We start from the raw sequence: 72,089 nt of genomic DNA, 5'->3' as shown, positions 1-72,089 counted from the left end.
TTAAGGGGTAAGGAGCCATTTTGCTTTTCCTTCTGAGCGCCCGAGTGTGCCAATCCAAATTTAGCATCCACATATTTGGCACTTCTGCAGTGATAAGTGCCTGCCAAATTTTCTGGTGTATATGTTGAGAAAAAGAAGATCGGTACAAAATACTTGGTACTACAATGTACGGGCACTACAATGTATGGGCAAAATAGCAAATTTACAACTTTCTACATAAAACCCATGGAACAAAATCATCATTCCACATGTAGATAAATTCCAAAAGGGGTAACATTTCCAAAAGGAGAAACATGAGGGAGCTATTCTGTTTTTCTAGCACATAGAGAGCCTGCATATTGAGTCTGCAAACTTTTCTAGGAAAATCTTTGACTCCTGTCAAACAGTGCTCTGTCCCTCCCTAATCTTGCCATGTGGCTAAGAAGTACTTTACAGCTACATATGGGGAATTTCCTCATTCAGAAGAAATTGTGTGACAATATTTTTACCATTTACCTTTGATTAAAATTTGGGGCTAAAACTACATTTTACTGGTAAAAATTTAGTAATTTTTTCTTCTTTTTCCAATGGTACAAAATTCTGTGACACACCTGTGGTGTCAATATAAATACTGCATGCTTAGTTTAACCCCTTAACGACCGCCGATACGCCTTTTAACGGCGGCCGCTAAGGGTACTTAAACCACAGCGCCGTTAATTAACGGCGCTGTGGAAAAAGTGAATAGCGCCCCCCAGAGTCGGATTTTCTCTGGGGTCTCGGTTGCCGAGGGTAGCCGAGACCCCAGAGAACATGATTCGGGGGGGTTTTACCGACCCCCGAGTTGCGATCGCCGGTAATTAACCGTTTACCGGCGGTCGCAACAAAAAAAAAAACAACGCGATTTGCCGTTTAATTTCTCTGTCCTCCGATGTGATCGCACATCGGAGGACAGAGAAATGTGGTCCCCGATGGCCCCCAATAGCCCCCCAATACTTACCTACCTCCCCCGGTGCTCCTCGTGTCTCCCCATGGGCACCGCCATCTTTTTTCCGCCCGGCACCCGGATGTTCTTTGGGGTCTCGGCTGCCGGGGGTAGCCGAGACCCCAAAGAACATGATCGGGGTCGATTTGCACCGACCCCTGCTTTGCGATCGCCGGTAATTAACAATTTACCGGCGACCGCAAAAAAAAAAAAAAAAAGCGATCAGTTATTTCTCTGTCCTCTGATGTGATCGCACATCAGAGGACAGAGAAATAGGGGGATTCGGGGACCCTATCATACTCACCCGGGGTCCCTGGGTCCTCTTCTGTCTTCTCCTGCCAGCCGGCTTTTTCATCATGGCGGGCGCATGCGCAGTGCGCCCGCCATCTGCTGCCATCTGCCGGCCGGCAGGAGAAGACAAGTTGGGGCTAAAATTAGGGTTAGGGTTAGGGTTAGGGTTAGAGTTAGGGTTAGGGTTAGGGTTAGAGTTAGGGTTAGGGTTGGGGCTAAATTTAGGGTTAGGGTTAGGGCTAGGGTTAGGGTTAGGCTACTTTCACACTAGCGTTTTTTGGCTTCCGTCGCAATGCGTCGTTGGAGAAAAAACGCATCCTGCAAAAGTGCTTGCAGGATGCGTTTTTTCTCCATTGGCTTGCATTAGCGACGCATTGCGACGGATTGCCACATGTCGCATCCGTCGTGCGACGGATGCGTCGTGCTTCGGCGGACCGTCGACACAAAAAAAACTACATGTAACTTTTTTGTGCGACGTGTCCCACATATTTCAGTGCCACGTGCCACGTATTTAAGTGACACGTGCCACGTATCAAAGTGCCACGTGCCACATATTTCAGTGCCACGTATCAAAGTGCCACGTGCCACGTATCAAAGTGCCACGTGCCACGTATCAAAGTGCCACGTGCCACGTATCAAAGTGCCACGTGCCACATATTTCAGTGCCACGTGCCACGTATCAAAGTGCCACGTGCCACGTATCAAAGTGCCACGTGCCACATCTTTCAGTGCCACGTATTTAAGTGACACGTGCCACGTATCAAAGTGCCACGTATCACGTATTTCAGTGCCACGTATTTAAGTGACACGTATCACGTATAAGTGCCACGTGTCACGTATTTAATTGCCACATATTTAAGTGCCACATATCAAGATTTTCCATGGAGAACAGACACATCCAGAGATATGTCTGCTCTCCACGGCTGCAGCAACACACTGACAGGAGCCATAGTTCCTGTCGGTGTGTCACTGCGCATGCGCGAGCGAGTTTACCGGCGGTCATTGACCCCGGCACTCTCGCTTAACGGCAGTGCTGCGTGGGAAAGTTCAACGCAGCTGTACTGCTGTTAACCGAGACGCCGGAGTCATTGAACTCCGGAACAGTACGCGATACACTGCTAGGAGCTTCGCTCCTGGCAGTGTATCGCCGGAGAGCAGCCGATCGGCGTGGGACACTCGTTTTATGGATTCTGCGGACAGGGAGTATGAATTTGGTTTATTATTTTTGGATTTTTTCCTGGAGGATCGAGGGCTTCGCCTACAAGTGTGCTGTTGGTGAGTATATACTCTGTGTTATATGTTGTATGTACTGTGTGTCATGTATGTGTATTGTGTGTAGGTGTTTTGTGTAACTTTACAATTGTGCTAAGTCGCCGGACACAGGGACAACTCTCCCATCCTAATACCGGATGGGAGTAGTAGTCCCATACGGCGACTTAGCACAATGGTGGCACTAGGGTCGCATGGGGACACACACACGCACACACACGCACACACACACACACAGAAGGACTCCATGCTGCTTCACTGGGGGGCGGGGGCTTCCCTCTTCCTGTCCGACGTCACGTCCGGTCCTGGGTGTCAACCCCTCCGTACAAAGACGCCGACACCCAGGACAAAGGCGCTGTGTGTGGAAGGTAATATGGGGCCCTAGGGGGATACGCAGACACGCCGCTGCGTAAAGAATTGACATGTCAATTCTTTTTACGCCGGCGTGTTTGCAGACAAAAGCGCCGCGTTTTTTTGCGGTGTGTCTGAACGGCAAAGTGAATTTCTCATTCACTTTGCCGGCAGACGAAAATGACATTGCGCATTTTTGAAAAGCGCCTGCAAAATAGCGCTCAAAAATGCGCTATGTCTGAAAGTAGCCTAAGGCTTCTTTCACACTTGCGTCGGTACGGGGCGGTCGCAATGCGTCGGCCCGATGTACCGACGCACGTTGTGAAACTTGTGCACAACGTGGGCAGCGGATGCAGTTTTTCAACGCATCCGCTGCCCAGTCTATGTCCTGGGGAGGACGGGGCAGAGTTACGGCCACGCATCCGCGGAAATGGCGGACGCGACGTACAAAAAAAAGGTTACATTGAACTTTTTTTGTGACGACGGGGGCTAAAGTTATGGTTAGGGTTGGGGCTAAAGTTAGGGTTGGGGCTAAAGTTAGGGTTAGAGTTGGGATTAGGGTTAGGGTTTGGATTAGGGTTGGGATTAGTGTTACGTTTGGGATTAGGGTTGGGATTAGGGTTAGGGTTGGGATTAGGGTTAGGGGTGTGTTGGATTTAGGGTTTTGATTAGGGTTATGGTTAGGGTTGAGATTAGGGCTGTTTTGGGGTTAGGGTTGTGATTATCGTTAGGGTTGTGATTAGGATTATGGATCGGGTTGAGATTAGGGTTAGGGCTGTGTTGGGGTTAGGGTTGGAGTTAGAATTGGGGGGTTTCCACTGTTTAGGTACATCAGGGGGTCTCCAAACACGACAGCCAATTTTGCGCTAAAAAAGTCAAATGGTACTCCCTCCCTTCTGAGCTCTGCCGTGCGCCCAAACAGTGGTTTACCCCCACATATGGGGCATCAGCGTACTCGGGATAAATTGGACAACAACTTTTGGGGTCCAATTTCTCCTGTTACCCTTGTGAAAATAAAAACTTGGGGGCTAAAAATCTTTTTTGTTGGAAAAAAATATATTTTTTTATTTTCACTACTCTGCATTATAAATTTCTGTGAAGCACTTGAGCTTTCAAAGTTCTCACCACATATCTAGATAAGTTCCTTAGGGGGTCTAGTTTCCAAAATTTGGTCACTTGTGGGGGTTTTTACTGTTTAGGTACATTAGGGGTCTGCAAACGCAACATAACGCCCGCAGACAATTCTATCAAAGTCTGCATTGCAAAATGGCGCTCCTTCCCTTCCGAGCTCTGCCGTGCGCCCAAACAGTGGTTTACCCCCACATATGGGGTACCAGCATACTCAGGACAAATTGGACAACAACTTTTGGGGTCCAATTTCTCTTGTTACCCTTGTGAAAATAAAAATTTGGGGGCTAAAAAAATCTTTATTGTTAAAAAATATATATTTTTTATTTTCACGACTCTGCATTATAAACTTCTGTGATGCACTTGGGCATTCAAAGTTCTCACTACACATCTAGATAAGTTCCATGGGGGGTCTAGTTTCCAAAATGGGGTCACTTTTGGGGGGTTTCTGCTGTTTAGGCACATCAGGGGCTCTCCAAACGCGACATGGCGTCCGATCTCAATTCCAGTCAATTTTGCATTGAAAAGTCAAATGGCGCTCCTTTGCTTCCGAGCTCAGCCATGCGCCCAAACAGTGGTTTACCCCCACATATGGGGTGTCGGCGTACTCAAGACAAATTGTACAACAGCTTCTGGGGTCCATTTTCTCCTGTTACCCTTGGTAAAATAAAAATTTGGAGGCAAAAAGATCATTTTTGTAGAAAAAATGCGATTTTTTTATTTTCACGGCTCTACGTTATAAACTTCTGTGAAGCACCTGGGGGTTTAAAGTGCTCACCACACATCTAGATAAGTTCCTTAAGGGGTCTAGTTTCCAAAATGGTGTCATATGTGGGGGGTCTCTACTGTTTAGGCACATCAGCGGCTCTCCAAACGTGACATGGCGTCCGATCTCAATTCCAGCCAATTCTACATTGAAAAAGTAAAACGACACTCCTTCTCTTCCAAGCTCTGCGGTGCGCCCAAACAGTGGTTTACCCCCATATATGGGGTATTGACGTACTCAGGAGAAATTGCACAACAACTTTTGTGGTCTAATTTCTCCTGTTACCCTTGTGAAAATAAAAATTTGGGGGCAAAAAGATCATTTTTGTAGAAAAAATGAGATTTTTTATTTTCACGGCTCTACGTTATAAACTTCTGTGAAGCACTTGGGGGTTCAAAGTGCTCACCACACATCTAGATAAGTTCCTTGGGGGGTCTAGTTTCCAAAATGGTATCACTTGTGGGGGGTTTCCACTGTTTAGGCACATCAGGGACTCTCCAAACGCGACATGGCATCCGATCTCAATTCCAGCCAATTCTGCATTGAAAAAGTCAAACGGTGCTCCTTCACTTCCAAGCTCTGCGGTGCGCCCAAACAGTGGTTTACCTCCACATATGGGGTATCGACGTACTCAGGAGAAATTGCACAACAACTTTTGTGGTCTAATTTCTCCTGTTACCCTTGTGAAAATAAGAATTTGTGGGCGAAAAAATCATTTTTGTGAAAACAAATGCGATTTTTTATTTTCACGGCTCTACGTTATAAACTTCTGTGAAGCACTTGGGGGTTCAAAGTGCTCACCACACATCTAGATAAGTTCCTTGGGGGGTCTAGTTTCCAAAATGGTGTCACTTGTGGGGGGTTTCCACTGTTTAGGCACATTAGGGGCTCTCCAAACGCGACATGGCGTCCGATCTCAATTCCAGCCAATTCTGCATTGAAACAGTCAAACGGTGCTCCTTCACTTCCAAGCTCTGCGGTGCGCCCAAACAGTGGTTTACCTCCACATATGGGGTATCGGCGTACTCAGGAAAAATTGCACAACAAAATTTGTGGTTAAATTTCTGTTTTTACACTTGTGAAAATTAAAAAAAATGGTTCTGAAGTAAAATGTTTGCAAAAAAAAGTAAAATGTTAATTTTTTTCTTCCACATTGTTTTAGTTCCTGTGAAGTACGTAAAGGGTTAATAAACTTCTTGAATGTGGTTTTGAGCAGCTTGAGGGGTGCAGTTTTTAGAATGGTGTCACACTTGGTTATTTTCTATCATATAGACCCCTCAAAATCACTTCAAAGGTGATGTGGTCCCTAAAAAAAACATGGTGTTGTAAAAATGAGAAATTGCTGGTCAACTTTTAACCCTTATAACTCCCTAACAAAAAAAAAAATTGTTTCCAAAATTGTGCTGATGTAAAGTAGACATGTGAGAAATGTTATTTATTAACTATTTTTTTGTGACATATCTCTCTGATTTAAGGGCATAAAAATACAAAGTTTGAAAATTGCAAAATTTTAAAAATTTTCGCCATATTTCCATTTTTTTCATAAATAATCGCAAGTAATATCGAAGAAATGTTACCACTAACTTGAAGTACAACATGTCACGAAAAAACAATCTCAGAATCAGCGGGATCCGATAAAGCGTTCCAGAGTTATAACCTCATAAAGTGACACTGGTCAGAATTGTAAAAATTGGCTCGGTCATTAAGTACCAAATTGGCTCTGTCACTAAGGGGTTAATTCATTGAGAGGTATAGTTATTAAAATGGGGTTACTAATGGTGGGTTTCTATTGATTTGACACCTCAGGAGCTCAGGAGCTCTTCCAGTGGGTCATGACACCCGCAAACCGTAACAGAAAATTCTGCACTCTGCACTGTAATATGACGCTTATACCTTCTGAGCTTTGCACTGTGCTTGGAAAGTTGTTCCCGATTAAATGTGTGGTGTTTATAAACTCAGAAGAAGCTGAGAGGTCCATTTCTCCTATTAGCCTTTATAAAAATTAATAACTTGGGGCTAAAACAACATTTCATAAATAAAATGTAATTATTCTTTTTTTACTGCCCAATGGTACAAAATTCTATGAGGCATATGTGTTGTCAACATGCTCATTGCATCCCTAGATTAATTCATTGTGGGATATATATTGTAAAATGAGGTCCCTTATGGGAAGTTTTTGCTGTTCTGGCACATCAGGGGCTCTTGCCAATGTGACATGGATCCTCAAACCATTCCAGCAAACTATGACCTCCAATAAGGCGATTTTTCCCTTCTAAACTTTGCACTGTGCCTAAAAAGTAGTTTTTGACCACGTATAGGGTATTCATGTACTCAGGAGAAATTGAACAACAAATTGGATGGTCTATTTTGCTCCTTTTGTGAAAAATAAAAAGTTGTAGTAAAACCAACATTTTTAATGACATTTTTTTTTTTATTTCACAGTTCAATATTGTAAAATCTTGTAAGGCACCTCCAAGTTCAAGGTGATCACCAGAAATCTAGATAAATTCAGTAAGGGGTCTAGTTTCCAAAATGGGTTTAATTGTGGGGGGCTTCCACTGTTTAGGCACATAAAGGGCTCTGCAAACTTGACATGGCGTCGCTAACCATTTCAGCTAATTTTGCATTCAAAAAGTCAAATGGCACTCCACTTCGAAGTCATGCAGTGCTCCCAAACAGTAGTCTTCCAACACATGTTTCTTATTGGTATACTCAAGAGAAATTTCTCAACAAACTGTACTCTGCACCTTCTTCTGTTACCTTTATGAAAATACAAAATTTGGGGCTACATCAAAATTTTTGTGGGAAAAATATGATTTTTTATTTTCTTTGCTCAACATTTTAAAATTATGTGGATCACCTGGGGGTTCAATATGCTCAGCACACATCTAAATAACTTCCTGGAGAGTAGTGTTGAGCATTCCGATACCGCAAGTATTGGGTATCGGCCGATATTTGCTGTATCGGAATTCCGATACCGGTATTCCGATACTTTTGTGGTATCGGGTATCGGTATCGAAACAACATTAATGTGTAAAATAAAGAATTAAAATAAAAAATATTGCTATACTCACCTCTCCGACGCAGCCTGCACCTTACCGAGGGAACCGGCAGCGTTGTTTGCTTAAAATTTGCGCTTTAACTTCCTTACACAAAGTCCCGGCTTGTGATTGGTCACGCGCCGCCCATGTGGCTGGGACGCAACCAATCACAGCAAGCCGTGACGTAATTTCAGGTCCTTCAGGATTTTAAAATTACGTTCCGGCGTTGTGATTGGTTGCGTCGCGGTCACATGGGCGACGCAACCAATCACAAGCCGTGACGTCACGGGAGGCAGGAGACGCGCACATTTTGAAATGCGCGCGTGTCCAGCCTCCCGTGACGTCACGGCTTGTGATTGGTTGCGTCGCCCATGTGACCGCGACGCAACCAATCACAACGCCGGAACGTAATTTTAAAATCCTGAAGGACCTGAAATTACGTCACGGCTTGCTGTGATTGGTTGCGTCCCGGCCACATGGGCGGCGCGCGACCAATCACAAGCCGGGACTTCGCGTAAGGAAGTTAAAGCGCGAATTTTAAGCAAACAACGCTGCCGGTTCCCTCGGTAAGGTGCAGGCTGCGTCGGAGAGGTGAGTATAGCAATATTTTTTATTTTAATTCTTTATTTTACACATTAATATGGTTCCCAGGGCCTGAAGGAGAGTTTCCTCTCCTTCAGACCCTGGGAACCATCAGGGATACCGTCCGATACATGAGTCCCATTGACTTGTATTGGTATCGGGTATCGGTATCGGATTGGATCCGATACTTTGCCGGTATCGGCCGATACTTTCCGATACCGATACTTTCAAGTATCGGACAGTATCGCTCAACACTACTGGAGAGGCTAGTTTTCAAAATGGGTTCACTTGTGGGGGTTTCCACTGTTAACTAAAGAAAAAAGAATAGGCTATACACCAAGGGGATCACCAGAGATACAGATATGATGTAAAATTGACACAGCTTTATTTGATTAAACACACAATAAATACACACTTAAAAACATTTAAAAAGAAGGGTCACACATGCGACCTATCAACTGTACAAGAAAAAGCCGAAAGTAGGGCTACAGCTTGAGCAAGACTCTTAGGAAATATATATATATATATATATATATATATATATATATATATGTATATATATATATATATATATATATATATATATATGCACACATGTACACAGTGGTCAGACGCCTATATACACAGCATATCAAATACACATCGTCCTGTATTTGTGACCTGTTTGTGTAAAAAGCCCTAGTGGACAGGAGATGTCAAAGTTGGTAAGTATGTACATACTCTCGTTATAACACTGCGCACACCTACAACCCAATGCAGCTTAAATTCTGCCGCAAAATGCCCAGCAATAAGCAAAATGATGGACCTTACAACATCACTAAATATAAGGAGTGAGTAATCTGATTTGTACTCACACCTTCAAAGGCTGCCTGCCAACTGCAATGCAAATACCCATCACTTTGGCCATGAGAGCGCAACTGTATATTGTCAATATGCAATGAGTATTAAACACCAATCAGGCATGTGTAGACTAGAAGCGCCGACCTAAGTAACCACCCATATTCAATACAACAGGACAGCCCAGTATAATAATCTATTCCTTAAGGAGTCAAGCAAAGGAAGAGCGGATGCCCAACGCGTGTCGCCACTGCTAGTTAGGTCTGGGTCACATGAGAGTAGATTATCTCACGTGAAAGAATTGGGCAGATTTTTGCTATGACACCAGTCTCTGTCAGATTTTGAGCCGAGTGTCATCTTTGTGTGATCTGATTCTCCTGCATTTAAGAATTGCAGCACAGGTTTTTTGTTGCTGCTTGTCCCTTCTATAGGAATCTAAAGGAAATATCATCAATATATAAACAGGTCCTGGGATTTTTCTGCTGGTGTTAAAATGTTGTTACTGTATACTGTCTTGCAACCAAAGCTGTCTATTGACCTAACAGTAATATTTTACAATTATACAGATCAAAGGCACATTTTCAAATCAACAATAGGAAAATAATAAATTATGCTGACTTATAATACAAATAGTAATAATTGAGTTTTACATGAATTTTTAAAGCATGTAACACTAAAACATCATACATATATATTAAATACAAACGTAGAAATGCATAATTTAACAATGCCATTATTAAAATGAAAGTATACATTTGATATGTCAGGAGTTTGGCAACAAGGTAATCAATGATTCTTAATTGGATGCTGGAATATTGAGTCAAATTCAGTTGCTGCACATTTTTAGAAACTAAGAAAATAATGCTGCTGGGCAGCTGTAAACATAGCAGATCAAAGTGGATAAGCAAGTGCTATGGTAATTCTTTATTTGCATGTGAATTGCATCTCTTAATTGCCAAATTCTGATGATACCATATGCTCTTTATGTTTAGAAAATAACATTAACAAAGTCTGACATTGCATTAACATAATTTGTGAATACCGCATTTCTATTTTCATAAGGTTAACAGGCATTCTTTATTGAATTCAGGCCCTGAACATTGGCAAGTACAGTCATTTAACCAAGCATTAGGAAAAGACAAGAGGATCTTGGGTTGTATAAGAAAATTAACAGATGTAGAAGATTTGCATCACAAAGAAAATGTGCCGGTGTCACTCAGTTCTTGCTAAACAAATGTGGAGATATAGCAATTCTCACTCAATATAACGCAAGATAATTTCTGGAAAGTGAATGAATATCATAACTAGATTTCCTTTATCTGTGTATCCCGGAGATTTAATATTATCAACCCCAAAGCTGCGATTATCAGCCATGAGTGAACCATTGCTGTAAGCTAATGAACAAACATGTAACTCTGCTGGCCTATGTCATCTAACCAAATCTATAAGCCATCTCATGGTTATCATATTGAATACTGATGCAAGGCTAGCAATCTATTTACCCGCATATGACTCCTAATTCGGCTGAGACCCTTTAATCCCCTCCCCTACAAACAGTTGGGATCTGATAGATAACAGACAGGAATTCCATCCTCAACTTTTAGAAGAATGTGGAAGGTGAGAGATTTATGGCCTGTCGAGATGCCCTATGGCCCTAGTGTCCCTATTTACAGAGAACTGCAAACAGACTCTTTTGTTTCCTTGTCTGGAGTTAATCAGCTATGAACTCCGCTTACCTTATTGATGTCACCGCTCAGCACTGAAGCGCTTGGATGCAGGGCTGAGCGATCCTATCTTGTCACTGCTCAGCAATGCATCCAGTTGAAGCTGAGTTGGACTCTTCGTGTAATATATGGATTATCGGTGGACAGGTGAGTTTTTATTTCAAATAAAGTACTTTACTCTGTGCGCTTTTTAGCTTAAACTTACAGGGTTAGTATCGGCGACCTCTCCATTACTAACCCCTGGGCTTGATGTTTGATGAGAATACAAAGCTAACGTCAACCCCATAAATATTACCCCACTTGTCACTGCACCAGGACAAGTGGAAAGAGCTGGTCAAAGCCTCAGAATTGGCACATCAAATAGATGCGCCTTTTCTGGGGTGACTGCAGACTGCTACTTTTAGGCTGGGCAGGGCCAATATTCAAGCACTATTCTCAGTCTGAAAATACCAGCCCCCAGCTGTCTTCTTTAGCTTGGCTGGTTATCAAAAATAGGGAAACCCCTTTTTTAAATTATTTATTTATATATAAAAAAAACACATGGGGACCCCTCTATTTTTGATAACGAGCGAAGATAAAGCTGACAGCTGAGAGATGCAGATCACAGCAGTATGCTTAGGTTGGCTTTTTTATCAAATATGAGGGGGTCCACCCTGTTTTTTAATTATTTAATTAAATACACTGGAGCTGCAGCATCTGCAGTTTGTTGCGCTGTGCAAGGTGACATCAGTTAGTTTATCACAGTTCACAGCACCCGGTACTCATGAGGGCAGAGCCACTGTGAACTAAGATAACCTTACTGTAAGGTCACCTGAGTTTATAGCAGCTGGTTCTCATGCTGCGCAGAGCCAGTGCCAGACTGAATCTTATCAGTAGCAGCCGCCATCTCCTATGTCTGTACTGGGAAAGTTTGTCTTCACTGATATACATATGTTACCTCAGAATTGATCATTTTGATAAATACTGATCAATTTTGACAGAGAAAGAAGCAGATCTCTTTGATAATATATATTACAAAGTTACTCATTTTCATGTATTGATTTAGGAAATAAGAATTAAAATCACGGCTACGTTTTAACGTATAGTGCGGTGAGAGTGAAGGAAGAAAAACTTACCCACATTTGCTTTCAATATTTTTTTTTCTCAAAAGTATATTTTGACTAGCTGTCTTTTTACTTATTTCAAGAAAAAAGGACAATGTGATTCTCATTTCCAATTACACATCTGCTGATGGACTTATAAATAATAGAGCATTAGTTATCTGGCAATTATCAAAACAGCAGAACATACAAATCAAAAGCATTTGATTCCTTTTAGAATAAAAAGCTATTCCTTTAACTAGACTTGCTGAGAAAATGTTCTGATCATAATTGACATTTTACCTCAGGCCTATTTTTTTGGTTGCAAGTAAAAAGTTCTTATATAATGCAGTTGCAAATTGTTTTAAAATGAATCAGTGCTTCTTGAGATTATTGTCTCTGACAGAATAATAACAGACAATTTGAAATAAGAGTCACAGAGTCTCATGTGTAAGGAATGGCTCTTAAAGAATAAATAAGTCTTCTCCTATGTGCATTATTACCTAGGAGCGAAATAAATATTTTAAAAGTTTTGTCGCAATCCCATTGCTAGCATATACAAAGATTTGTTTCTTTATAATGTCTGGCATTTTATTGCATTGTTTAAATCCCTCTGTCTTGCCTGCCAATTATATTTTTCTCCTTTGTAAAGGAAAATGGCCCTGCTGCAATCTTTTCATTTTATTTCTCTTCTCTTTTGCTTTCTTTCTTGAAAGGCCGTTGGTGGTCACACTCTTGTATACAGTGCCTTAACCATTATGACTGGGCTTTATGCTAAAAAAGGCTGTTTTGGGACTTTCACACAAACTGGCAAGGATTACAAACTGTGTGAAAAAGTCAAATCCCTTTTTTCAAACATTCATTAGCTTCCAGATAAATAGGTATAGAGGGCAATAGATTTTCTTATTTGAAGGGCAATTAGAGCCAAATGTCAGGTTCTCAATACTTACAACTTACTCTCCTAGCAGGACATTATATATGCAAATCCCAGCTGTCTTATATCTTCATTGGGTTGTAGAAAAATATGTTTTGTTTCTATGCACACGAGATTTCTTGTGTATTATATTCGATAAAAGATGTCTCAACGTGTTAACCAAGAATTTTATATGCCAAGTAATAGACATTCAAACAAGCATGAAAATATTCTGCGTATTATTTATACTTCATATTCTTTTGATTTGTTTCTAATTAACAGATTATTTTTATTTATTTCTTGTAAATGCTTTTGCCAAACCTATAATACAGTAAAACACACCAGTTGCCGAACAACTCTTACATATTGTAACCTTGGTAGATTAATGCTTCGGAGGTCAGTTAGCTGCCGGATTGAAGTGTCCAAAAGACAAGCTGAGATGCAAGTGCTAATAGAAAGCTGCTGAGAGAATCATGAAATTCAAGTTAGGTCTGGGTCACTTGAGAGTATATGCTCTCATGTGAAAGAATTGGGCAGATTTTTGCTATCACAGCAGTCTCTATCAGAGTTTGAGCCGAGTGTCATCTTTGTGAGATCTGAGTCTCTCGCATTTAAGTATCGCAGCACAAGTGCTGAGAAGATGGAGAACTAAATTTCTCCATCTTATCCATAGTATGAGTCCATGGATGTCAGACTGCATTCGGTTGAATCTGATAATCTGATAATCGCATGGTCCGATTATCGGATGTAGTCTGCACTGCCCCATAGTATGACAATGGGCTGAGTACTATCTGTCAAAACATAGGACACCACTAAGCTGTGTTAAACACACCAAGTCTGAGTTGACATTGCATTTTTAACAAACGTCGGTGATTCCATCTGGGCTTTCATCTGAAACCTTGAACACAATATTCTGGTGTAATCTCTGATGGGGCCATTAATGTGAATGGGGTAGGCAGTAAATTTATATGCTGTCATGAATCTTTTTCAGCAGTATCAGCCTTTTTGAGACTGGCTCAAAAGCGCACTTGGTCATAGTTAGTAGGTTCTGCGAATAAATGTGAATGCCTCTGATAACTTAGGCTCTTATTTGGCATAATAAAGAAAACTATGAAATCTGACATTTTTGATCATAGTTCTAACATTTGAAAAAATAAGAAATGCTAAAATAAGCACACAGGTGCCATTAAAAAATTAAACTACCAGCATCGCCACTCTGGAGCTCCTTTGAGGTATTTGCTTACTTTGTTGCAGCAGTGATGCGTCCATGAATTTACATCTAAAGGGCAATGTTTCTCCTTGTGGAGAGTGACATTCAAGGCCTGGCATGCAAAGTAAGGAGACTTGTATGCCACTCATGCTACTTTGGGAAGTTAAATATGCTAAGGATCCTAAGTTACATGGCAAGGCTCATTTAGGGGTTGATGTTGACTTTTAGGATTGCTACATCCAATAGGTGATGATAGAGTTCAAGTCCTCTCCCTCTCTGAAGAGGCAATTTGCACATTCACTCTCTAGAACGTTGGTCCTTAAATCTTAATCCATGTACCTCTGAGCTCAGTGATTCATTGTAGTAGTCTCATGTGTAGACAAGTCCATCATCACTCCACCATAGTACATACAGTCTGATAGGAAGCATCAGATTGGTAGCGCTTGAATGGTAAGGTAATTATTAGGCGTGTAATGGTTCTATCATAATTATATAACATTTCCTCCCTCTACAAAGATTTTCATGAGATCTTTGACTACACACATGTATATTTTACCACTTTACCAAGAAACAGAAAACAATAATTTGCAGAAGTCTATGATATTGACCAAGATAAATGAGCACAGCAATAAATCTAGAGGCAGAGTTGCCACCCTTCAAATCTGATAGTTTCAAGATTGATGGGGAGCACAGCGATGGGACCCCCTTTAGTAATCCAGCTATCACCTATCCTGCGAATAGGTGATGGTTTGTAAAGTGCCAGTGCCTACTCCCTCCTTTTATCAGTTTGTATGTGGGGGGTGGCTAATCAGTGTCTAGACAGGTTTTCCTGTGGTGCAATGCATGCGTTCACATAGACAGCGTTGGGACCCCCTTTAGTAATCCAGCTATCACCTATCCTGTGAATAGGTGATGGTTTGTAAAGTTGGGAATAACTTTTGAGACAAGTGTTACATCCTTATAATGTTTCCCCTTTATGTGTGAATAAAAATTATATTGCAATGTCAAACCTAGTACTCGTGTATGATGACTAAAAAGTTAGTTGCTTAATCTGTAGAAAATACAATAAGTAAATCTGTAAAAAGGCGTGGTATACATATCACCTCAAATAGTGAGTTAAAACTGCTTATCGTGCACATACCAGTCTAACATGTCCCAACTCTCAGATCCTGTAACTAACCATTTACTCTTTTGAAGTTTCTTCTTCATTCTGCAAGCACTTTCCACAGCATATATTGCACCTGCTAATGGTGAACTGCTCCGAATGGAAAGTACTTCTCTGTTATGCTCTTAAGCAATTTAACACACAGCACAGCAGGCACAGAATACCTGTCCACTTCCAGTAACTTATAATATAATATCTTCCCTGACCAATGTTGGATTACACTTAACAACAGGCAGTAGGCAGAAAGTTACACAGAAAGGAGACACCTAGTGTCCATAATGTGATATTTTGGTGTAATAAAACATTTTTTTTTTATTTCAAATACTTTATTGGTTTTAGGTCTACAAAACTATAAAACAAATAACAATTTTAACAAATGAAAAAAGTAAAAAAAGCAACATAATGATATCCAGATACATAACTGCAACAGACAGTGCAAAATACCTTTATCTTCATCTTTCCTTATATCAAGTTGCGCATAAGAAAATAAAAGATTAACAGACTTATTGCATGATGGCTGCTTTGCATAGGTCTAAAATTATAGATAATGTTTAGAAAGTGGAATCCTAGATAGAAATCAAAAATTGGAAATGGGAAAATAAAATGGCATTTCTAACCGAATGAAAAAGACTCTTCAGCAGTGTCGTCCAAATATAATTGAATTTTGAACACCTAAAAATTATTTAATAAAATTATTTTTACATTGCCTAGATATAAGACAATAGTTGGATTTGGTGGATTCACTAAAAAATTTGACAGAAAATTGTATTCCAAACAAATTTATTTGAAATCAAATAAGCCCTTATTGCTATTGAAAAAAAAACAATTATCTTCTGAGGCCTCCCTGCTGCTAAAGCTCATCACCAATACTCCACTGACTTTTTAGGTCCTTTGGCTCTGATCTTGCATCAGTCTCCTCTTCACTCTTCAGCTCTTCCAATGTTGCCAGTGCCTCAACACACATTTTGATATCATGAAACCATGATGTGCAATGCCCAAATATGATCATTGTGTTAAATCAGATTTTGAGGTCTTTATGCAGGTCTTGAGTGTGGGCCTCCAAAGCCAGTGGAGGACCAGTAGGAAGCTGAGACAGCAGGGGCAGTGAATTCCGGGAAGACTGAGGGATTAGAAGATATAAAGAGGTGAACTGTTATTTATTTACTTCAGATAGTATACAATTTATTGATGTGTTAATCTAAAATATTTGAGACATATCAGTAAAGGTTTACATAAGACTGAAAATGTGACATTTAATGCAGATACAAATATACTGTATGTCCTAAAGAACAACATTACTCTTTGTTTTACACACTCCTTTTGCAGCAAATTTTCCCCATGCAGAAGTAAAATGTGCATGCCAGGAAAAAAGTAAACACCATATGGCATTATATCCAAAGCTTATGATTTGGCAGTCAGCAAAATGTAACCATCAAATGCAGAAAGGACTAAACCTGAAAGTGAGAACTTAAGCATTATGCAAATATCAGCATGAATATGCATAGACATTGATACATGTCTGCCTATAAAGCACATTCACTTCATCTTGCATCCTTATGAGCAGTGTATAACTGCTTTTTAACAGACGATAATAATGACAAGATGTGGGATGATGGTTGTCATGATTCCGACAATGGAAGAATATGGAATAGAACAATGGAGAAATGTAATTATTTTTTTACACATTTAAAATAATCCCATATTTTACTAAATAGGATTTTTTTTATTGTTCAACTTATCTATAGCACCTACTCTAAAACTCGAGATTTACCTTTTTCACTTTCACTTTTCAGTCACTTTTGTTATATGCATCAGCTACGTACAATATAGAGAAAACAGATCTTGGAATCCTACAGCTCAGAATCATAGTTATCTAAAGTGGTAGATTAATATTCAGTTAAAAGAATGTCAGGGTAAAAAGTTTTACTTTCTTTTATTTGTGTGTGTGTTATTGCAGAAAAGAATGAGAGAGAGAGAGGAAGCTGACAGCTAAAAGAATGAGCGCATCCAGTCTGTTACTGGTTCATCTCCTCTATACAGCTCTTCAGTTATCAAATAATGATGATACTGAATTTCTATAAGATATGCAATCTCTGATAGTCACCCTTAGGGATTGAAGGAATTGTATCCGTATGGCTTTCCCCCAAGTTTGGCTACCTTTAGATGACAGTGGGTCACAATCACATCTATAGTCACACAGGACCTCCAAAATTCTTAGTGTATTCACTAGTGACGAGTAGAGATGGGCAGACCCCTGAAAATTCAGGTCTGGTGGGTTCGGCTGAACAGTTAAAAAAAATTTTGTTTTCAGGTACCAGACTAGTAGTCGGACCCGAACCACATTCAATTGAATGGGGGCCCGAACATTCAGTGTTTGCCATGCTGTCATGCGCATGACAAATGACAGTGCGACAAACACTCAGTGTTTAAGGTGCCAAATCTGAACAATAACATGAACTTCCTGTTGATGTCCGTGTTCTGGGTCCATCCCCGAACAGTAGGTGTTCGGTATGTACCACAAACTATACTGTTCGGGTTCGCCCATCTCTTGTGCTTAGTAGTAGTGTTGAGCGATACCTTCCAATATTTGAAAGTATCGGTATCGGATTGTATCGGCCGATATCTGAAAAATATCGGATATCGCCAATACCGATACCCGATACCAATACAAGTCAATGGGACACAAATATCGGAAGTGATCCTGGATGGTTCCCAGGGTCTGAAGGAGAGGAAACTCTCCTTCAGGCCCTGGGATCCATATGCATGTGTAAAATAAAGAATAAAAAAAAAAATAGGGATATACTCACCCTCTGACGCGCCCTGGTTGTAACAGCTGCAATCGGCAGCCTCCGTTCCTAAGAATGAGAGAGTGAAGGACCTTCGATGATGTCGCGGCTTGTGATTGGTCGCGTGAGCGGTCACGTGAGCGGTTACATGACCAATCACAAGACCGCGACGTCATCGCAGGTCCTTCACTCGCTCATTCTTAGGAACGGAGGCTGCCAGTTGCAGCGGTTAGAGGGTGAGTATATCCCTATTTTTTTTTTTAGTCTTTATTTTACACATGAATATGCATTCCGATCCCGATTCCCGATATCGCAAAAATATCGGAACTCGGTATCGGAATTCCGATACCGCAAATATCGGCCGATACCCGATACTTGCGGTATCGGAATGCTCAACACTACTTAGTAGTGTTTATTCACAATATAACTATAGGATTATTGGGCTTGATGTCAATGGACAATACAAAGGTGACATCAACCCCACAATTATTACACTTCTTGCAACCGCCAAAGTGCAAGTGGGAGGAGCAGGGTGAATCGGAAGAATTGGTCTTTTCTGGGGCAGCATTGAGCAACTATTTTTAGGCTGGGGGGGCCAATATCCATAGCCTCTTACCAGCCTGAGAATACCCGCCCCAAGCTGCCTGTTTTAGCTTGGCTGATTGTCAAAAATGGGGGGACCCAACGTCTTTTTTTTAAATGATTTATTTTAATAATTTAAAAAAACAGCATGGGGACCCCTCTATTCTGCATAACCACTTTTTCTAAAGCTGACATCTGAGGTTCACAGCTCCCATCTGTCATTTTTGCTTGGCTAATAACAAAACAAAAAGGGAAACTCACACAGTTTGTTATTTATTTATAGTGCAGGTGCCGGCTGATGAATATTCCCTTCAGCCACTGCCTGCTCTCCCTGTTATTAGCAGCAGCAGGCATAGGCTGATGGGAGTAGTCATCCCATCAGCGAATGCATGGGACTGTAGGTAATTTACCTCCAGTCACATCTGCTGGCTCATGTTGTCAGATCTTACCTCCGATCAGAGACAGTGCTTGCCACTCATGAAAATGTGGCAAACACTGGATATTCAGACCCACAAAATTCATGTGAATACGGTTAAGGTTAGGGTTCGGGTACTGTTCTTGTACCCGAACAGAACTTTTTTAACTGTTCAACTGAACCTGCTGGACCACAACATTCAGGGGTTCGCCCATCACTAGTGATTAGTAAATGTGCTCTGTCATACTCGGATATCACTCGAGTATTTGGGTGTTCGGATATGCTTAGACCTTGTTGAGCAGTAGCTGATGCTCGGATTGAAAGCTAGAATCCCAGACTGCATGTTTGGGACCTGTTACATAGCCAATAAATATGCGGGGATTGCCTGCCAGTCACTGTAATTCCGTAGCCATCTAAGTAGTGGCACTACTGTGATTGGCTAGCTGCATTACCTAATCAGCGGTAATTAAAGGACATTCTCCGACACGCTCGGTACACTGCTGCCATTGCACTGCTCAAGGACAGTTGTGACTGGATGGAGAGCGTAATTCTCCAATCCTGTGTGTGCACAGTTTCTTTAATCAGAGTTCTCTAGTGGTGCTACTGGTGCTGATTTTGTACCATCATGCTAAATGTCCTTCTAATGACTAATCTTGTTCTTTTTCTGTTTTTATGCGATATATTCTGCATTTAGCCTGGGGAAAACTGCAGGAGCAAAGATAGTGAATAAATACTGCCTCTAGACAGGGCTTAGGGCTTCGAAGTCTGCTGCTAAATGTATAGCTGCTTCAGGTGACCACAGATTTTTTGTTGGTGAAAAAATTGTAATGTCATCTATACAGTTTAACATGCTTTATGTAAAATTACACTGATTTAACTAACTGGTAAAAACCACTTGACCTGCTACAGTAAACATTTTTTTTGTTCCAAAAATTAAATGTTGGCATCCATACAGTTTAATGTGCTTTGTTTGAAATCATGGTGGCTTAAAATTTTTAAAACAAGCCCATCCATGACACATAGCTTCTTGTCCCATTTTGAAGGAAAGGCACAGGACACGACTTCTGAAGCCACAGCAGTGTGAACAGGTGGTCAGTTGGCTAGCAGATAATGCTACCAGCATGTTTTCCAGCATCACCCAGTTTTCCACACTGCCCAAACAGTCTCAGATAGATCTAGATCTTTTTCAAGCAAAGACCACATTTTTGGTCGAAACGTTGCTGTACCATGGCTCAATAAATTTTCTATTTTTGATGATTACACCTGACTGGAGCGCTGTTCATCTATCTGAGACTGTTTGGACATCTGGGAGGGTTCCCTGGAAACGGAACGTGCGCCCCACTGAGTGAGTGCTGTCAGTCCCTCTTCTTTGTATTTTTCCACACTGCCCAGTCTCACCACCCAAGAGTCTGTAACACTTAATCCTCACCCTAATCCTCCTTCCTCCCACCATGTGGAGTCCAAGGAGACCAGCAATCCAACACTAGGACACTCTGAGGATATCTTTACTTCATCATTTTTTGAATGTGGCCTCTCACCCTGCATGTTTCAAGAGGGTCAGGCTGTTCAGTGATGCATAAAAGATGCATAAAACTTAGAGCAGCAATGGTCACAAGAAGATGACCATAGGGAATGGCAAATTTTGTCTAAGGAGGTAGATGATGAGACACAGTTGCCAATAAGTCAGGTTATTGAAATATCAAAAAGTCAGGAGGACCAGGCTGCGGCAGTGGAAGACGAGGTGGTGGCTGACAAAGTTACTGACTCAACCTGGGAAGCTGGCATGCAGAGCCATGCCAGCAGTGCTGAGGGGGATTAATAACATCAAAACAGGCAGAAAGAGGCAGTGGAGTAACCAGAGGGAGAAGGCGGGCAACTGTTCTCTATTTCTCCATCAAAAAGTTAGGTGTTCCTCAGTCTGGGGCTTTTTGAAACAGAGTTCTGAGACAAAAAATGGTCAATTCCAACCTGTACTATGCCAAGATCAGGAGGGGCCTGACCACTAAGAGCCTAACCAGCAACAGTATAATCAGGCACAAGTCATCTAAGCACCAGACTATGTGGGCCGAACGCCTGGGTCCACAATTTATCTCAGTGGGTGACACCACTGTCTCTTACCCTGTGCTAGGTGCTTGCCAATACCCTGTCCATGACACTGACACAGATGCCTCCTGCCCTGCACCTGTTGTTGCATATTCTGAGGCACCATTATCTGTCACCTCCTAATCCTAATCCCAGTACTGCATTTAGTTGTCCCTACTCAAGTCCTTGGAATGAAAAAGAAAGTTCCTAGAAACCCACCTACAGGCACAAATGCTAAATGGGCAAAATTCTAGGCTGATTGCCATGGAAATGTTGCTGTTTAGGCTTGTAGATATGGAGGTTTTCAGCTGACTTATGGTAGCAGTCATTCTTCGCAACTTGGTCCCCAGCCACCACTGTTTCGCCTAGTCTGGCTTCCTGGCCTTGTACCAGAATGTGTCCAGGAACATTAGCAGTGCCCTTACCAATGCACTTACTGGGATTGTCCAATTAATTATGATCCACACGTGGACAAGTGCTTGTGGCCAGGGATGCTAAATTTCCCTGATGGCACACTGGGAGAATGTTGTTGAGGCAGGCACTGAGTCACATGCTGGTATGGCACATGTGCTCCCAACACCAAGGATTGCTGGCCCTACTTCTATCAGGGTTTCCTCCACCTCCTCAAGCAGTTCCTGCACCCCACCCTGCTCCTTCTCATCCACCATCTCAGTGAAGTGGCAACTGGCACTGCTAAAGCTAATTTGTCTAGGAGACAAATCGTACACATAGGCATAGTTGTTGAAAGTAATAACAGACCAGACAGATCTGTGACTCTCGCCACTGAACCTCCAACCAGGTATGGTCGTGTGTCATAATGACCGTAAACGTTTGACAGCTGTGAAGCTTAGCAAGCTCACACAGGGACCCTGCTTGGCCCACATGCTCAACTTGGTAGTTCAGTGATTTCTGAAAACCTACCCAGGTTTGCCAGAGCCCCTGGTCAAGGAATGCTGCATCAGCGTCCATTTCTGCATGTCGGCGACAGCTGCTGCTCAGGCTGTGCTGCAGCAGCACGTGAAAGTGGCAACTCATTGACTGGTGAGCTACGTCATCATGCACTGTAACTCCACAAAGCACAAGCTTTCAAGGCTTTGTGAGCAGCAACAGCTAGTTTTGGAATACCAGGTCCAACACATCCTTCGGTATTTTGGTCAGCCTCTGCACATAACAACTGAAGAGTGGGCATAGATGTTTGACATGTGTGTGGTTCTCCAAGACTTTGAGGATTTCAAAAAGGTGGTGAGCGGTGATAAAGCCACTATCAGTGCAGCAATCCCACTTCTGTACCTACTTTAACAGTCTCTGCTGACAACAAAACATGAAGCTTTGCATGTGCAACAGGTAAAGATAGAAGAAGAAGATCAGCCTCATTCATCTGCTCAACGTGGATTGGATAATAATGAGGATGAGAAGTCTGAGGAGGAGGAGGAAGAGCTGGTTGCTAGCACAACAGAGGCTAATACCTACACAAGCTTTGTCCCTTCTCTCCTACAAGGATGGGCTGAGGTGAGGAAAGAGGAGGAAGAGAGGGAGGAGGAGGAAATGGAGAGTTGTCATCCCAGTGGAGACTGGAGAGTGTGGCTGTAGGGACCTTGGCACATATGGCTGACTTTATTTATCGCTGCCTTTATCAAGATCCTCTTGTTATATTCATCTTGGTCAAAAAAAGATTACTGGTTGGTAACACCTCTTGACCCATGCTAAAAGGTGAAACTTGCATCTATTCTTCATAAGGTGGAGAGGTCTGCTAAAATGGTGCTATACCAGAAGGCCATTGTGGAAAATATGTTGAAGTATTTCCCATCAGACAAAGCTAGTGGAAGGGTCAAGGATCCTTGCCCAACCAAAAAGGTGAGGTTGTTTGGATGACCCTGCTTGTAATTGTTGGCAGGCTTTGCATTCAATGCATTGCATTTATGAGCCTACATGACAATTTGAACAGAATGTGTATAATTTATTTCTTTATGTCTAATTCAGGGTGTACCTGATTCCCTTTTCATAAAAATGTTTGGTAGTTTTTGCTTCCTTTATAAATTGCACAGGAATTTCCAATTTGTTAATACAAATTTCAATTTTGGTTTACTTAAATACATTTTTTTCAAATCCTTTTTAAATGTTGCCTTATTTACAAGTTATTTTAAAGGGAAGAATGTTTCTTAACCCCGTGATGACTGCCAATAAGTCTTTTTACTGATCTGAGATATAAGAGAATAGCATCCCCATACACGTGACAATCCAGCAGCTATCAGCTGTACATTATAGCTGATAACTTGCTGAATTAGCCATGATAAGTGGTGGCACCATCCATATCTGTTTAACTCCTTAGATTCTGCTGTCAATAGTATATATCATATAAATAGTTAACAGTATGGGGGCTTCCTTTTTAATCCCATCGGCACCCTGAGATTATGATTGTGTGGTCCTGATGTTTAGCATGGCAGTTCATGGAAAAATAATGGTCTTAGAGTCTGCCAGCTATACTGACCTGTTCAGAGGTTAGCGACATTTAGGTGGTAAAAGTAAACTTTTTCATTCCTACAATACTTTTATTATTATTATTATTATTATTATTATTTATTATTATAGCACCATTTATTCCATGGCGCTTTACATGTGAGGAGGGGTATACTTAATAAAAACAGGTACAATAATCTTGAACAATACAAGTCACAACTGGTACAGGAGGAGAGAGGACCCTGCCCGCGAGGGCTCACAATCTACAAGGGATGGGTGAGGATGAGGATACAGTAGGTGAGGATAGAGCTGGTCATGCAGTGGTTTGGTCGATCGGTGGTTACTGCAAGTTGTAGGCTTGCCAGAAGAGGTAGGTCTTCAGGTTCTTTTTGAAGGTTTCGATGGTAGGTGAGAGTCTAATACCACTTTGAATTAATTCCTAAAAAGCACATGAAGGGTAAATAAACTACCCGACAGCAGTTTTCAATATATCGAGGAATGTTGTTTTTAAAATGTTATCAATTTGGGGGTTTTTCCAGTTTATAAGACTTCCTAAGTCCCTTTAAATCTAGATAGGTCACTAAAAAACTAATTTTGTAAACTTTCTTGAAAAAATGAAAAATTACGGTGGCAATCTTAAAGCTCCTAAAATGATTACAAAGTAAAAAAACATTTTACAAATTATACAGATTCAAAGCAGACATGATGAAAATGTTATTTATTAATGTTTTCTGTGGTATGACTATCTGGATTAAAAGAATAATCATTCAAAGTTTGAAAAGTGCAATTTTTTTAACAAATTTGTCAAATTTCTGATTTTTTTTTATAAATAAACACAAAACATATCGACCTAAATTTACCATTATCATAAATTATAATATGCCATAAAACAAACTTATGCTTGAAGGGGTGTTCTCCATGCAGTTCTACTTCCATTCAGCACTTTTTCCATCCATTCCAACACTTTCATTGCCCCCCCCAACCTTCTTGGCATTCGTTTGAAGTCAGGTGCTTTGCTGTCATGTGCCTGAGCATGCTGCTGGTGGTCAGGCTGGTAGTTGTTCTGCCTCTGGTGATGCTGGCATAGCAGATGTTGCAAATGGCCTTTTTTTAATTATTTGAACTGTCTGCATCTGTGTTGGTGCTCTAGGTAACAGTTGCCCTCCTTGTGTATCTGGTCATCCCACTGCCTCTCCTTTCCTGTTGTGGTGCTGTGACTCCAGTAAACTGCTGTCCTCCCTCAGCATGTCAGCTTCCCAGTTTGTGTCAGTGACTTCATCGTCCACCACCTTGTCTTCCACTTTAGCACCCTGGTCCTCCTCCTGACTTACTGATGTAACAACATCACTTGTTGGTAATTTTGTCACATCATCATCCTCTACCTCTTGTGACAGTAATGTAAGGATAATAACACGGGTAGTTGACTCAAAGAGAGTGGAGGACTGCTGGCATTGGTGGCCTACTGCAACAGGCAACACACATGAAGGAGACTCAACCAGAAATCTACAAATTTACAAACATTTATTGGCAGACACCAACAAAGTGACATCTATTTCAACACAGCAGAAATAGTGTAATAGGGACCAACAGGTCTTCCACTACACACAACCCAGCAGATGGACACCCAACCAGGAGTGTTCACATTTAAAAAAAGTTAGTGGCAGGCATCAACAAAGTGGCATCAATTTTACCAGAGTAGAAATATTATAATAGGAACAGACAGGTATTCCATTGCAACCCAGCAGATGGACACCCAAACAGGATTGCTTGCATTTACACAAATTAGTGCTAACATCTCCAGCAGCAGAAGGCACAGAAGCCCCACTAAAGATATCAGAGATTGCAATCACGTGAGCACAATGTAGCACACTAAAAGCTGCAACATCCAGTAACAAAATGTATCAGTTGTCTTTTGATAGGACGTCACATTGCTGGTACACTTGTGATTTCAGAAACTAACACCTACCCCACATACACCACGAAAGACAATGCTAATCCCCCTTCCACCACAACCTAGCTTTTTCCCAGTCATATTGCATAAATAGTGTGCTAGGAACACTATTAGCAGCTAAAAATTAGATTTTATACATTGCACAACCTCTACACACAGCTAAATTTCAGCCGCAAAATTAGAAGGTGAAATATGGCATGATGAATCACGTTACTCACATAAGAAATAATTGTTTCAATATGGATGAGGCCTGTTTGTCAAAGAAGATCTGCTCCAAAATTTTTTAAAGTGAAATGTCCCCTACTGTATGATGTTAGTAACAGAAGAAATAATTGTTTAAGTGTGGATGAGGGCTCAATGACAAAGAAGATACACTCTTAAAATATTTTGAGGTAGACATCCCCTACTGTTTGACAACTAGTAACTGACAACATTTTTGGGGGCCTGTCGATGAGGCCTGTATAACATTGACTAGATGATACAAACAATTTCAAACTGAGATCTCCCCTTGTGTATCATGTTAGTAACATAAAAAATATATTTTTAGTGTGGATGAGGCCTGTATAATCTAGAAGATTGTCCATGGCATTGGAAAGCCCTGTTTCCTACAATTGCTCCTGTTAAGGTGCAGGTTTGCCGGACAAATATGGCCAATGTGCCTTTAGGTGCACTGGTCAGGAAAAGGGCCATAACGTCGACGGGAAAGGGAACGTGCAACAGGATTAATAACAGGGCGGCTATGGGAGGTATGAGATACAGAATCAAGCCTACAAAGATTAGTTTAGTCATTTACCCAACACCAATTACCAGAGAGCATTTGATGCTCATCAGAAAGATAGCTGTTACAGATGGCCATCTCAAGCTAGGTATAAAAATTTCCTGTGAGAAATTAATTGCCAAAGATGCACATAATCTAGAAGATAGGTTCAAAACAATTCCAAAGTCAGATCTCAGCTGCTCTATCACGTTTGTAAAAAAAAAAAATAATGTTCAACACTTCTGCACACAGAACAATTTCAATGCCACTAAATGAAAAGGTTGAATATAGCTAGCTGTATCACGTTTAGCATCATTTTATTAAAAATATATTTTAATGTGCATGAGGTCTGCAAACAGCTTCATATCTCTGCCATAAAATGACTACATGGGATACGGAAGGCTGTATCACATTTTGAAACAGAAAAAAATATATATTTTTTTGCTGTGCATTAGGTCTGCAGACAGCTTCATATCACTGCCATAAATTATAATGATTATAACGTGGGATACAGCGGGCTGTATCATGCTTTCCAACAGAAAAAAATATATATTTTTTTAATGTGCATGCAGATAGCTTCATATCACCGCCACAACGTTACGGAACCGCAACACAGAACTAGGATAAAAGGGGGAAAACTGACCCTGCACTGAGACTAGGCTGATAACCTACGATGGAGTGAGCGACCCATTCCTTGCAAATAGACCCACCGATGATCCTAGGTTAATCTCAGCGAAGACCTATAGATAGGGGGAAGGATGTCCCTGAAAGATCTAAGGACTGGGTATAAAAATAGGTCACCTCCTAATAGAAAACACAGAGACGGCTACAGAAACCAACTGAAAAACAGAAACTAAGGATATCAGAACCAGAGCTCTCAGAACTGCACAATATCAAACACAGAAAGCTATCAAAGCACCTAGCCAGAACTCTAGCGGATTAACACTGTTGTCCAGCAAGGAATGGGAGGCAGGTGCTGGGTAATAAAGGGTGATACAATCACCTGACTTAAGGCAACCCAGCACCAGGGGAAAAAGACCCCCAAGATGGCAGATGGTCAAAAACAAAACAGATTCTAACACACAAAATGACAACGTTGAATACGGCGGGCTTTATCACATTTAGCAACAGAAAAAAATATTTTTTTTAATGTGCATGAGATATGCACACTATTGAATTTCACCACAACTAAATAACAAGGTGAGATATGATGAATCACTGTAGCAACTGGCCCCCCAAAATATTTCTTCATGCACAACAGCTCAAATCACAGAACAATGTCACCACAGCACTAAATGACAAAGTGGGATATGGCATGCTATTTCACATTTACCTAGTGAAAAAATAAGATTTAGAACTCTATACTCGTGCAATAGAAGCAGTGCACAACACATTTGACATGCGCCCTGATGGCTTTGTCTGTGGACTTCAGTAATGGCAAAAAAATGCTATCTGAGTAAGAAACAACAGCCTAGCTAACTAGCTAAAATCTAGCTCCTAACACTGACAGCATTCAGGAGAAGCCTCTCTGCATTGTTATAGTGTCAAAATGGCACTAAAACAAGATGTCCACTCTTTTTATGGAGAGGAATATGTGATTTCAGCAGCCAATGATACAACCCACTGAGTCAGGACATTGTGGATGTTTCCTGTGCCATGATTGGCTAGCCGTAATGTGCACACATAAAGGAAAAAAAAATATTGTTTTACAAGAATGCCGCAACCCCTCCCCTCAACAAACACATGCTAAACGCTCATGATACACAACCATTGTCATTGCAAAAGTGCTGAAAATACTTTTGTGGCAACACATTTTGCTGCACTTATTACCTAATGTTACCGATTTTCCCGATTTTAAACAATTTTATAAAATTTTGCTCTTGTTTCCAATCACAAATCCGAATATGCCATATTCATGCCAAATTTATGTTTGGCGTTCGTTTTCTGAACAAATTCGCTCATTACTACTAGGGACCACAATTCAAGGAGTTTGTATCTTGTGTGCCGTACCATGGTCCCACTCTGCTTCGGCCTCCACAAGGTTCACCCAGTGTGCAATCAGGGAAATTTAGCATTCCTGGCCAAAAGCACTTATTCACGTCTCAGTGATTAAGACTATTTGGTTATGGCTTTCAGCAGGAAAGACTGTAAGGCAATATAAACCCTGATTATAGACCTGTAATGCACTGCTATCACTTCTCCAGCAGCTATCCCTACACTACAGCAAGCAGAGTTTTATATTTTAAATAGAATAGTAGTCCTGAAAAGGACCATTTGGATATAGGTTTCAGCATTATAAACCCTCACTATAGGCCTGTAATACAAACTTTCGCTTCTTCATCAGCAATCCCTACTCTGTTTCAGTGTGACGGGCATCGTGTCACCAAGCCTTATGTAGAAAATTTGGCATGATGGGGCCGGCCAATCACAGTAATACCAGCAGCCAACATGTTAATGGCATTACCGTAATCAGCAGGTAATTCCTGCAAGTTTAATGGCTGAAAAAATGTGCAAAACATGCCGGTTGGGAACTCTAACATAGCCCTCGAGCACCAGGGATACTTGATCGAGTATGGAGCATGTCCCAGCACCTCGATGCTCGATTGAGTACCAAGCAGTGCCGAGCACATTCGCTCATCATTACTCACTAATTTTGCTGTTATTGTGAAATGCTTTTTTTCTGCACAAAAAATACATACAAATAAATTTAAAACACATTGTGTGAACAAGCCCTAATACGTCTTGGAAATGAATCATTTTTATACATAAATTTATAAAGCACAACATGAGATAAAAATAAAAGCTGTTGTTGGATGCACTAATAATTTAATATTACACAGTAACTGTTATAATAAATCATGAAAAATATGACAAAACCTGTATTGTTATGCAATATTAATAAATACTAATAATAATACATTTTAGTGACAGTGAGAAATAAAAGCAGTTGTAGATGTAAAATGCATAATTTCATTAATGATATGCTCACTGATAACTTTAGGTATTGGTTTTGGAAGTATTGGTGTTGCCGTTTACAGTATAGCCTACCAATGCTCAGTCAGATAACATATCTGGGTATACCAGTTGTTACCAATAAAACAAATTGCACTATATCGATGTCTCATAGTCATCAATGTATTCTGTTTTCTTCATCCCATTACTAATCTAAAATGCTTCCTAGCAACTCACCTTGAACTAGTCACAAGACAAGATGACTGAAAATGTGGATGCTCAGGTGTGATGAGGCATGCATAATGTGGATGGATAGTGCAAGTTCCATTTATAGAATATGAGATGTGGCATTCTGAATGTGCAGTGTGAGTCAGAGCATGAAAAAATATATAAGCTCTGCAATTTAGTTAAATGTGAATTGCATAATGGAGCAAAACCACTATGGCTGACAGAAATACTTTGGCAATATGTGAAAAGTAAGTTAAATATATGACTTCAGTTATTTAAAACAAACATGATGGTAATGTCATGAAAATATATCATTTTGATACATTTTCATTTATTTACCTAACAATTCAACAAAATACACACAGCAGCAGCATCCCATAAAAGGTATTGTGCATAAAATGTACTATTATTATTAATATTTGTAGGCCAAACAATAATATATCCTATTTGGTTGTTTGAAATTGCTTGGCAAACAGACACCATTTTATGTATCATCTTAGCCAACTTTTTGTGCTGCCAACATCCCTCTTAACAGAAAGGATTGTTTATGATACAAAAATATTTCTCTTGGAAATAATGCTCTTATAGTCCTGATTTGTTAGTGATTATTTTTTTTATCTTGGCTGAAAGATTTTATGTATTTACATATAGATCTGGCAATTATACATTAATACGTTGTTAAATAGATATTGTGGAAAGAAGAAACTGGGAAAGAAAAAGTACAATAGAGTATTATCCGATTACAAAGGGGTGTCAGGTGAATGAGAGAATACACTCACCTTGCTAGGTTGCTGAATGGCAACACATTATGGGCATATAACAGCTGCTGCACAGATACCAATGAAGAGGACACCAATAAATACAGAGAAAACCGGAGGTATCACTCATGCGCTGCTGATATCAAAATATCGGTGAAGTTAAAACATTTATTTAAACAGGTTTAAAAGCCAACGCGTTTCGAGGTCATGCAAGACCTCTTCATCAGGACAAAACCTGGATTGTGAAAGGCTCTATCACAGTGATCAAAATGAACCAATAGGGGAAATCTCATATTGTAGCTGAGTCCCGGCTGGTAGATCTCGGCGGGCACACTGTGCATGCGCCCGCCATTTTCTTCCCGGAAGAAGGTGCCGAGGGCTGGAGGACGTCAGCAGAGGATGCAGGAGGTGCCGGAGGTACCAGGAGGTTTGGGGGACTCTATTTTTCTCTCCATTGATATGCTAGATCATATCAGAGGAGAGAGGAATAAATAGAAAACCTGACATTTTTATTTTTTTGCAGTCAGTTCCTTTTACCTCATGATTCTCATTTGGTCTGACATGCACTGTGAGCTGTGAGGTCTTCTATAGACAGGTGTGTGCCTTTCCAAATCAAGTCCTATCAGTTTAATTAAACACAGCTGGACTCCAATTAAGGAGTAGGACCATCTCAAGGAGGATCACAAGGAAATGGACAGCATGTAAAGGTACCTTCACACGAAGCGACGCTGCAGCGATAGCGACAACGATGCCGATCACTGCAGCGTCGCTGTTTGGTCGCTGGAGAGCTGTCACACAGACAGCTCTCCAGTGACCAACGATGCCGAGGTCCCCAGGTAACCAGGGTAAACATCGGGTTGCTAAGTGCAGGGCCGCGCTTAGTAAACCGATGTTTACCCTGGTTACCAGCGTAAAATGTAAAAAAAACAAACAGTACATACTTACATGCGTCCCCCGGTCAGGGCCGGCTCCAGGTTTTTGAGGGCCCCGGGCGAAAGAGTCTCAGTGGGCCCCCTCTTTAACACATACCACGATTCATGATGCACAGATACAGCACAGAAATATAGCACAGCCACGTAGCATCTAACACATCCCACGTAGAATGTAACACAGCCACGTAGAATGTAACACAGCCACGTAGAATGTAACACAGCCACGTAGAATGTAACACAGCCACGTAGTATGTAACACAGCCACGTAGTATGTAACACAGCCACGTAGTATGTAACACAGCCACGTAGTATGTAACACAGCCACGTAGTATACAGCACAGCCACGTAGTATACAGCACAGCCACGTAGTATACAGCACAGCCCATGCAGTATACAGCACAGCCCATGCAGTATACAGCACAGCCCATGCAGTATACAGCACAGCCCATGCAGTATAGCACAGCCCCGTGACGTAGTTTATAACATTACACCGCCCACGTAGTATAACACAGCCAGCCATTTAGAATATACAGTAGTCTATGACAAGTCCCAGCCAGCATAGCTAACATACCATATTGTAGCTGGCTGCACACAAGTCCCAGAGGACCCAGACAGTACTGTCTTGCAAGTAAGTTGCAGAGACCATCCACTCCTGCCGCTGCCTGTACGGTACGGGTCGTACTCGTACGTTGTCCTCAGGAGTCGGCTCCCAGGCAGCAGGCAGTATTCCCTTGCCACCACAATGCGTTGAGACCGAAGACTCACTCACCCAGTCATTGCTTCATGTGGCGCCGCTGCCCCCTTTGTGCATGCACCAACCATGCTCCTGACTGCAGCTGCTGCTCGTCTTCTGCTTGGCGCTGCCGACTGCCGAGTGCCGCCGCCGGACCTGTCCTGTGGACGTACCGCCGGCCCGGAAGTGACTCTATGTATCCATGGTGACGGCGGAGGTGAGTATTGCGCAGTGCCAGCGAAACCCTCAGAGACTCTGTGCCGCCTGCTGCCGGGGCTCCGGCGCGGCGGGGATGATTGATGTGCTGTCACCTAAGAGTCACACACAGCGCAGGAGCGCATGTGTGTGTACAGTACTTGGATGTTACTGCCATAAATGGGCCCCCCCGTCTCGCCAGGGCCCCGGCACTTGCCCGGGTACGCCGGGTGCTGACGCCAGCCCTGCCCCCGGTGTCCGCTTCCTGCACTGTGTGAGCGCCGGCAATAGCAGGGCACAGCGGTGACGTCACCGCTGTGCTGTGCTTTCACTTTCACTTTGCGGCGCTCAGTCAGTGTGGGAAGCGGACGCCGGGGGACGCATGTAAGTATGTACTGTTTGTTTTTTTACATTTTACGCTGGTAACCAGGGTAAACATCGGGTTACTAAGCGCGGCCCTGCGCTTAGTAACCCGATGTTTACCCTGGTTACCAGTGTAAAATATCGCTGGTATCGTTGCTTTTGCTGTCAAACACAACGATACACGGCGATCGGACGACCAAATAAAGTTCTGAACTTTATTCAGCGACCAGCGATATCACAGCAGGATCCTGATCGCTGCTGCGTGTCAAACACAACGATATCGCTAGCCAGGACGCTGCAAAGTCACAGATCGCTAGCGATATCGTTACAAAGTCGTTTCGTGTGAAGGTACCTTAACTTAAATATGAGTGTCTGAGCAAAGGGTCTGAATACTTACAACTATGTGATATTTCCGTTATTCTTTAATAAATTTGCAAAAATTTCTACATTTATGTTTTTTTCAGTCAAGATGGGGTGCAGAGTGTACATTAATGAGGAAAAAATGAATTTTTTTGAATTTAACAAATGCTACAATGAAACAAAGGATGAAAAATTTAAAGGGGACTGAATACTTTCCGTACCCACTGTACCTTGCAGTAAATAAATAATAATAGTACAGTTAAATAGCAAATTAGTTGATACTATTTTGATCTAGAAATCATACAAGCCATCCCTCCGGAAAAAGGTGTACCCATTCAAGACGGTCCCTAACTCTTGCAATTAAATTCACATATGTGCCAGCATAAATGCACAGTCAGCCTTAGTTTTGTGCACTTCTGAAAAGAAGGACAATGCTGAACATAGTCCAGATGGAATCCAGAGTAACTTTGCTGCCTTATTATAGTGAATGGATCCCTTGGGGTTTCATCTGAATCTTATCATTCACAGATTTATATGATGCGTAATAGCAAGTTATATTGTGATACAATGTTAGCCAGAAAAATCGATGTAAATATTTTTATGGCCAAAGGTGCCCAAAGTATTCTCAGAGTGATACCAATAAGGCCGGCGTCACACTCAGCGTATGAAAATATGGTCCGTATTTTATGGCCGTAATACGCAGAAATGTTCCAAAAATAGTGATCGTATGTCATCCGTAGGCAGGGTGTGTCAGCGCATTTTGCGCATGGCATCCTCCGTATGTAATCCGTATGGCATCCGTACTGCGATATTTTCTCGCAGGCTTGCAAAACCGACATCTAATGGATTTATGTGCTCAAATGTTCATTAAAACATATATACAGTATGTATATATATATATATATATGTCATTGAGACATATATATTCTGTATTTATATTTAATTCAGCGCGAGATATGTGAAAAGCCGGTAATTCAATTGCCAGCTTTTCATTTCTCCTTCCCAAACCCGACAGGATATGAGACATGGTTTACATACAGTAGACAATCTCATATCCCTTTTTTTTTGCATATTCCACACTACTAATGTTAGTAGTGTGTATGTGCAAAATGTGGGCACTGTAGCTTGTAAAATAAAGGGTTAAATGGTGGAAAAAATTGGCGTGGGCTCCCGCGCAATTTTCTCCACCAGAGTGGTAAAGCCAGTGACTGAGGGCAGATATTAATAGCCTAGAGAGGGTCCATGGTTATTGCCCCCCCCCTGGCTACAAACATCTGCCCCCAGCCACCCCAGAAAAGGCACATCTGGAAGATGCGCCTATTCTGGCACTTGGCCACTCTCTTCCCACTCCCGTGTAGCGGTGGGATATGGGGTAATGAAGGGTTAATGTCACCTTGCTATTGTAAGGTGACATTAAGCCAGATTAATAATGGAGAGGCATCAATCATGACACCTATCCATTATTAATCCAATAGTATGAAATGGTTAATAAAACACACACATTTTTTGCAAGTATTTTAATGAAATAAAGACACAGGTTGTTGTAATATTTTATTATACTGGTAATCCACCTGATGACCCTCGTCCTGTAACAAAGGAAAAATAAAAACTCAACAATATCTCATACCTTCCGACGCTCAGGTCAAGTCCCATGAAGTAAATCCATCTGAAGGGGTTAAATCATTTTACAGCCAAGAGCTGTGCTAAAGCAGTGCTCGTGGCTGTAAAACCCCTGGGAATGAATGGATTGCAGGGGAATGACCTGTAGTTACCTTGAGTTGCGGTGAGGCGCCCTCTGCTGGATGTCCTCATGAACTGGACCCTGGTAAAAGTTCCCACGCTCGAGTTCATATGATGACATCTGCAGCTTTCTCTGTATTTTCTATTAGGAGATGACCTTTTTTTATACCCAGTCCTTAGATCTTTTAGGGACCTCCTTCCCCCTATCTATAGGTCTTTGCTTGTGATTAACCTAGGATCGTCGGTGGGTCTATTCGCAAGGAATGGGTCGCCCACTCCATCGTAGGGTATCAACCTAGTCTCAGTGCGGGGTCAGTTTTCCCCCTTCTATTCTAGTTCTGTGCTGCAGTTCCGTAACAGTTGGTCTACATATTAGCCATTGAAGAGAGCAAAGTTTGGTGAGTCCACAAGTGAATGTTCCTTTGACATAACAAACTGTACTAAATTCACTTAAATTTAAGAGTGTTAATATTGCTGTCTGATGAATTTGGGAATATGTATGTATTACTGCAAAATGTAATTACATATTAGTAATCATGTTTTGTAATGCACATTGCCATCCCTACTTCAGGGACAATCTTTAAATGTGATCACTATTTTTCAAATACTTTTTGGGTTTCCCAGTTCATTAATTTGTAAATGTTTTGTCCACCTAAATTGAGTCCATCATTTGGCATGGCAGGATGTACATTATGGGACCTTAAAAGTTTATCATGTCATATGCCCAGAGAGCCATAAAGCTAGACATTTTTTGAATTAGAGCTGCAGTGGCATGAATAACGTTATACACATTGCCTGCCATGTGAACATTGTTTGTGTTTTTTAATTTTAAAATTAACATATGTGTAGTTTTTCATGTGAATGTGTGCTCTTATGAGTAACTTTGAGTTTTTTTTACTTTTGAATGAGCTTGCTGAATGGCAAGCTTCATGATTTAAAGACAAAATGTCTATAACAAATTTTGTCAATAATATGGGTAAATTTGTAGATTCACAATGTTTTTACACATTATTACAGCATGTTGAGCCTGGTCCTGACAACCATGCTGCCGCAAGTCACCAAGACTTAGTCCCCCCTGTTTAGTGATACACAAGTTGTAGTAGAGCCAGCACTCTTTCTCTCTTCACCTGTTGTACATTGCTGTACTTTATTAGCAATACCCCAGCTAATATGCTCCACCACTTCAGCCATTACAGATGTCTGATAGTCATTGTCAAGGCTGTGTATACTTCACTCTCCTCACACAAAGATGTCAATGAAAGGTTGCTGCTATAAACCATAGCATTGCATACATTATGGTACTGTTTTCAATTGCAAATTTCTATGGATGACAGAAGTTATCCAAGTGAGCTGACACTAAGTAGTAATCCCATCATGTACATGTCAAGTAATGCCATATTTGATGGTTAATTGTGTTAACTTACTGATCAAGTTACCTTTAAAGGCATATTATCATTTAATATATACTGTTGGTGTCTATTACATATGCTTCATATTCTTAATATGACTGATTGTTATCACTTTGACAACAGTGGATTTGGTGAAATAACGCAGGGCTCAACAAGTGACCAGTACTGCCAGGAATTTAATCCCCTCCTCTCGACATATGGTCTGACCAGAAATTGCCAATAAGTATATTTCTGGAATTTAGAATACCTGCATCCAATCATGGAACTCAACCAGTAAGTGACTACGTATGTGTTTGTTTCACCCTAAACATTTCTTATTATTATCTTATACTGTAAATATTGTTACAGTATAACTATGTCTATGGTAATGTATACACACATATAATCAACATTCAACATACACATGGAAATGCCGTTTCACACATGCAACATCTTTTAACTATTTTTTTGTTAAAGTTGAATGTTAATCCAACAAAAACCATACAGCAAAGATTCACATCCCTTTGATAACTTGCACCACTGTTGAAATAAAAATGTCTAATCTCACATATTACTATCATGTGTCCCTGTTATGGCCTTTTTTATGTAAAAAAAAAATTGTGTAAAAAAATGTCTTACCTGTACTTTTTTATTTTAATATAAAATGTTTTCATTATGCTAGTGCTAATTGCTTACTTTGAGTGGTTCCTCTATGCAGCTATTATTAAGCTAACTTTCAGGTAATGCCTTTAACCAGATTACTCCACAGCTGTGGAAACATACTATTGATGGAATACATGTTTTACAATTTAAAGGGACTCTGTCACCTGAATTTTGAGGGAACAATTTTCAGCCATAGGGGCGGGGTTTTTGGTTGTTTGATTCACTCTTTCCTTACCCGCTGGCTGCATGCTGGCTGCAATATTGGATTGAAGTTCATTCTCTGTCCTCCATAGTACATGCCTGCACAAGGCAATATTGCCTTACGCATCCTGGCGTCCTCCACACATACACCATGGCTATTATGGGTAAGGTGCAGTCATGGACTCTGTGTTTATACTTATCTTGAATGGGTCCCCTAGACGGTATCCAGTGTTCTTTCACTGATCACTAATACTAATAGTGCCTGTATCAAAACAGTGAACCTGCATCCTTGAGCTGGATTATATTGGTGGTGTGTGGGGTATCTTTTTACCCGTATCCATGTTAGGCCTAGGTTTTATTATCTGTTAAATATGTACTGATAGTTTAATAAAATTGTTGTCATTTAATAAATATCTACCCTTTATTAACTATAAGTGACAGCTGTTTGACTCCTTTCTTCGCATATTTAAATATTGTATGGGAGTTTGTTCTGTCCGTGGTTGGACATATATGTGGCTCTGTTCTAATTTATTATAAGTATTGATGTCATGTGTTTTCCATATGTTGTGTTAATAATTAAACACATGTGTTAAGTTCAATGCTGCCTTGTTTTATTGTAACGTTTGTGGGCAAAAGATTATGTTGTCCCTTGTGGCTTATGTTGCTCATCATTACCAAAGATTTGTATGCCAGCTTGCATCATGTGATCCAATTTACAATATCAAATGGACACTAACAAATAATGTGGTTTAAAACGGGAACACGTAAGTGTGCAGAAACCGGGAAAATAAAAGTCTGTCACAACAAAGGCACACAACAAATGGGAGACATATGTTACACAAGCAAAATATGTGTATAGAAACTAAAATTTAATAATATTAAACTGCCACACATTACGGGGTGAATAGGTTGTTTTGGATTGGTTTGTTGCAGAACATCAGATCGACATGCCTGAAGTCAAGACAACTACAATGATGCCTCATTGGACAGAGACATATTTAGCAAATCAAAGGACTACTAGCACAGAAGCCAAATGCAAAATTGGCCAGATCAATGTATTTAGCATGATTTGAAATGATAATTAATAAATTAGCACACCTTTTCCACATCTAACTCTTTAATTACAGGACAAACCCTTTAATTCCAGCCAAACAATTGTCTCTGGTACGTACCCACACAGAAAACACATGGATGACTCATGTCAAGTATACACAGACGCGCGGACACACGGATGGCACACAGATGGCACACAAATTATACACACAGAAACTGGGATAACACTGACACTCTATTTACCATTACTGGAAATATCAGGACGTGTGATGGGGGCCTTAACTTGTTAACCCAATTTATGACAATGGCATTTGATTATTGTGATTGCTGGCGAGTGCACATTGGCTCGTAATGGCACCCTTCAACAAGATCATGGGGAACTGAAGGATAACTAGCTTGAGGACTGCTGAAGGCCCATCTAACTGCCTTGTTAGTCCTCCTGTGAAATTCAGTCACAGTCTGCATTTTCTAGGAAAATCACGATTTCTCTATAGATAGCAATAACATAGTATTGCAAACTATACTATTAGCAATAGAACAGTTGTGTGTTCAAGTCTCCTATAGAGACTAAAATGTAAAGTAGAATTGGAATAAAAATTGTTTTAAAGAAGTAAAACACATAAACGTACATAGGACCCTCTTTTTCTCCTATGAAAAAAAACATATTTAACCCCTTTCTGCCATCTGACGTACTATCTCGTCGAGGTGACTTGGGATTTAATTCCCAGGGACGGGATAATACGTCATAGGCGGTCAGACACACTTACGATGTAATGTTTGCTACAATTTTTTAGTTAATTGTATCTTGAATTGCTAAACATTTAAACAAAAATTCTCAAATCCTTTCACTCATAGAAATCCATCCATTTAAGTACACCCTAGTCAACAGGAAATGTAATAATATACTATTATTGCTAGCTCAATAAAAATCAGTGCATGTGTTCAGACACATTAAGAGGGTAATGATTATAATCACATGGAAAGAAAAAAAAGCAAATTAAAATGCTAACAGACAGTGCATTAAAGTATGTGAAGTTAAAAGCATACACTTAATGTAAATGAAAGAGATTTGGAAGCTCATTAGTGTTCTTAATTCCCTCTTTCAGTTCTCTTAAGGCTAAAATTGGGTGTTGGGCAATTGGATTTTAATGTGTTATATTTTGCTAAAAGAACAGTTAAATACATATACATATTAAAGAATATGATCAGCATAAATTTTAGTCAAAATTATCTACTGTGCTAAAATCTGCATTTTTGTTAAATTGTATAGCTAAATATGTATCATCCCATAATAAGAAACATTGCACATAATATATATAGATAAGATATATAAATAAGGTATATATATACAGTTGTGCTCAGAAGTTTACATACCCCGGCAGAATTTTTGCTTTCTTGGCCTTTTTTCAGAGAATGTAAGTGATAACACCAAAACTTTTTGTCCACTCATGGTAAGTGATTGGGTGAAGCCATTTATTGTCAAACTACTGTGTTTTCTAGGGTTGAGCGACCTTTACATTTATAGGATCGGGTCGGGTTTCACGAAACGCGACTTTTTCAAAAGTCGGGTCGAGTGAAATCGGCCGATCCTATAAAAAAGTCGGGGTCGGGGTCGGCCGAAACTCGAAACCCAATGCAGTGCAATGGGTTTCCAATGGTTCCCAGGGTCTGAAGGAGCGGAAACTCTCCTTCAGGCCCTGGGATCCATATTTAAGTGTAAAATAAAGAATTAAAATAAAAAATATCGCCATACTTACCCTGTGATGCGCCCTGTTACTAACCGGGAACCTTCCTTCCTTAGAATCAGCCTTCCAGGACCTTGCGGTGATGTCGCGGTGACGTCATGGCTTGTGATTGGTCGCGCAGCCGCCCATGTGACTGCTCGCGCGACCAATCACAAGCCGCGACGTCACCATGACGTCACCGAAGGTCCTGGAAGGGCTGATTCTTAGGAAGGAAGGCTGCCGGAAAGAAGCCGAGGGTGAGTATATTCCTATTAGGTATATACTCACCCTCGGACGCGCCCTGCTTCTTTCCGGCAGCCTTCCTTCCTAAGAATCAGCCCTTCCAGGACCCTCGGTGAAGTCATGGTGACGTCGCAGCTTGTGATTGGTCGCGCGAGCGGTCACATGGGCGGCCGCGCGACCAATCACAAGCTGCGACGTCACCGCGACGTCACCGCAAGGTCCTGGAAGGCTGATTCTAAGGAAGGAAGGTTCCCGCTTAGTACCAGGGCGCATCAGATGGTAAGTATAGCGATATTTTTTATTTTAATTTTTTATTTTACACTTAAATCTGAATTCCGATACCAATTCCCGATATCTTAAACATATCGGGAATCGGTATCGGAATTCCGATTCCAGATTCAGAAGATCGCCGACTTCATGGCTGACCCCACACAGGGGTCGGGTTTCATGAAACCCGACTTTGCCAAAAGTCGGCGACTTCTGAAAATTGCCGACCCGTTTCGCTCAACCCTAGTGTTTTCTCTTTTTAAATCATGATGACAACCCACAAAGTCCAAATTACCCTGATCAAAAGTTCACATACGCTCGTTATTGTGATTTTGGCCTGATAACATGCACAGAAGTTGGCACAAATGGGTTTGAATGGCTACTAAAGGCAACATCCTCACCTGTGACCTGTCTGCTTGTAACCAGTGTGTGTGCATAAAAGCTAGTAAAGGCAGAACTTTTTGTGGTCCCCAGCCTTGTCACACATACTGGCATTACGTTTTGAGTATCATGAGACCAAATAATGGGCTCCTGTTTGTCCTTTGGAAAAACCTTTTAGGACATCCAATAGTACTATATGGTGGTCGTACCTATGGATTTTTATGAAAAAAAGAAAACAAGTTAAAGGGAGCTTGCTGGGTTATTCATGCTACACAAACCATGGAAAGCATGAACCAGAGACTTGGTTCATCATTACAGATATCTATTTTAGGGCACGCTCACACTAGCGAGTAGCATCCAATGATTCTCTCATGTGAGAGAATCGGGTGCTATATGCAAATGACCCTCTGCTAAAACTCTGCTGCAACCGTGAGACGAGTGTCATTTAACTGTCATCCAACTTTCTCGCAAACGAGAATCGGATGACAAGAACAGGGAAGATGAAGAACTTAATTTTTCCATCTTTTCCAGTCTGTGATTTGGCAAATATTGGATTGCACTCGGATGACATCTGACTGCAGTTGGATGTTTTTCATTAACTTGTATGCATGTGGGCAGTCCGATATTCACTGCCTATAGCAGCATGCAGCAATTTTTCTTTCATGCTGACTCGGCATGAGAAAATAATTTCTAATTGGCACTACTCCATAGCATAACATTGGAGTGAGTGCTATCCAATACAACATTGGATAGCATTCACTAAGTTATATTCAGGCTACTCACCAGTGTGAGGGAGCCCTTACTGTGAATAATTGCAACATTTCAGAAAAAACACACTTTGAACAGGAATGGGACACTGAGATGACTAGTCAGTGAAACTGGTTCCACCAATTTTTCGACTCTCTAGGATTGACAGATCCTAATAAACACATTGATACTGGCTCATCATGCAGTTTTCAGCAGAATTCTTGTGTAAAACTGTTGAAATATCTTTGGAGTTATTATGCCACTCCCAGCCAGTTTTAAAAACTTTTTAAAAAGAGAGTGGAGCTTCAAGGAGGGCTAGGTAAATATGTGAGGAAATGTAACATAATTTACTCCACAAAAGTGTCAATAATACAACAGAAATATAATCCAGTACCTGACTGTATTTATGAGGCTTAAGAATGAACATAACATTGTGGGTTATAATTAATTTAGTCACAAAATATATAATTGGCAGAGGAAGGGTCAACTTTTTTCAACTTATGTAGCGATGTAACTAGGTGACCTGTAAATTTATGTGGCAGCAGGGTAGGCCCTGTGGAATCATTTCCACCTATGGGCATTGGTTACTCCACTTCAACACTAAAGGTGACTATGCTTTTTAATTTTTGTACCCCATTGTGAGCGGTTTAAAAAATATAATCTCTTTAAGCTAAGAGTATGTACATATAAAGTACTGCATATGATATTTAATTACATTAGAAATCATTTCTAACTCATGCCACAAATCATAAAGGTATGGTAAAAGAGATAGATAACTAGATAGATAGATAGATATGAGATAGATATGATGTTAGGGCTAGCGTAACGCACCAAATAATATAAAGGAAGATATAAGGTGCATTCGCAGCCCGGGGTCCACGGTGAAGAGTTATTACCTGCTGCTTGGTAATGGCAGACAGTATATGGTGGTATAATGAGAACACACATGGGTTAACATCACCCGGTATGCATGAAAAAGGACCCTGTTACCTCATAGAGCCGCTATACCGCTGAACGAACGCTAACGTTTGGTCATAGAACTCTACCCCAAGGACACAGGGTTAGAGTCCCTCTAGACCCACTAGCGTTCGGCAGGTAAAAACTATAATAATAAATTTAGTGCACGCAGCACTGCTCTGGCAGACACCACTGACTGCCCTATCTAGGGACCGGAAAGCGCACTAATTGTGCACGGCGCCGCACTGACCAACGCTGCTAATGACGCTGTAGGAAACGTGCCAAGCGGCCATGCAAACCTTTTATAGTTGCAGCCTTCTGGGACCTTCCCAGTGGTCCAATTGCAGTCGCTTGAGGACCTGGGTATGTGAACCCTGACCTCCAATGAGAGGTCATCCCATGGGCATGCTCAGTTGGCAAAAAGCAGGACTTAGTCCCAAGAACGCCTGCTCACCGCTGACTAATGCTGGTTACAATAGCTGGACCAGAGAAGGCAGCATTAACCAGACACAAAGCATCAGATTGAGCAAGACGCTGGGACTGACGTCTCTGCTGAGCAGGCTCCTCTGTGGCTGGGGAAGAATGGGAGACTGCAGAGGACGTGGTTCGAGATTCCCCCTGTGCAGCAGCAGGAACTCAACACTTAACACATGGGATAGATAGATAGATAGTAGGATGGATAGATATGGGATAGATAGATACGGTATGGATAGAGAGATAAATAGATATGGGATAGCATTATGTTAATTACCGGTAGCGACATTTTTCGGAAGCCCACGAGAGAGTGCTCTGAGAGAGATCCGCCCTTCAAGAACAGGAAACTTACAGATACAAAAAAGGGGCGGAACCTCTCCCATGCTTCAGTTGTAATTCAGAGCTTGAGAGTACTACCACAGTTAATGGCAAAAATATATATACAATTATATACAAAACATATCGTTTTAACTGTAATATATTTAACACATGTGAAACCTTATAAGAAGATGTGCAACCCCCACATGAAAGGGTGGTAACCAAGGGTGCTGTCATGGGCTTCCGAAAAATGCCGTTACCGGTAAGTAACTTAGTGCTTTATCCGGACACCCATGACAGCACCACGAGAGAATTACAGAGATGTAAGCTACCCTAGGGAGGGACTAAAGCCTGCAGTACCATTAACCCGAAGGTAAGATCTGAGGAGTTCCCCAAGTCCAACCAATAGTGTTTAAAAAAGGTGGAAGGAGATGACCATGTGGCTGCCTTACATATCTGGTCAATTGACACTCTAGATCTTTCTGCCCAGGACGATGCCATGGCCAGGGTGGAATGCGCCCTCAGATTCTGCTGAGTCGGACTCCCATCTGAGGTATAAGCCAGAGAGATAGCCTCCCTAATCCATCTGGCTAACATGCATTTTGATACTCTAAGCCCTCTCCTAGAACCTTTGAAGGATAAAAATAATGCATTATCCTTTTTCCAAGGATTCTAACGTCTAACATATGAAGTTTGTCTTCTTTAGGGTTAGAAGGGTTAGGAAGAAAAGAGGATAGGACTATCTCTTGTGACTTGTGGAAGTGAGATGCTGCTTAGGGCAAGTAAGCTGGGTCCGACATTAGGACTACCCAGTCCTGTAAGAAATCTGTATAAGGGGGAAGTCTGGATAGTGCCTGAATATCCCCTACTCTATGAGCAGATGTTATTGCTATAAAAAATGCAGTTTTAAGGGATAGCATCTTAATCGAGGCTGACTTCAGGGGTTCAAACGGGGTCTCTGTCATAGCTGAAAGGACTAGGTTGAGATCCCATGGCATGCTTTTATTTTTGTGTATGGGTCTAGCCCTGCCAGCTGCTTTAATAAATCTAGAAATCCAATAGTTATTGTCAATATCACAGGAAAACAGCGCCCCCAGGGCTGAGACCTGCACTTTTAGTATACTTGTGGAAAGACATAATTCCAAACCCTTCTGAAGAAATTCTAGAGTCGTACCAGTACTCCCTCTTCGACACTAAACTCAGAAGAGGCTAGGAATCACCTGCAGGTTCTAGCTTAGATTTTTGTTGTAATTTGTTTTCTACTCTCCATAAGGGTGTCAACTAAATTCGGGGAGAAGCCTCTATTCCTCAACAATGACCTCTCAAACTCCATGCCATCAAATTAAGCCCCGTCACTTGTGGATGGTTGATCAGCCCCTGGCACAGCAGATCTGGAAGGTCTGGAAGTACCCAGGGATATAGTCCTGAGCCATGCGAACCAGGTCCTTCTGGGCCAAAATGGGGTGATTAGTATGACCCTTGCTCGGTCTTCCCTGATTTTCTTCACTATCAAATGTAACAGGGCCAATGGCTGGAACGAAGTGCCATTTTGTTAGAAAGGTGCCCACTGCCAGAGGATTTTCCCTTGGATTCAGGGAACATAATTTTTTTACTTTCTTGTTTTCTCTGTTTGCAAAGAGGTCTATCTCCAGTTGACCCCAATCTGGTTGAAAATATCCTTGTTCAGAGACCACTCTCTCTGCCTTAGAATACTGCAGCTTAGAAAGTCTGCTTTTATGTTGTCTTTTCCTCTGATATGAAGTGCTGTCAAAGATTGAAAATGTCTTTCGGCTGTTTGAAATAGGCATTCTGCTACTTGCATCAGAGCCTGGGAACGTGTTCCACCTTGGTGGTTGACAAAGGCTACCGCCACCTGGTTGTCCGAAAGAATCTTGACATGGTGACCCTTTAGGTATACACGTTTTTAACTGATAATTCTATTGCCAACAACTCCCTCTGGTTGGACGAGGCTTCCACCTGGGAGTCCCATTGTCCTTGGACCACAATGTCATCCATATGGGCCCTCCACCCTGAGGGGCTAGCATCCGTGGTTAAAACATGGATTATGTGTGTTACCCAGGGAACTACTGAAGATAAGTTGTCCTTGTCCAGCCACCACCTAAGAGGTAAGGGTTAATGGGCTCAACAATATTTGGCCTAGCAAGGGCCCCCCAATGCTTTATTGTTAACTAGGACATCCTTCTGTAGGGGTCTAGTGTGAAACCGAGCCCACCTGATGGCTGGGATACATGACGTCAGGGACCCTAATAGGGACATGGCCTGTCTAAGACTCATGGAGGGTATATCAACTGATCTTAACGTCTGCTGTTGAATGTGCATTAACTTGTCTGGTGGTAGATTACACTGTTGGGCTTCATAATCTAACAATAGGCCTAGAAACTTCTGGACCCTTAAGGGCTGCAATTAGGATTTTTCATAATTTATTATCCAGCCTAAGTGCTCCAGCCTGGCCCTAGCTCTATTTATTTGTGACAGCCAATGATCTACTGAATTACCCACTATCAGGAAGTCATCTAAGTAGGGGACAATAAGAATATTCAACTCCCGTAGATGAGCCATAACTTCAGCAACTACTTTCCTGAATACACATGGGGCAGCTGATAGACCGAAGGGAAGCACCCTAAACTGAAAATGGCGGACTACCCCTCCAATGGAAACCTCCACCCTCAGGAATTGCTGGAAATCTGTATGGATAGGTACATGATAGTACACGTCTCTGAAATCCACAACAGCCATGAAACAGTTTTCAAACAACATTTTATTGTTGAGTTGATTGACTCTATCTTAAAGGTTCAGTTGACCAGAAACTCATTAAGGGACTAAAGATTTATAATGGTTCTAAATGATTTATCTGGTTTCTGAATGAGGAACAGAGGTGAATAGAAACCTCTACCTCTCTTTGATTTCGGAACCTCCACCAGGACATTTTTAAGGCATAAATTCAAAACCTCTGCTTCTAATGCCATCTGTTCAAGAGGGGAAGAGCACAGGGGAGTTAACTTAAAGCTATCTTGCGGGATATAACTAAATTCAAGCTTGAGTCCATTAGCTATTCTGCTCCGCACCCAGTCGCTATTTGTGATCTCTAACCATGCTAGAAGGAAGGCAGACAATCTCCCCCCACAGGAATTGCTAGTCATTGGGCAGGTTTCTTACGCTCTCTTGAACAAAGCCTGAATATGAAGCCCGTACCTCTCCTTCGTTTATCTTCCCATTGGAAACGGTCTCCAGTGAGTGACAATATGCGCCTTCTTCCCTGACCAAAGTTCTTTCTATTGAAAGAGCGTCGGTAGGACATGGAAAATAAATTAGGGAATTTCTTTATTGTCATCCCCTGCCTTATCCAGCAACTTATCCAGGATTGGACCAAATAGATACTCCTCTTTGCACGGGATAGCACAGAGTTTTGACCTTGTTTGGATGTCCCCCGGCCAGCATTTTAACCACAAGGCTCTCCGGGCCATGTTGAAAAGTCTTGCTGCTCTGGCCACCATTCTAACAGAGTCAATTGAGGTATCCGATAGGAAAGCTGTGGCCTCCTGAATCACTGGTAGGCCACCCAGAATTGTATCTCTAGGAGCCCCTTCCTTTAACTGGGACTCAAATTGGTCCAGTCAGACCATCATGGATCTGGCCATACAAGTTGCTGCTACTGCTGGCCTTAGGGAACCGGCCGCCATCTCCCAGGTTCCTTTAAGGAAGGTATTTGTCTTCCTGTCTAGGGGATCTTAAAGGGTTCCCATGTCTTCAAAAGGTAGCGAGGCTCTTTTTGATGCTTGGCCACTGCAGCATCTAACTTAGGGGCTTTGTCCCAGGTGTTGACTGCCAAATCCTCGAAGCGGTATCTACACTTAGGAGCTGGTGGTAAAGAGCCCCTCTTTTCTGGCTTTTTCCATTCCTGGCAAATTAGCTCCTGGATCTTTTCATTTAAAGGGAAAGACCTTCACTTCCTCTTTTCCAGCCCACTGAACATGACATTCTGCATGGATAGCTGCGGTTTGGGTTCCGCTATGCCCATCGTTCCCCTGACCGTTTTCACCAATGTATCTACTCGGTCTAGGGGCAGACAGAAGTGAGCAGAGTCTTCCTTCGATGAAGAGGATGAGGGAACTGAACCAGAAGAGCCCTCATCTTTCTCCCTTTCTGCTGAAGAATCTGAGTCCAAAGGGGCCTTGTATTTTGAGCTTCCTGCTTGAGACAGGGACTTCAGGGATTCCCTTACTTCTGCCCTGACTATATCTTTCAGGCTTGCAGTAACATTAGGTGATTCTTCTGCTACCTGAGGAAAGATAGTAAAAGCAATATAGTCTATCTAGACCTAATGCCACTCCACACCTTCCCCTTTCTGAGACCTCACCGTCTGCTGGATACAGGGTGTACATAACTTTTTCGGGCACAAATCTGGTAAGGGGACTCCACAGAGGGTGTTTTGCCTTACCCGTGCACTTCTTCCCCTAAAACAAAATATAAGGAGGAACCATGTCACTGAGTGAACATTCACGTAGATCACTTACCAGTGCCTGCAGCGAATAGGTACCGGAATATGAGAGGGGTATTTCACAGTTGATACTCCTGACCCCTGTCTGGTGGAGCTGTTACTACTGGATTGGTCACTCCATTTGTCATGCTATATATCCTTAGGTTTCTGTCACACTTGCTCCAGCAGCTGAGGCTGCTGCTCATGATCACTCTCCATTATGAACAGATAATGAAGCCAGAAGCATGGGTCCTTCCCTAGAGCCTGCTTATATCCCTAATTCCGGTCAGCAGATCTGCCTCGCCCTTCCCCAATTGGCTCTCCACCCCCACAGGTGCAGCAAACCAGCCAGAGGGACACAGGTGTGCCCGTCATCCTATTTCGGAGGGCGCCGCCATCTTGGATTGCCGTGCTTGTGCAGCAATGCTGGTGACCCAGAAGTGCATGCCGGCACACCTCAGACATCACTGCAGCCCATCAACGCTCCCAATGTGTCCAGAGCAGCGCGAGACGCCTGGTCTGCCTGCGGCACTCCGGACAGCCCCCACCGTTGCGCTCCAGGCCCTGCATGCATCACCGCTGGCCCCGGACAATGCACCGCCGGAGCAGAATGTCCTGGGGGATACTGGCTTGTATGGAGACCGACATCCTCCGGACTCCGCTCCCTGCTGCGAATGCCACCACCATGCAGCCCAGCAAAGACCACTGTGGCTTCTCCAGGATCTCCACACCAGCCGAGGTAGGAGACTGCCCCACTGAGTCGGCTGGCTTGGGATCCGTTCAGACTCTTCCTCTGTAGGATCCAGTCCCACAGAAACAGGACACTGACTTATGTGTGGGAGAGGTGCCATCCTTTTTTGTATTTGTAGGTTTCCTGTTCCTGAAGGGCGGATCTCTCTCTCAGAGCACTCTCTCGTTGTGCTGTCATGGGAGTCCGAATAAAGATAGATAGATAGATAGATAGATAGATAGATAGATAGATAGATAGATATTAGTTATTTAACAAATGATAAATGTAAATTTCTAGGTGTTGCCTTTGTAAAATGTAAACTCTAAAATAATCAGCAATATTTGACATACTGAGGCCTTTAATCCATTACTAACATCTGCCTAACATGTACCCATACCAGGTGGGTAATGGCTGTGAACACAGTTAGCATCTGCCTCTAAAATCTGACAGCAGCATTAACAACACACCGGAATTAGGGTGCATTATTCTATGCTATCATCTGCATTTCTCTAATGCAATTAAGGGGTGCCAATAGGTTGCATCTTAAACTGGAGGCCTCTGTGCTTGTAATCACTGAGCTCCTTTAAAACACATCCTATGACTGGTCTTCAATGGACACCATGATTTTTATTATATGCAGTAATACTGTGGTAATGTTGTGTATAGTACAAACGATAAAACAATTGCTCATTCAAGTGCCCTTAAATACAGTCAAAATTAAAAACAGGTTTTAAAAATATGAAAAATCTAAAAGTTAAAATCATCCTCTTTTTTCTTAATTTAAAAGAAAGATAGTAAAATAAAACACATGTTATATTGCTACACCTAGAAAAGTCCTATCTGTGAACACATAAAATCAACTAACTGATCGACAAAAACAGTAAACAGAAAAAAAAATAAAATTACAAACTTGCATTTTTTGGGGTATCAAATTTTTTTTTTTACACATTTCTTATATTTTTACCACTAAAGTAATAAAAAATACTGGACAAGTTTGATATGTTTATTATCATATTAATGAGGAAAATCATGATGCCAGGTCAATCTTACCATGCAATGTAAGCCATAAAAACAATTTCCAAAAAATGCAAAAATTGCATTGCTTTGCAATTTCACCGCACTTCCAGTACTCCATATGGCAAAATCAATGGGGACATTGAAAAGTACAACTAATCCCGTGAAAACAAGCCCATATACGTGTATGTGTACATAAAAAAGTTATAGCTCTTCAAAGAAAGGAGGAAAAATGACCATGCTGAAAAGGGGTTAACCTGGCATGCATTTGAGGCCACTGAAAATTCTAAATGTTGATATTATTGCTGTAGACAGAATCTAGCACATATATTCTGTATTTGTACACATAATCAAAATCTTTGACAGTGTTAGGTTTCCATCACAACAGTACAGTGTTGCTGGGAAAATATTACTGTTGTAAATAACATTGTAAACTAATTATACTTTTCCAATTTCTGTGGACTTAAAGAGTAGCTTACCTTATTGCTATCTATGATTTTCAATTTATTTTTCAGATTTGAGTTCTTTCACATGCTACAATTCATTTTTTTTGTAATTGTCTGATTAAAATAAAGCCTTTGGCAATGCAAAGTAATCATGGGATTAGTTAGACAAAGCTTGATAGCCATAGTTTAGTAACCTCTTCATCAGAAAGTCATAGAAAATTATATTGGACTAGCTATTGAACCCGTTCTACGCCCGGGTGGCGAGCATTTATATTGGAATATGGTCTCCATCCTGGTATGTGCTGCTCCTATCCTGTCATATGCTGCTCCATCCTGCGCCCCCATCCTGTCATGTGCTGCTCCACCGTGTCATGTGCTGCTCCATCCTGCGCCCCCATCCTGTCATGTGCTGCTCCACCGTGTCATGTGCTGCTCCATCCTGCATCCCCATCCTGTCATGTGCTGCTCCACCGTGTCATGTGCTGCTCCATCCTGCGCCCCCATCCTGTCATGTGCTGCTCCACCGTGTCATGTGCTGCTCCATCCTCATCCCCATCCTGTCATGTGCTCCCATCCTGCGCCCCCATCCTATCACGTGCTGCTCCATCCTGCGCCCCCATCAGTGCGGGCGGCTGTGCTGAGTGCGGGCGGCTGTATGTGGCTGTGCTGAGTGCGGGCGGCTGTATGTGACGTGGCTGTGCTGGGTGCGGGCGGCTGTGCTGGGTGCGGCAGCTGTGGACGGCTGTGCTGGGTGCGGTGGCTGTGCTGGGTGCAGCGGCTGTGCTGGGTGCAGCGGCTGTGCGTGGCTGTAGGCGGCTGTGCGTGGCTGTGGGAGGCTGTGCTGGGTGCGGCGGCTGTGCGTGGCTGTGGGCGGCTGTGCTGGGTGCGGCGGCTGTGCTGGGTGCGGTGGCTGTGCTGGGTGCGGCGGCTGTCCGTGGCTGTAGGCGGCTGTGCGTGGCTGTGCTGGGTGCGGAGGCTGTGCATGGCTGTGGCGGCTGTGCGTGGCTGTGCTGGGTGCGGCGGCTGTGCTGGGTGCGGCGGCTGTGCTGGGTGCGGCGGCTGTGGGTGGCTGTGCTGGGTGCAGCGGTTGTGCGTGGCTGTGGGCGGCTGTGCTGGGTGCGGCGGCTGTGGGCGGCTGTGCGTGGCTGTGCTGGGTGCGGCGGCTGTGCGTGGCTGTGGGCGGCTGTGCTGGGTGCGGCGGCTGTGCTGGGTGCGGCGGCTGTCCGTGGCTGTGGGCGGCTGTGCGTGGCTGTGGGAGGCTGTGCGTGGCTGTAGGCGGCTGTGCGTGGCTGTGGCGGCTGTGCATGGCTGTGCTGGGTGCGGCGGCTGTGCTGGGTGCGGCGGCTGTGCTGGGTGCGGCGGCTGTGCTGGGTGCGGCGGCTGTGGGTGGCTGAGCTGGGTGCAGCGGTTGTGCGTGGCTGTGGGCGGCTGTGCTGGGTGCGGCGGCTGTGGGCGGCTGTGCGTGGCTGTGCTGGGTGCGGCGGCTGTGCGTGGCTGTGGGCGGCTGTGCGTGGCTGTGGGCGGCTGTGCTGGGTGCGGCGGCTGTGCTGGGTGCGGCGGCTGTCCGTGGCTGTGGGCGGCTGTGCGTGGCTGTGGGAGGCTGTGCGTGGCTGTAGGCGGCTGTGCATGGCTGTGCTGGGTGCGGCGGCTGTGCTGGGTGCGGCGGCTGTGCTGGGTGCGGCGGCTGTGCGTGGCTGTGGGCTGTGCGTGGCTGTGGGCGGCTGTGCTGGGTGCGGCGGCTGTGCTGGGTGCGGCGGCTGTGCGTGGCTGTGGGCTGTGCGTGGCTGTGGGCGGCTGTGCTGGGTGCGGCGGCTGTGGTCGGCTGTGCTGGGTGCGGCGGCTGTGCGTGGCTATGGGTGGCTGTATGTGGCTGTGGGTGGCTGTGCTGGGTGCGGCGGCTGTGCGTGGCTGTGGGCGGCTGTGCGTGGCTGTGGGCGGCTGTGCTGGGTGTGGCGGCTGTGGTCGGCTGTGCTGGGTGCGGCGGCTGTGCGTGGCTATGGGCGGCTGTGCTGGGTGCGGCGGCTGTGCGTGGCTGTGGTCGGCTGTGCTGGGTGCGGCGGCTGTGCTCGGCTGTGCTGGGTGCGGCGGCTGTGCGTGGCTATGGGTGGCTGTGCGTGGCTGTGGGCAGCTGTGCTGGGTGCGGTGGCTGTGGGCGCCTGTGCGTGGCTATGGGCGGCTGTGCTGGGTGCGGCGGCTGTGCGTGGCTGTGGTCGGCTGTGCTGGGTGCGGCGGCTGTGCGTGGCTGTGGTCGGCTGTGCTGGGTGCGGCGGCTGTGCGTGGCTATGGGTGGCTGTGCGTGGCTGTGGGCAGCTGTGCTGGGTGCGGTGGCTGTGGGCGCCTGTGCGTGGCTGTGGGCGGCTATGGTCGGCTGTGCTGGGTGCGGCGGCTGTGCGTTGCTGTGGGCGGCTGTGCGTGGCTGTGCTGGGCGCGGCGGCTGTGCTGGGTGCGGCCATTTTCTTGGTCCTGCTCCCGGAGTCGGCGCCTGCGCAGTCCGCGCTTTCCGGCGCCATTTTCTTGAAGACACTGCAATGTGTCTTCAAGAAAATGGCGCCGGAAAGCGCGGACTGCGCAGGCGCCGATTCCGGGAGCAGGGGGACAGTCACGGCCCGGAAGCGCGTCGGTGGAACGGGTCAGGTAAGTATACTCACCCTCCGCCTCCTGGCTCGTCCCTGCTTGTCCGGTGGAGATCGCGGTGTGCGTTCAGCGCTTACGCATACCGCGATCTCCTGGGAGCGTCGCTCTGTGCGGTCCAGACTGCGCCGGCGCTTGCGCTTGCGCAGTCTATAGAGGCTTCGGACAGAGTGACGCTCCCAGCGTTATATTATAGATAATATAAGTAGTTTCCTTATTAGGTGACGCACATGTCAAAGTATTAAAATTATAAAAATACAAATTATGTAAACTGTTCAACAAGGTAATTTCCACTTGTTCCAGTTAATCAAGTGTAAATTTCTGAAGCTCATCTCTTGCCAAGGATGTTTTGCTCTTAAACCTTCCCCCCTAGAGTTTTACTATTTCTAAATAAAAGACCTACAACCAGCAGATATTAGCCATAAGCACTTATAATCTTTAGATATAAAAAATGACTTAAAATTGTATTAAATGGTCACATACAGTATCTGCAATTACCGTATTTTCCGGCGTATAAGACGACTTTTTAACCCCCGAAAATCTTCTTAAAAGTCGGGGGTCGTCTTATACGCCGGGAATCGACTTGTACGCCGGTGTATATGGTGGGTGGGGAGGGGGAGTGATCCTGATGACGAGGGGGCGTCTCACAGGAAAGTGAGTAATCCCCATTACCTTATCCTAGCGGTGCAGCGTGGGGGTGTCAGTGCTGGGAGCGGCGGCAGCTGCTGTGTTCTGGTGCGGCGGCTCCTCTTCTGTGTGGGGCCTCTGTGCTGTGAGGTGGCGGCGGCAGCGGCGTATCTTTATCCAGTTGGGGCTCCTCCGGCATCTCCTTAGCCCTGGAGGCCCCGCCGCAACTCCATCGGTGCAATGTGGTGGCCTCCGGGAAAATGGCCGCTGCTCAGATTCAGATCTCGTGTCCCGAGATTTCGGGACGAGATCTGAATCTGAGCAGCGGCCATTTTCCCGGAGGCCACCGCATCGCACCTATTGAGCTGCCTCCGGGAAAATGGCCGCTGCATTGCACTCATGGAGTTGCGGCGGGGCCTCCAGGGCTAAGGAGATGCCGGAGGAGCCCCAACTGGATAAAGATATGCCGCCGCCACCGCCACCGCACAGCACAGAGGCCCCACACAGAAGAGGAGCCGCCGCACCAGAGCACAGCAGCCGCCGCACCAGAGCACAGCAGCCGCCGCACCAGAGCACAGCAGCCGCCGCCGCCACTCCCAGCACTGAGACCCCCACGCTGCACCGCTACGATAAGGTAATGGGGGATACTCACTTTCCTGTGAGATGCCCCCTCGTCATCAGGATCACTCCCCCCCCCCCCAAAAGGCACATATTCACCGGCCCTATAAGACGACATAGGGTGTATAAGAAGACCCCCGACTTTTAAGAAGATTTTATATTTTAACTGGTAAAGTTGGGGGGTCGTCTTATACGCCCAGTCGTCTTATACGCCGGAAAATACGGTACCTCTAATGTGAAATTTTTAAGTCCACCTACAGTATACGTAAGGCCAGTCTTCCATCTATTATCCCTAAAATTCAAAAGAAAATTGTGTAGATAAATATTGTTTAAATCTTTTTTGATATATTCAGTTTTTTCCCCAAAACATCTCTACAATATGTCATTTATTTAGTTTTTCTCAGAACTTTATGTGTTATCCAAGGGGATGACAAAACAAAAGCCCTTAGTAATAATAGCTTATTATAAATTAAAAGGTAAAATATTTACTCATAACTAGTGTTGAGCGATACTTTCCGATATCGGAAAGTATCGGTATCGGAAAGTATCGGCCGATACCGTCAAAATATCGGATCTAATCCGATACCGATACCCGATCCCAATGCAAGTCAATGGGACGAAAATATCGGAATTAAAATAAACCCTTTATAAACTTGTAGGTTCATTCTACATGAAGGAAAACAACTAAGAATAATGTAGGATGTATTGGGGGACGTGGCGGAGACATTAAAGGCACAGAGGTTTAGCCCAATGTAATAGAATAGCAGGATTTTGTTTTTTTTATGACGTTCGGCGGTAGAAAGATTTTGACTATGTTATTTTTTTTTTTATTTTGTCAGATATTGATGTTTCACTACTTCCACGCCCTTCACCTTCTTTTTTACTTCTCCCACACTTTCTTCCTCATTATCCTCATCATCAGCTTCTTTGACATCAACTTCTTCACCTTATTCATCTTCTTCTTCATCTTCTACCTATTATTTTTTTTGGTTACATTGTTCATATTCTTTTTATTTTACTATTATCTTCATCATATTCTACTTCTTCATCATATTCTTATTTGTGACAGGCATTCCCGTAGTTGTTATCTATAAAAGTTTGAAGATTACACCTTCCGTTCTGCCTGTCACAAAAGAGTTACATTTGTCCGCGTTCAGTTTGGCCTGCAGCATCAGGCTTTATCCAGGGGCACCACGAGGAGGAACGGACTCACCCCCATACACTGCTTAGTCTTCTTCTGCTTATAATTTAGATAATATTTTTTGCTCTGATATTTAGTGTTATGCTTAATGTTCTTCTGCTCTTTGTTCTGCAGCCTCTTGTTCTTCTGCTTCTCGGTCTTCCAGGTCGTCGTCGTCTCCAGGGTCGTCGTCTCCGGGGTCGTCGTCATCGGGGTGGTCTTCAGGGTCGTCGTCTCCGGGGTCGTCATCATCGGGGTGGTCTTCAGGGTCATCGTCTCCAGGGTCGTCGTCATCACGGTGGTTGTCGTCTCTGGTGTCGTCGTCATCTTAGGGGTGGTCTTCCGGGTCATCGTGTTTAGTCTCTTGAACTTGGAAATGTAGCAGAAGGTACAAGAAGGCTGAGAAAATGCCAAGAACCAGCTGATGGAACTGGAACTCGGATGGCTACCCGAAGGTCCAAGAGCCAATGGAACTACCGAGGACCAGCTGACGTTACTGGAACCCGGTTACTAAGCAGGAGGTACCCGTGCCTGAAAGCACTACCAAGGACCACCTGACGTTGGTGGAACTTGGATACCCAGAGGGAGGCACCTAAGCCAAAGGCTCTGCCCGGAACCAGCTGACGGTACTGGAACCAGGATGGGGAGCAGAAGGTACAAGAGCAAAAGACACTGCCGAGAACCAGCTGACGGTGCTGGAACCCGGATGGGTAGCCGAAGGTCCAAGAGCCAATGGAACTACCGAGGACCAGCTGACGTTACTGGAACCCGGTTACTAAGCAGGAGGTACCCGTGCCTGAAAGCACTACCAAGGACCACCTGACGTTGGTGGAACTCGGATACCCAGAGGGAGGCACCTAAGCCAAAGGCTCTGCCCAGAACCAGCTGACGGTACTGGAACCAGGATGGGGAGCAGAAGGTACAAGAGCAAGTGTCTGCGTGGCTTTTGCAGGACACGATGCCGGCTGCACAGCAGGGGAACAGCTGGCGGTGCTGAACCCCACTGACAAATTGGCTGGTGTTTTTCTCTGTGCAGCTAGCAGTACCGGGCCCCAACTGGCGGTGTTAGAGCCCGGGGTCAGCAGGAGGAGGAGATGGAGCAGAGTGTAGGCCGAAGCCTGCACTGGCGGCAGCTTTGGGTCTGTTGTGCCTGCGTGGCAGTTGCAGGACACGTTGCCGGCTGCACAGCAGGGGAACAGCTGGCGGTGCTGAACCCCACTGACACATTGGCTGGTGTTTGGCTCTGTGCAGCTAGCAGTACCGGGCCCCAACTGGCGGTGTTGGAGCCCGGGCTCTGCAGGGGGAGCAGAGTGTAGGCCGAAGCCTACTTGAACCAATTTCAAAGGTAACCTTTAACCCCCCCTCAGGGGTTACAAAGTAGAAGAGCCACAGCTTATGCAGCAGTAGTGCTGCACAAGTCAAAGGTTGCTCTTTTAATTTTGCTCCTTGCACACGCTGAATGAAACACGTATAACATTTAGCCCTTTATACAGTCAAACTGTGTTGGAGGCGCGAGTTCCCTTTGTAATGAGACGCAGCACAGATGTCAAGAATCCCACCTTGGTGCTGGGTGCAGCCTCCTGAGGGTTGTTATTTGCTGTACAGGAGTCTGCGCTGTTGTGTTATCCCCTGGCCTAGCGCTGTTAGCGCTGCCCATCTTCTGACCTCATTTAATGTCGGCCGGTGCGGTTCGCGATGACCATGAATCCCAGCCCCGCAGTGTCTTAACATTGTTAAAACACTGCGGGGCTGGGATTCATGGCCTGGCGCAGCACATATGTTCGCCTCTCGCACTCGGGTCCTTACACCCGCTTCAGACTGTGCAGCGTCAGCTGATCCCTTATCGCATGCCGCGGCCATGAAGCCGCACAGTCTGAAGAAGGCGGAAGGAGATGAGGGACAGGCGAAGTGATGCACCGCTCATGCCCATCAATCACACCCTCGCAGTCCCAAGAAATAAGACACCGAGGGGCGTTGTGTGGGTCAGGGCGGCCGCAGAGGCGCAGGCAGCCAAACAATGATGCCAGAAGACGGGCAGCGCTACCAAGGGGGTTGCAGCGTGTCATTACAAAGGAAAGTCACACCCCCGGGACGGTTAAATGGTCACACAGAGGACACATTTTAGACGTGTTTTCAGTTCCACATGTGCGAGGAGAATAGGTTTATGAGCCACCTTGCACACATGCAGCATTACCGCTGTACAAGGTGGCCTTAAAAATGTACAAACGCCTGGGGGAGGGGGGACAGGTTCCCTTCAATTTCAGTTCTTGTGTCTGCGTGGCTTTTGCAGGACACGATGCCGGCTGCACAGCAGGGGAACAGCTGGCGGTGCTGAACCCCACTGACACATTGGCTGGTGTTTTTCTCTGTGCAGCTAGCAGTACCGGGCCCCAACTGGCGGTGTTAGAGCCCGGGGTCAGCAGGAGGAGGAGATGGAGCAGAGTGTAGGCCGAAGCCTGCACTGGCGGCAGCTTTGGGTCTGTTGTGCCTGCGTGGCAGTTGCAGGACACGTTGCCGGCTGCACAGCAGGGGAACAGCTGGCGGTGCTGAACCCCACTGACACATTGGCTGGTGTTTGGCTCTGTGCAGCTAGCAGTACCGGGCCCCAACTGGCGGTGTTGGAGCCCGGGCTCTGCAGGGGGAGCAGAGTGTAGGCCGAAGCCTACTTGAACCAATTTCAAAGGTAACCTTTAACCCCCCCTCAGGGGTTACAAAGTAGAAGAGCCACAGCTTATGCAGCAGTAGTGCTGCACAAGTCAAAGGTTGCTCTTTTAATTTTGCTCCTTGCACACGCTGAATGAAACACGTATAACATTTAGCCCTTTATACAGTCAAACTGTGTTGGAGGCGCGAGTTCCCTTTGTAATGAGACGCAGCACAGATGTCAAGAATCCCACCTTGGTGCTGGGTGCAGCCTCCTGAGCGTTGTTATTTGCTGTACAGGAGTCTGCGCTGTCGTGTTATCCCCTGGCCTAGCGCTGTTAGCGCTGCCCATCTTCTGACCTCATTTAATGTCGGCCGGTGCGGTTCGCGATGACCATGAATCCCAGCCCCGCAGTGTCTTAACATTGTTAAAACACTGCGGGGCTGGGATTCATGGCCTGGCGCAGCACATATGTTCGCCTCTCGCACTCGGGTCCTTACACCCGCTTCAGACTGTGCGGCGTCAGCTGATCCCTTATCGCATGCCGCGGCCATGAAGCCGCACAGTCTGAAGAAGGCGGAAGGAGATGAGGGACAGGCGAAGTGATGCACCGCTCATGCCCATCAATCACACCCTCGCAGTCCCAAGAAATAAGACACCGAGGGGCGTTGTGTGGGTCAGGGCGGCCGCAGAGGCGCAGGCAGCCAAACAATGATGCCAGAAGACGGGCAGCGCTACCAAGGGGGTTGCAGCGTGTCATTACAAAGGAAAGTCACACCACCGGGATGGTTAAATGGTCACACAGAGGACACATTTTAGACGTGTTTTCAGTTCCACATGTGCGAGGAGAATACGTTTATGAGCCACCTTGCACACATGCAGCATTACCGCTGTACAAGGTGGCCTTAAAAACGTACAAACGCCTGGGGGAGGGGGGACAGGTTCCCTTCAATTTCAGTTCTTGTGTCTGCGTGGCTTTTGCAGGACACGATGCCGGCTGCACAGCAGGGGAACAGCTGGCGGTGCTGAACCCCACTGACACATTGGCTGGTGTTTTTCTCTGTGCAGCTAGCAGTACCGGGCCCCAACTGGCGGTGTTAGAGCCCGGGGTCAGCAGGAGGAGGAGATGGAGCAGAGTGTAGGCCGAAGCCTGCACTGGCGGCAGCTTTGGGTCTGTTGTGCCTGCGTGGCAGTTGCAGGACACGTTGCCGGCTGCACAGCAGGGGAACAGCTGGCGGTGCTGAACCCCACTGACACATTGGCTGGTGTTTGGCTCTGTGCAGCTAGCAGTACCGGGCCCCAACTGGCGGTGTTGGAGCCCGGGCTCTGCAGGGGGAGCAGAGTGTAGGCCGAAGCCTACTTGAACCAATTTCAAAGGTAACCTTTAACCCCCCCTCAGGGGTTACAAAGTAGAAGAGCCACAGCTTATGCAGCAGTAGTGCTGCACAAGTCAAAGGTTGCTCTTTTAATTTTGCTCCTTGCACACGCTGAAAGGAACACGTATAACATTTAGGCCCTTACTGTTATGACCCCAGTGGACAGGGTCTCAGAGGAACGTGTAAGTCTGCGAGATTCAAAAATCCAGCTCATAGGGCTGTGGTAACTGGGTTGACCAAATAGCTACTCCTAACGCCAACACTAGAAGTAGCCGGGGATCATGCCTACGGTGATCGCTAGATGACTCGCGCCAGCCGGAGAATCTAACTACCCCTAGGAGAAGAAAACAAAGACCTCTCTTGCCTCCAGAGAAAGGGACCCCAAAGCAAGATACAAGCCCCCCACAAATAATAACGGTGAGGTAAGAGGAAATGACAAACACAGAAATGAACCAGGTTCAGCAAAGAGAGGCCAGCTTACTAATAGCAGAATATAGCAAGATAACTTATCTGGTCAACAAAAACCCTATAAAAATCCACGCTGAAGATTCAAGAACCCCCGAACCGTCTAACGGTCCGGGGGGAGAACACCAGCCCCCTAGAGCTTCCAGCAAAGGTCAGGATACAGATTGGAACAAGCTGGACAAAAATACCAAACAAAACAAAAGCAAAAAGCAAGGAAGGAGACTTAGCTTGAAATACAGGAACCAGGATCATAGGACAAGAGCACAACAGATTAGCTCTGATTTCAATGATGCCAGGCATTGAACTGAAGGTCCAGGGAGCTTATATAGCAACGCCCCTGAACTAACGGCCCAGGTGAGGATATAGGAAAAGACAGAAGCTCTAGAGTCAAATCACTAATGACCACTAGAGGGAGCAAAAAGCAAAATCACAACAGTACCCCCCCCTTAGTGAGGGGTCACCGAACCCTCACCACGACCACCAGGGCGATCAGGACGAGCGGCGTGAAAGGCACGAACTAAATCGGCCGCATGAACATCAGAGGCGACCACCCAGGAATTATCTTCCTGACCATAGCCCTTCCACTTGACCAGGTACTGAAGCCTCCGCCTGGAGAGACGAGAATCCAAGATCTTCTCCACCACGTACTCCAACTCGCCCTCGACCAACACCGGAGCAGGAGGCTCAGCAGAAGGAACCACAGGCACAACGTACCGCCGCAACAAGGACCTATGAAACACGTTGTGGATAGCAAACGACACAGGAAGATCCAGGCGAAAGGATACAGGATTAAGGATTTCCAATATTTTGTAAGGACCAATAAAACGAGGTTTAAATTTGGGAGAGGAAACCTTCATAGGAACAAAGCGGGAAGAAAGCCACACCAAATCCCCAACACGTAGTCGGGGACCCACACCGCGGCGGCGGTTTGCAAAGCGCTGAGCCCTCTCCTGTGACAACTTCAAGTTGTCCACCACAAGATTCCAGATCCGCTGCAACCTATCCACCACAGAATCCACCCCAGGGCAGTCAGAAGGTTCCACATGACCCGAAGAAAAACGAGGGTGGAAACCAGAGTTGCAGAAAAACGGCGAAACCAAGGTGGCGGAACTAGCCCGATTATTAAGGGCAAACTCAGCCAATGGCAAGAAGGTCACCCAATCGTCCTGATCAGCAGAGACAAAACACCTCAAATAAGCCTCCAAAGTCTGATTAGTTCGCTCCGTCTGTCCATTAGTCTGAGGATGGAAAGCAGACGAAAACGACAAGTCAATGCCCATCCTACTACAAAAGGATCGCCAGAATCTGGAAACGAACTGGGATCCTCTGTCTGACACAATATTCTCAGGGATGCCGTGCAAACGAACCACGTTCTGGAAAAACACAGGAACCAGATCGGAAGAGGAAGGCAGCTTAGGCAAAGGAACCAAATGGACCATCTTGGAGAAGCGATCACATATCACCCAGATAACAGACATGCCTTGAGACACCGGAAGATCAGAAATGAAATCCATGGAGATATGTGTCCAAGGTCTCTTAGGGACAGGCAAGGGCAAGAGCAACCCGCTGGCACGAGAACAGCAAGGCTTAGCTCGAGCACAAGTCCCACAGGACTGTACAAATGACCGCACATCCCTAGACAAGGAAGGCCACCAAAAGGATCTGGCCACCAGATCTCTGGTGCCAAAAATTCCTGGGTGACCTGCCAACACCGAGGAATGAACCTCGGAAATTACTCTGCTGGTCCACTTATCAGGCACAAACAGTCTGTCAGGTGGACAAGAATCAGGCCTATCAGCCTGAAATCTCTGCAACACACGTCGCAGATCTGGAGAAATAGCTGACAAGATAATACCATCCTTAAGAATACCAACAGGTTCAGCGACTCCAGGAGCATCAGGCACAAAGCTCCTGGAAAGAGCATCGGCCTTCACATTTTTTGAACCTGGTAAATACGAGACAACAAAGTCAAAACGGGAGAAAAACAATGACCAGCGGGCCTGTCTAGGATTCAGGCGTTTAGCAGACTCGAGATACATCAGATTTTTGTGATCAGTCAAGACCACCACACGATGCTTAGCACCCTCGAGCCAATGACGCCACTCCTCAAATGCCCATTTCATGGCCAACAACTCCCGATTGCCCACATCATAATTTCGCTCCGCAGGCGAAAACTTCCTAGAGAAAAAGGCGCAAGGTCTCATAACAGAGCAACCAGGGCCTCTCTGCGACAAAACGGCCCCTGCTCCAATCTCTGAAGCATCCACCTCAACCTGAAAGGGAAGTGAGACATCAGGCTGGCACAAAACAGGCGCCGAAGTAAACCGACGTTTCAACTCCTGGAAAGCCTCCACGGCAGCAGGAGCCCAATTAACCACATCGGAGCCCTTCTTGGTCATATCCGTCAAAGGTTTCACAATGCTAGAAAAGTTAGCGATAAAACGACGGTAGAAGTTAGCGAAACCCAAGAACTTCTGAAGACTCTTAACTGACGAGGGCTGAGTCCAATCAAGAATAGCTCGGACCTTGACTGGGTCCATCTCCACAGCAGAAGGGGAAAAAATGAACCCCAAAAAGGGAACCTTCTGTACACCAAAAAGACACTTTGAGCCCTTGACAAACAAAGAATTTTCACGCAAAATTTTAAAGACCATCCTGACCTGCTCCACATGCGAGTCCCAATTATCAGAAAAAAACAGAATATCATCCAGATAAACGATCAAAAATTTATCCAGATAGTTCCGGAAAATGTCATGCATAAAGGACTGAAAAACTGAAGGGGCATTAGAGAGCCCAAAAGGCATCACCAAGTACTCAAAATGACCTTCGGGCGTATTGAATGCGGTTTTCCATTCATCCCCTTGCTTAATGCGCACAAGGTTGTACGCACCACGAAGGTCTATCTTGGTAAACCACTTGGCACCTTTAATCCGGGCAAACAAGTCAGACAACAGCGGCAAAGGATACTGAAATTTGACAGTGATCTTATTTAAAAGCCGATAGTCAATACAAGGCCTCAAAGATCCGTCCTTTTTAGCCACAAAAAAGAATCCCGCACCAAGAGGGGAAGAAGACGGACGGATGTGTCCTTTCTCCAGAGACTCCTTGATATATGAACGCATAGCGGTATGTTCAGGTATCGACAGATTAAACAGTCTTCCCTTAGGAAATTTACTGCCTGGAATCAAATCTATTGCACAGTCACATTCCCTATGAGGAGGCAATGCACTGGACCTGGACTCGCTAAAGACATCCTGATAGTCAGACAAATACTCCGGAACTTCCGAAGGCGTAGAAGAAGCAATAGACACAGGCAGGGAATCCTCATGAATACCACGACAGCCCCAACTAGACACTGACATAGCCTTCCAGTCAAGGACTGGATTATGGGTCTGTAACCATGGCAGCCCCAAAACAACCAAATCATGCATTTTATGTAGAACGAGAAAACGTATCACCTCGCGGTGTTCAGGAGTCATGCACATGGTAACCTGTGTCCAATACTGCGGTTTATTTTCTTCTAATGGCGTAGCATCAATACCCCTAAGAGGGATAGGATTTTCTAATGGTTCAAGAATAAAACCACAGCGCTTAGCAAATGAGAGATCCATAAGACTCAGGGCAGCACCTGAATCTACAAACGCCATGACAGGATAAGATGACAGTGAGCAAATCAAAGTTACAGACAGAATAAACTTAGGATGCAAATTACCAACGGTGACAGGACTAACAACCTTAGATATACATTTAGAGCATGCTGAGATAACATGTGTAGAATCACCACAGTAGTAGCACAAGCCATTCCGGCGTCTATGAATTTTCCTCTCATTTCTAGTCAGGATTCTATCACATTGCATCAATTCAGGTGTCCGTTCAGACAACACCATGAGGGAATTTGCGGTTTTTCTATCACATTGCATCACATCAGGTGTCTGTTCAGACAACAACATGAGGGAATTTGCGGTTTTGCGCTCCCGCAACCGCCGGTCAATTTGAATAGCCAGGGACATGGTATCATTCAGACCTGTGGGAATGGGAAAACCCACCATAACATTCTTAATGGCCTCAGAAAGGCCATTTCTAAAATTAGCGGCCAGTGCACACTCGTTCCAATGTGTCAGCACGGACCATTTCCGAAATTTTTGGCAATACACCTCAGCCTCATCCTGGCCCTGAGACATAGCCAGCAAGGCTTTCTCTGCCTGAATCTCAAGATTGGGTTCCTCATAAAGTAAACCGAGCGCCAGAAAAAACGCATCAATATCAGCCAATGCCGGATCTCCTGGCGCCAACGAAAAAGCCCAATCTTGAGGGTCACCCCGTAAGAATGAAATAACAATTTTTACTTGTTGAGCAGAGTCTCCAGACGAACAAGGTTTCAGGGACAAAAACAATTTACAATTATTCCTGAAATTCCTAAACTTAAATCGGTCTCCTGAAAACAGTTCAGGAATCGGAATCTTGGGTTCAGACCTAGGATTTCTGGTAACATAATCTTGTATACCCTGCACTCGAGCGGCAAGCTGGTCCACACTTGTAATCAAGGTCTGGACATTCATGTCTGCAGCAAGCTTAAGCCACTCTGAGGTAAAGGGGAAAAGAAAAAAAAAAAAAAAGAAAAAAAAAAATGAGAGAGGGAAAAAAAAACCTCAAAATTTTCTTTCTTATAATCCCACTTCTGCAATGCATTAAACATTTAATACTGGCCTGGCATACTGTTATGACCCCAGTGGACAGGGTCTCAGAGGAACGTGTAAGTCTGCGAGATTAAAAAATCCAGCTCATAGGGCTGTGGTAACTGGGTTGACCAAATAGCTACTCCTAACGCCAACACTAGAAGTAGCCGGGGATCATGCCTACGGTGATCGCTAGATGACTCGCGCCAGCCGGAGAATCTAACTACCCCTAGGAGAAGAAAACAAAGACCTCTCTTGCCTCCAGAGAAAGGGACCCCAAAGCAAGATACAAGCCCCCCACAAATAATAACGGTGAGGTAAGAGGAAATGACAAACACAGAAATGAACCAGGTTCAGCAAAGAGAGGCCAGCTTACTAATAGCAGAATATAGCAAGATAACTTATCTGGTCAACAAAAACCCTATAAAAATCCACGCTGGAGATTCAAGAACCCCCGAACCGTCTAACGGTCCGGGGGGAGAACACCAGCCCCCTAGAGCTTCCAGCAAAGGTCAGGATACAGATTGGAACAAGCTGGACAAAAATACCAAACAAAACAAAAGCAAAAAGCAAGGAAGCAGACTTAGCTTGAAATACAGGAACCAGGATCATAGGACAAGAGCACAACAGATTAGCTCTGATTTCAACGATGCCAGGCATTGAACTGAAGGTCCAGGGAGCTTATATAGCAACGCCCCTGAACTAACGGCCCAGGTGAGGATATAGGAAAAGACAGAAGCTCCAGAGTCAAATCACTAATGACCACTAGAGGGAGCAAAAAGCAAAATCACAACACCTTACACAGTCAAACTGATTTTGAGGCGTGAGTTCCCTTCGTAAAGAGACACAGTACAGCTGGCAAAAATGCCACCTTGGTGCTTGGCGCGGCCTCCTGAGCATCGTTATTTGTTGCACAGGAGTCTGCGCTGTCGTGTTATCCCTTAGCCTTGCGCTGTTAGCGCTGCCCATCCTCTGACATCATGTAATGTCGGCCGTTGCGGTTTGCGATGACCATGAATCCCAGCCCCGCAGTGTCTTAACATTGTTAAAACACTGCGGGGCTGGGATTCATGGCCTGGCGCAGCACATATGTTCGCCTCTCGCTTGGGTTCTTACACCCGCTTCAGACTATGCGGCGTCAGCTGATCCCTTATCGCATGCCACGGCCATGAAGCCGCACAGTCCGAAGAAGGCAGAAGGAGATGAGGGACAGGCGAAGAAATGCACCGTTCATGCCCATCAATCACACCCTCGCAGTCCAAATAAATAAGACACCGAGGGGCGTTGTGTGGGGCAAGGCGGCCGCAGAGGCGCAGGCAGCCAAACAATGATGCCAGAAGACGGGCAGCGCTACCAAGGAGCTTGTTGCGTGTCAATACAAAGGAAAATCACACCTGAGGGACGTTTTAATGGTCACAGAGGACTCATTTTAGACGTGTTCAGTTCAACATGGGCAAGGAGAATAAGTTTCTGAGCCACCTTGCACACATGCAGCATTACTGTCGCACAAGGTGGCTGTAAAACGTAGAAACACCTGGGGGAGGGGGGACAGGTTTCCTTCAATTCCAGTTCTTGTGTCTGCGTGGCTGTTGCAGGACACGTTGAAGGCTGCACAGCAGGGGAACAGCTGGCGGTGCTGAACCCCACTGACACATTGGCTGGTGTTTTTCTCTGTGCAGCTAGCACATCTGGGCCCCAACTGGAGGTGTTAGAGCCCAGGGTCAGCAGGAGGAGGAGAGGGAGCAGAGTGTAGGCCGAAGCCTGCACTGGAGCAAGTTGAAAGGGAAACTTTAACCCCCCCCCAGGCGTTTGTAGCTGAAAGAGCCATCGTGTACAGCACTAATGCTGGAAAAGGTAAACTTAGCTCTTTTAATTATGGTCCTTGCACATGCTGAACCTAACACTTATGAAAAGTGTCCCCTCCCTACCGTGATACCGTCCAGTAGGTGGAACTTTCCTTTGTGATGTGACGCAGCACAGCCGTCATTTTTACCCCCTTGGCGCCGTGCGCCGCCTCCTCAGCGTTGTTTGAATCAGTCCCGGAGCCTGCGCTGTTAGGTTAGCCCTTGGCCATGCACACATTTTGCGCTGCCCGTCTTCTGACATCATTTGGTGTCAGGCTGGCTGCGCCTGTGCGGCCGCGCTGGCCGAGATCCCGCCTCGTACTGTCTTCTGATTTAATCCCACTGGGGGCCTGAGATCCGTGGCCATGCGCAGTGCATATCCTCGCCTCTCACTCCCCTCCCTACGGCTTCTTCAGACTGTGCGGTGTCACGGGCGTGGCATGCTATTAGGGACCAGCTGACCCCGCACAGTCTTAAGAAGCCGTAGGGAGGGGAGTGAGAGGCGAGGATATGCACTGCGCAGGCTCCGGGACGGAATCAAACTACGCTGAGGAGCCGGGGCGCGGCGCCCGGGGGGGAGGAATGACGGCTGTGCTGCGTCATATTACGAAGGAAAGTCCCACCTCCGGGACGGTTTCACGGTTTCAGGGGACACATTATTATTATTTAAGTGTTTAGTTCTGTGTTTGCAAGGAGCATGATGAAAAGAGCCACCTTTTCCTTTTGCATCTTTTGTGCTGCACAAGCTGGCTCTTTCAGCTACAAACGCCTTGGGGGGGGTTAAAGGTTCCCTTTCGACTTTCTCAGGCTTCGGCCTACATTGTGTTCCTCTGCTTTTCCACCTGTCCCTGGGCTCCAACACCGCTAGTTGCCGTCCAGAAGTGCTGTCCGCACAGTCCCAACAGTCGCTCCTCTGTTATTGGGGTTCAGTAACGTCAGCTGTTCCCCTGCTGTGTGTGTGGCAATCCCTCCTACCTCCTCCACCTCCTCCTCCTCCACCTGTCCCTGGGCTCCAACACCGCTAGTTGTTGCCTGGTAGTGCTGTACGCGCAGTCCCAACAGTCGCTCCTCTGTTATTGGGGTTCAGTAACGTCAGCTGTTCCCCTGCTGTGTGTGTGGCAATCCCTCCTACCTCCTCCTACCTCCTCCACCTCCTCCACCTGTCCCTGGGCTCCAACACCGCTAGTTGTTGCCTGGTAGTGCTGTACGCACAGTCCCAACAGTCCCTCCTCTGTTATTGGGGTTCAGTAACATCAGCTGTTCCCCTGCTGTGTGTGTGGCAATCCCTCCTACCTCCTCCACCTCCTCCTCCTCCATCTGTCCCTGGGCTCCAACACCGCTAGTTGTTGCCTGGTAGTGCTGTACGCGCAGTCCCAACAGTCCCTCCTCTGTTATTGGGGTTCAGTAACGTCAGCTGTTCCCCTGCTGTGTGTGTGGCAATCCCTCCTACCTCCTCCTACCTCCTCCACCTCCTCCACCTGTCCCTGGGCTCCAACACCGCTAGTTGTTGCCTGGTAGTGCTGTACGCACAGTCCCAACAGTCCCTCCTCTGTTATTGGGGTTCAGTAACGTCAGCTGTTCCCCTGCTGTGTGTGTGGCAATCCCTCCTACCTCCTCCACCTCCTCCTCCTCCACCTGTCCCTGGGCTCCAACACCGCTAGTTGTTGCCTGGTAGTGCTGTACGCGCAGTCCCGACAGTCCCTCCTCTGTTATTGGGGTTCAGTAACGTCAGCTGTTCCCCTGCTGTGTGTGTGGCAATCCCTCCTACCTCCTCCTACCTCCTCCACCTCCTCCACCTGTCCCTGGGCTCCAAAACCGCTAGTTGTTGCCTGGTAGTGCTGTACGCACAGTCCCAACAGTCCCTCCTCTGTTATTGGGGTTCAGTAACGTCAGCTGTTCCCCTGCTGTGTGTGTGGCAATCCCTCCTACCTCCTCCACCTCCTCCTCCTCCACCTGTCCCTGGGCTCCAACACCGCTAGTTGCCGTCCAGAAGTGCTGGCCGCACAGAGCCAAACACCTCGCCAATGTGTTAGTGGGGTTCAGCACCGCCAGCTGTTCCCCTGCTGTGCAGCCGGCAACGTGTACTGCGACCGCCACGCCAGGCACAACAAGTTAAATTTAAGGGAACCTGTTACCCCCCCCCCAGGCGTTTGTTACTGAAGGAGCCACCTTGTGCAGCAGTAATGATGCAAAGGGAAAAAGTGCCTCTTTTCGTGGTGCTCCTTGCACATGCTGATCCTAACACTTATGAAAAGTGTCCCCTCCTACCGTGATACCGTATGGTTGGTGGAACTTTCCTTTGTGATGTGACGCAGCACAGCCGTCATTCTTACCCCCTTGGAGCCGTGCGCCGCCTCCTCAGCGTTGTTTGAATCAGTCCCGGAGCCTGCGCTGTTAGGTTAGCCCTTGGCCATGCACACATTTTGCGCTGCCCGTCTTCTGACATCATTTGGTGTCAGGCTGGCTGCGCCTGTGCGGCCGCGCTGGCTGAGATCCCGCCTCGTACTGTCTTCTGATTTCATCCCACTGGGGGCCTGAGATCCGTGGACATGCGCAGTGCATATCTGAACCTCCACCTCTCACTCATCTCCCTACGGCTTCTTCAAACTGTGCGTCACGGCCGTGACACCGCACAGTCTGAAGAAGCCGTAGGGAGGGGAGTGAGAGGCGAGGATATGCACTGCGCATGGCCACGGATCTCAGGCCCCCAGTGGGATTAAATCAGAAGACAGTACGAGGCGGGATCTCGGCCAGCGCGGCCGCACAGGCGCAGCCAGCCTGACACCAAATGATGTCAGAAGACGGGCAGCGCAAAATGTGTGCATGGCCAAGGGCTAACCTAACAGCGCAGGCTCCGGGACTGATTCAAACAACGCTGAGGAGGCGGCGCACGGCGCCAAGGGGGTAAAAATGACGGCTGTGCTGCGTCACATCACAAAGGAAAGTCCCACCTACTGGACGGTATCACGGTAGGGAGGGGACACTTTTCATAAGTGTTAGGTTCAGCATGTGCAAGGACCATAATTAAAAGAGCTAAGTTTACCTTTTCCAGCATTAGTGCTGTACACGATGGCTCTTTCAGCTACAAACGCCTGGGGGGGGGGTTAAAGTTTCCCTTTCAACTTGCTCCAGTGCAGGCTTCGGCCTACACTCTGCTCCCTCTCCTCCTCCTGCTGACCCTGGGCTCTAACACCTCCAGTTGGGGCCCAGATGTGCTAGCTGCACAGAGAAAAACACCAGCCAATGTGTCAGTGGGGTTCAGCACCGCCAGCTGTTCCCCTGCTGTGCAGCCTTCAACGTGTCCTGCAACAGCCACGCAGACACAAGAACTGGAATTGAAGGAAACCTGTCCCCCCTCCCCCAGGTGTTTCTACGTTTTACAGCCACCTTGTACGACAGTAATGCTGCATGTGTGCAAGGTGGCTCAGAAACTTATTCTCCTTGCCCATGTTGAACTGAACACGTCTAAAATGAGTCCTCTGTGACCATTAAAACGTCCCTCAGGTGTGATTTTCCTTTGTATTGACACGCAACAAGCTCCTTGGTAGCGCTGCCCGTCTTCTGGCATCATTGTTTGGCTGCCTGCGCCTCTGCGGCCGCCTTGCCCCACACAACGCCCCTCGGTGTCTTATTTATTTGGACTGCGAGGGTGTGATTGATGGGCATGAACGGTGCATTTCTTCGCCTGTCCCTCATCTCCTTCCGCCTTCTTCGGACTGTGCGGCTTCATGGCCGTGGCATGCGATAAGGGATCAGCTGACGCCGCATAGTCTGAAGCGGGTGTAAGAACCCAAGCGAGAGGCGAACATATGTGCTGCGCCAGGCCATGAATCCCAGCCCCGCAGTGTTTTAACAATGTTAAGACACTGCGGGGCTGGGATTCATGGTCATCGCAAACCGCAACGGCCGACATTACATGATGTCAGAGGATGGGCAGCGCTAACAGCGCAAGGCTAAGGGATAACACGACAGCGCAGACTCCTGTGCAACAAATAACGATGCTCAGGAGGCCGCGCCAAGCACCAAGGTGGCATTTTTGCCAGCTGTACTGCGTCTCTTTACGAAGGGAACTCACGCCTCAAAATCAGTTTGACTGTGTAAGGGCCTAAATGTTATACGTGTTCCTTTCAGCGTGTGCAAGGAGCAAAATTAAAAGAGCAACCTTTGACTTGTGCAGCACTACTGCTGCATAAGCTGTGGCTCTTCTACTTTGTAACCCCTGAGGGGGGGTTAAAGGTTACCTTTGAAATTGGTTCAAGTAGGCTTCGGCCTACACTCTGCTCCCCCTGCAGAGCCCGGGCTCCAACACCGCCAGTTGGGGCCCGGTACTGCTAGCTGCACAGAGAAAAACACCAGCCAATGTGTCAGTGGGGTTCAGCACCGCCAGCTGTTCCCCTGCTGTGCAGCCGGCAACGTGTCCTGCAACTGCCACACAGGCACAACAGACCCAAAGCTGCCGCCAGTGCAGGCTTCGGCCTACACTCTGCTCCATCTCCTCCTCCTGCTGACCCCGGGCTCTAACACCGCCAGTTGGGGCCCGGTACTGCTAGCTGCACAGAGAAAAACACCAGCCAATGTGTCAGTGGGGTTCAGCACCGCCAGCTGTTCCCCTGCTGTGCAGCCGGCATCGTGTCCTGCAAAAGCCACGCAGACACAAGAACTGAAATTGAAGGGAACCTGTCCCCCCTCACCCAGGCGTTTGTAAGTTTTTAAGGCCACCTTGTACAGCGGTAATGCTGCATGTGTGCAAGGTGGCTCATAAACGTATTCTCCTCGCACATGTGGAACTGAAAACACATCTAAAATTTGTCCTCTGTGTGACCATTTAACCGTCCCGGTGGTGTGACTTTCCTTTGTAATGACACGCTGCAACCCCCTTGGTAGCGCTGCCCGTCTTCTGGCATCATTGTTTGGCTGCCTGCGCCTCTGCGGCCGCCCTGACCCACACAACGCCCCTCGGTGTCTTATTTCTTGGGACTGCGAGGGTGTGATTGATGGGCATGAGCGGTGCATCACTTCGCCTGTCCCTCATCTCCTTCCGCCTTCTTCAGACTGTGCGGCTTCATGGCCGCGGCATGCGATAAGGGATCAGCTGACGCCGCACAGTCTGAAGCGGGTGTAAGGACCCGAGTGCGAGAGGCGAACATATGTGCTGCGCCAGGCCATGAATCCCAGCCCCGCAGTGTTTTAACAATGTTAAGACACTGCGGGGCTGGGATTCATGGTCATCGCGAACCGCACCGGCCGACATTAAATGAGGTCAGAAGATGGGCAGCGCTAACAGCGCTAGGCCAGGGGATAACACGACAGCGCAGACTCCTGTACAGCAAATAACAACGCTCAGGAGGCTGCACCCAGCACCAAGGTGGGATTCTTGACATCTGTGCTGCGTCTCATTACAAAGGGAACTCGCGCCTCCAACACAGTTTGACTGTATAAAGGGCTAAATGTTATACGTGTTTCATTCAGCGTGTGCAAGGAGCAAAATTAAAAGAGCAACCTTTGACTTGTGCAGCACTACTGCTGCATAAGCTGTGGCTCTTCTACTTTGTAACCCCTGAGGGGGGGTTAAAGGTTACCTTTGAAATTGGTTCAAGTAGGCTTCAGCCTACACTCTGCTCCCCCTGCAGAGCCCGGGCTCCAACACCACCAGTTGGGGCCCGGTACTGCTAGCTGCACAGAGCCAAACACCAGCCAATGTGTCAGTGGGGTTCAGCACCGCCAGCTGTTCCCCTGCTGTGCAGCCGGCAACGTGTCCTGCAACTGCCACGCAGGCACAACAGACCCAAAGCTGCCGCCAGTGCAGGTTTCGGCCTACACTCTGCTCCATCTCCTCCTCCTGCTGACCCCGGGCTCTAACACCGCCAGTTGGGGCCCGGTACTGCTAGCTGCACAGAGAAAAACACCAGCCAATGTGTCAATGGGGTTCAGCACCGCCAGCTGTTCCCCTGCTGTGCAGCCGGCATCGTGTCCTGCAAAAGCCACGCAGACACAAGAACTGAAATTGAAGGGAACCTGTCCCCCCTCCCCCAGGCGTTTGTACGTTTTTAAGGCCACCTTGTACAGTGGTAATGCTGCATGTGTGCAAGGTGGCTCATAAACGTATTCTCCTCGCACATGTGGAACTGAAAACACGTCTAAAATGTGTCCTCTGTGTGACCATTTAACCATCCCGGTGGTGTGACTTTCCTTTGTAATGACACGCTGCAACCCCCTTGGTAGCGCTGCCCATCTTCTGGCATCATTGTTTGGCTGCCTGCGCCTCTGCGGCCGCCTTGCCCCACACAACGCCCCTCGGTGTCTTATTTATTTGGAC

This window comes from Ranitomeya variabilis, chromosome 1, assembly GCF_051348905.1.
Source record: "Ranitomeya variabilis isolate aRanVar5 chromosome 1, aRanVar5.hap1, whole genome shotgun sequence".
NCBI lineage: Eukaryota > Metazoa > Chordata > Amphibia > Anura > Dendrobatidae > Ranitomeya > Ranitomeya variabilis.
This window is presented reverse-complemented; position numbering follows the sequence as displayed.